A 64,033-nucleotide genomic window follows, 5' to 3' on the forward strand; every position below is an offset into this window, starting at 1 on the left:
AAGAGGGAGAAAAAGAAGAAGAGGGTGAGAAAGGAGAAGAGGGTGAGGGTGAGAAGGGAGATGATACAGAAGGTGGTGATGAGGGCGATGGAGAGGGGGAATTAGAGGAGACAGTCCTGTGCTCTAAAGCCCCAGAATCAATGCCCTCTCCTGACAAAGAGAAGGCTGAAGAGAAGGAGGGAAGCGGAGGAGAAGAGGAGACAGGAGAGGGAGATGGAGAAGAGGAGGGTGATGATCAAGATGAAGATGCAGGTAGTGACAAAGGATCTAAAGATGGAGATGATGAGGAAGATGAGAAGAAAGGAAAGGATGAGAAAGAAGACAAAATAGATGAGAAGGCAGCTGTAGCCAAGACAGAGGCTCCCAAAACAGAAGCCCCCAAGAGTGAGGCCCCAAAAGTTGAGGTCCTGAAATCTGGGTCACCAAAGCCCTCCAAGCCAGACTCCCTAAAAGCTGAGTCACCAAAAGCTGGATCCCCCAAACATGAATCTCCCAAAGCTGTAACCCCCAAATCTGAATCTCCAAAACCTGGCTCCCCCAAATCTGAATCTCCAAAACCTGCTGGATCCCCCAAATCTGAATCCCCAAAACCTTCTGGATCCCCCAAATCTGAATCCCCAAAACCTGCTGGATCCCCTAAATCTGAATCCCCAAAACTTGCTGGATCCCCTAAATCTGAATCCCCAAAGCCTACTGGATCCCCCACTTCTGAATCCCCAAAGCTTGCTGGATCCCCTAAATCTGAATCCCCAAAACCTGCTGGATCCCCTACTTCTGAATCCCCAAAACCTGCTGGATCCCCCAAATCTGAATCCCCAAAACCTTCTGGATCCCCCAAATCTGAATCCCCAAAACCTTCTGGATCCCCTAAATCTGAATCCCCAAAACCTGCTGGATCCCCTAAATCTGAATCCCCAAAACTTGCTGGATCCCCTAAATCTGAATCCCCCAAATCTGCTGGATCCCCTACTTCTGAATCCCCAAAACCTGCTGGATCCCCTAAATCTGAATCCCCCAAACCTGCTGGCTCCCCCAAATCGGAATCGCCAAAATTTACAGGATCCCCCAAATCGGAATCCCCAAAAACTACAGGATCCCCCAAATCTGAATCCCCCAAATTAGGATCCCCCGAGGCAGAGTCCCCTAAGGGTGAGGCCCCCAAACCAGAATCTCCAACATCAGAGGCCCCCAAAGCTGCAGAAGAGAAAGTAGACAAAAATAGTGATTCAGAGGAAGAGAGGAAGGTAGAAAAGAAAGATTCAGCCATGAACGGAGATGTGGAGAAGATTACCCCAGAGGACAAGAAGGATGAGGGTGGGAAAGAGGCAGAGGAGAAGGATGTTATCTCAAATGGAGTGGACGAGAGCCCCACTAAAGATGACCCGGACCAGAAAGATGATCCAAAGGACCAGAAGGTGGTCATCACCAAAACGGTGGAGACCATCACCACTGGAGAGGACGGGGCCAAGCATGTCACCAAATCGGTCACTGTCACCGAGACTGTGAAGGAGTCTGAGGATGTGATGCAGGAGAAGACAGTCTCCAGCAAGAAGATGGAGAAACACTCTTCCCAGTCCGTCAAGGTGGTGACTGAAACTGAGTAACTGCGCTCCATCCAACCCACTCAGGAGGAGCAAAGATGACACGACAACAAGCAATCAACCCAGAACTAACATAACAAAGAAATCATAGAGCTAGAGCGATGTAATAAAGAGAACCACTCTCAAACATACAGAAAAGCAACGAGAGAAGCCATATGATGTGACAAAGCTAACGTTTAAAAAATGCATGTTGAGAGAAAGCTTTAAATGGGTTTTGCTGCAGATTATATCAGGAAAATGTGATAGTGGGACAGATTGTTAATTGTCTTTATGTTTCCCTGCAGTTCACGGGAGGGCTCACGGGTGGGGGCTTCTGCATGCTTGCTCAGGGAGGGAGACCCCTCCGCTCTAACCAGGATGTATGGATGGAAGGTTAACAGTTTAGATGCATACTGTATGTGGGTGGGAGAGTGATAGAAATGTATGTTCATTCAAATGTTAATTCAAAAAGGGGTGCCTGGGTTGGAGGGTCCACTTTAGAGACACATGTTCAAAGGGACTAGCCTTTTTATGTGAAGATACCAACTGAGCCAAAAATACAATCGTCTACAACACAATATAGTGAAGAATGAGAAAGACGATGGTGCAATGTACTGATGATCATAAACATGCATTACCCGAAGCAACTAAAGCATTAAGAACCTTGAAGAAACTCTGAGCCTTAAACATGCTTTTTATCAGTATCTATTGTGTTTACCTAATGAGTGCCATTGAAAATAAATATGTAAATGCGCACACATACATTCTTGTATGCATAGGATGGACTTGAATTTAAATAGCGAACTTAAATGAGGTGCTACAGTTTGCAATCCCATGTCTTTACTCATCATGAACTATTTCCCAGCAGCATTTGCTCAATAAATGTCATACTGAAATAGAAATATGTTCTCTTGTTCCTTTATGCAATTGTCCTGTCCTGTCCTTACACTTGTTCATTTACAGTAGCTGTCTCACCTCAACATGCACACTATTCTATTTCTTCATCTGCTTTCATAGGGGTGTGAATGTATGCTTCATGATCTTTTGTAGCCTAGAAATTATACAAAACCATATCACCATCCAGAGGCTGTCCTCTACAGATTTTTAAAGCTACACTGTAATATGTGCATACCATCAAAGAATGATCCACCAACCATAATATAAACGATGCACCCCATGGCATGTTCATGCAAATAGCATTTTATTATAGCACTTGATTTATCAAATCAAACTTTATTTACATAGCACATTTCTTACCATAAACAATGCAATTCAATGTACTTCACTTACATAAATAAAATAATAAAATAATAATAAAATAATAATAAAAACAGTGAGAAAGATAAAAACAATACATTTCTGGACAAATATAAAATGAAGATAAACAAATATAAAATGAAGATAGATAAATATCAAATGAAGATAGATAAATAAATATAAAATGAAGATAGATAAATATCAAAAGAAGATAGATAAATAAATATAAAATGAAGATAGATAAATATCAAATTAAGATAGATAAAGAACAATAATAAACAATATTAATAATACACAATATTTAAAAAATAGGATAGTAAAACAATATGAAAAAAATGTGGAGAGTAAAACAATATTACATAAATTAGGATAGTAAAACAATATGACATAAATTAGGATAGTAAAACAATATAAAATACATTTGGATAGTAAAACAATATTACATAAATTAGGATAGTAAAACAATATTACATAAATTAGCATAGTAAAACAATATTAAATAGGATAGTAAAACAATATTACATAACTTAGGATAGTAAAACAATATTACATAAATTAGGATAGTAAAATAATATTAAAACAACAGTGAACAAGAGAGAGTAATATGATATACTGTATTAATATTGAGAGATGTTTATGCAGTTTCAGCAAATAGCTACATTATTTGAGAACAACATTACCTACATTGCTAAACATGATTTTAAACTATACATATTTAATTCAAAGTGTTTTACATGACAAGTTAAACAATTGAGTGATAGGTCCTTCGGAGATTTAGCAACATTATGCAGACAGCACCCCGATCGTAATTTGAAATTCAGCACCACCGGAAAATGGACAGCGACTATCTCAGGCAGAATCCATGAAGAGGTTTCTTTGAAATGTAGCCTATCACTCACTCACATTGAATGAATCCTTATTATAATGCTAGAAGGATAGTTGGTCTGATTCTATGCCACAAAGCACGATAACACCTGGGGTGTTACATATAATTTTTTGTTCCTAAAACTTTCAGAACAAAATATTCTATCTAACATTTAAATACAGTGCCTTCGGAAAAGATTCAGACCCCATTACGTTTTTCACATTTTATTACGTTACACACTCATTCAAAAATGTATTAAATAAAAAAATCCTTAGCAATCTACACAAAATACCCCATAATGACAAAGCGAAAACATGTTCTTAGAAATGTTTGCAAATTTATTTCAAATAAAAAACAGGAAACATTATTTACTTAGGTATTCAGACCATTTGATATGAGACTCAAAATTGAGCTCAGGTGCATTCTGTTTCCATTGATCATCATTGAGATGTTTCTACAACTTGGAGTCCCACTGTTGTAAATTCAATTGATTGGACATGATGTGGAAAGGCACACAACTGTCTATATAAGGTCCGTAGAGCTCCAATCCAGGATTGTGTCGAGGCACAGATCTGGGGAAGGGTACTAAAACTTTTCTGCAGCATTGAAGGTCCCCAAGAACACAGCAGCCTCCATCATTCTTAAATGGAAGACGTTTGGAACCACCAAGAGCTGGCCGCCCGGCAAAACTGAGAAATTGGTGGAGAATGGTCTTGGTCAGGGAGGGATGGTCTCTAAGACAGAGCTCCACAGTTCCTCTGTGGAGATAGGAGAAACTTCGAGAAGGACACCCATCTCTGCAGCACTCTGCCAATCAGGCCGTTATGGTAAAGTTACCAGATGGAAGCCACTTAACAGTAAAAGGCGCATGACAGCCTGCTTAGAGTTTGCCAAAAGGCACATAAAGACTCTCAGTCCTTGAGAAACAAGATTATCTGCAAATCCAAGATGGCGTAGTAGTCAGACGTCTTTGTCCTTCATCTTGTCGTGTCCCATGTATATATCCTTTATATTTTTTTCTTCACATATCTTTTTCATATTTCTCTAAACCTCAACTTCATAATAGTCTCCTGCAACCCACCTCACCCAACATGGTGTGGATCTGTTTTTTCTAAAGTATATTTATTTACCTCCGGAACCTGAATCCCCCAACGGAAGCTTGCCAGCTCACTAGCTACTAGCTAGTAGTCAGCTAACCACTGCTAGTGGTCATCAGCTAACCTTTAGCTCGGAAAGCTCTCACCACTTTGTACAACGCCACTTAAACCGTGACTATTTTCTCTCCATATCCCCGGATTCCTACCGCAAGCTCTGTGAACCTTTCACATGGATCATCGCAGCTAGCTAGCTGCAACCCGAGTGACTACTCCTGGCCAACGTCTGTCCCAAAGCAAGCACCAATTAGCCTGGAGCTAGCCCATGCTACGCCTATTCTCCCGGCTAGCTGAATAGGCCCATCAGCCACTCCTGGGCTACAATCTACTAGACCCCTTCTACTGACGGTACGGGACACTGAACCTCGCCAATCCTTGACGACTGGAGTACCGATGTAATCTGCTCGAGGGTGTACTCAACTTGGCCCATAGGTTGCAACGTCCCCTGAATGCCCATCTGCTAGCCTGCTAGCCACGGCCCGCTAGCTGTCTAGAGCATCTTGGACTGTGAGCTGAATAGATCCATCGGCCATTTTCTTGGGCCACTATACCTATTTTGCCTATTGGACTTGGACCCCTCTGCTACGCAGAACCCTACTAATCCATCACGACTGGTCTATCGATGTCACCGCACATGAAGGCTAAATCAGTCTTTCCTCCGTCCCGGCCTGCTCGCTGGGACGGAGCATTACTGTCCTGGATAGTGATTATTGTCTTATTTCACTGTGGAGCCCATAGCCCTGCTCAATTTGCCTTAACCAACCATTTAGTTCCACCCTCATAGATATCATCCTAACCAACTTGCCCTCCCAATACACCTCTGCTGTTTTCATCCAAGATCTCAGCGATCACTGCCTCATTGCCTGCATCCATAATGAGTCTGCGGTCAAACAACTACCCCTCATCACTGTCAAACGCTCCCTAAAACACTTCAGCGAGCAGGCCTTTCTAATCCACCTGGCCCGGGTAACCTGGAAGGATTTTGACCTCATCCCGTCAGTAGAGGATGCCTGGTTATTCTTTAAAAGTGCCTTCCTCACCATCTTAAATAAGCATGCCCCATTCAAAAAATGTAACCAGGAACAGATATAGCCATTGGTTCTCTCCAGACCTGACTGTCCTTGACCAGCACAAAAACATCCTGTGGCATTCTGCATTATCATCGAATAGCCCCCGTGATATGCAACTTTTCAGGGAAGTCAGGAACTAATATACACAGGCAGTTAGGAAAGTTAAGGCTAGCTTTTTCAAGCAGAAATGTGCATCCTGTAGCACAAACTCAAAAAGTTCTGGGACGCTGTAAAGTCCATGGAGAATACGAGCACCTCCCAACTTCCCACTGCACTGAGGCTAGGTAACATTGTCACCACCGATAAATCCACTATAATTGAGAATTTCAACAAGCATTTTTCTATGGCTGGCCATGCTTACCGCCTGGCTACCCCTACCCCGATCAACAGCCCTGTACCCCCCACAGAATCTCGCCCAAGCCTCCCCCATTTCTCCTTCACCCAAATCCAGATAGCTGATGTTCTGAAAGAGCTGCAAAATCTGGACCCCTACAAATCAGCCGGGCTAGACAATCTGGAGCCTCTCTTTCTAAAATGATCTGTCGAAATTGTTGCAACCTCTATTACTAGCCTGTTCAACCTCTCTTTCGTATCGTCTGAGAAACCCAAAGATTGGAAAGCTGCAGCGGTCATCCTCCTCTTCAAAAGGGGAGACAGTCTAGACCCAAACTGCAGCAGAACTATATCTATCCTACCCTTCCTTTCTAAGATCTTCGAAAGCCAAGTTAACAAACGGATTTCCGACCATTTCGAATCCCACCGTACCTTCTCCGCTATGCAATCCGGTTTCAGAGCTAGTCATGGGTGCACCTCAGCCACACTCAAGGTCCTAAATGATATCATAACCGCCATCGATAAGAGACATTACTGTGCAGCCGCATTCATCAACCTGGCCAAGGCTTTCGAATGTCGCTCTTGCTGTTGGTCCACCTCTACGCAGACGACACCATTCTGTATACCTCTGGCCCTTCTTTGGACACTGTGTTAACTAATCTCCAGACGAGCTACAATGATGGACTCTGTGGGAATCTTGCGTGTGTTGGGGGCTATTGGACAGTGGTGGACGAGAGAAGGGCGTGGAAGACTTGCAGGCCATGGGCGACTCTATAGGTCTGCGGTTCACCAGTGGGTTGCCAATGGATATGAACATCCGGATGTATTGGTTTACGTCCGTTAAATTTCCTCTGCAGGCCAGTTTGGTCTGTAACTCCCGATTAAGACCCCTCTTGTAGACTGTAAGGAGCGCTGGTTCACTTAATCCACTGCTGGCAGCCATGGTGCTGAACTCTATTGGTGGAACGATGGCCCTGTTGCAGCTCACATAATAGGTCCACGGTGTGACGACCTGAAACTGAATGGTCAAACACCTCCTTGAAGACGGCATGGAAACGTGATTCAGAGGACAGATCAGATCTTTGAGTGGCCCACAGGGCTGTGACCCAATCCAGAGCTTTGCCTGTGAGTAGGGAGATGATGAAGTCCACCCTGTCTTTGTCAGAGGTTAAGTCAGTGAGGTGATGGTGTATGTACAGGTTACAATGCATGAGAAATCCTTGACATTTCTCTGGGGAGCCGTCATATTTATTAGGCATAGATATAGGGAAGGATGAACGAGAGGAGGCTGTGGCACCTGATATGGATGAAGCAGGAATGGACTGGTGAATGAGGTTGCAGAGTTCGTCGAGCCATTCCTCCTGTCGGGCTAGACAGAGCTGCAGCTCTGCTGAATCATTCTGTCGTGTTTGGTGAGGTATTCTGTAATGAACACGATATGAGACAGAGAGCTGGTTTCAAGTGCAGAGCGCAGCATGTGTTTATTGGAAGGGACCATAGGAGGAGGCAGGTAGCAGGGTCCAGGGGCAGGCAGAAGGTCATACACGGTAGGTCCAAAATGGCAACAGTATAGGCAGGGAATAGACAAAATGTGTTGTGAAGGAGGCAGGCAAAAACTATAATACACAGGAGGCATGAAGGACAAGAAAAAACAGAGCTTCAAAAGAAGTGTGTCTCAAAACAAACAATACCTCACAGTGATGGGGTGCAAGGAACTGAACTAAATAGTGCGGGATGATGACATGCAGGTGTGTGAACAGGTGATTAGAATTCCGGTGATTGGGATCTGGAGAGTGAGCAGGAAAGTGGGCTGCGTTTCGGGATCTAAGTGTTTAGAAGTATGAGTTGGATGCAGACGTTACAGTTTGGAAGGAATCAGTGGCTAACTGCTATTCAGTGGAGTGGCTGTGTGGTCCCAAATCTGGGATTACGGGTCTCTTTTCCAAGTTTAAAATTATAAACATTCAGCATTGGTCATGCTGTCACAATGAAGCATGAGCTCTGACTGTGAAAATATGTTTTGAACGGTCATCCAGCTCGGAATTGTAAATCCGGAACTCGGCCGTCTTTCTAGAGCTACGACCTGAAGATCATGATTCAACCTTGTTTTTCCGAGTTCCCAGTTGTTTTGAAATCACCATAAATCCAGAGAATGCCCGACTTTGATAACAAAATTTGCCCACGAAGGACCGTAGTGCCACCTTCCTGTTCAAGTGATCACAGCACAACAAGGCGAGTGCAAAAATGTATTGTATGCTGCTACATAAATGATGTGTTCTTGGATGGGGCAACAGTGTCTCCTGACCCCTCCTGTCTCAGCATCCAGTATTTATGCTGCAGTAGTTTATGTGTCGGGGGCTAGGGTCAGTTTCTTATATCTGGAGTACTTCTCCTGTCCTATTCGGTGTCCTGTGTGAATTTAAATGTGCTCTCTCTAATTCTCTCTTTCTTTCTCTCTCTCGGAGGACCTGAACCCAAGGACCATGCCTCAGGACTACCTGACATGATGACTCCTTGCTGTCCCCAGTCCACCTGGCCGTGCTGCTGCTCCAGTTTCAACTGTTCTGCCTTATTATTGTTGGACCATGCTGGTCATTTATGAACAAATGAACATCTTGGCCATGTTCTGTTATAATCTCCACCCGGCACAGCCAGAAGAGGACTGGCCACCCCACATAGCCTGGTTCCTCTCTAGGTATCTTCCTAGATTTTGGCCTTTCTAGGGTGTTTTTCCTAGCCACCGTGCTTCTACACCTGCATTGCTTGCTGTTTGGGGTTTTAGGCTGGGTTTCTGTACAGCACTTTGAGATATCAGCTGATGTACGAAGGGCTATATAAATACGTTTGATTTGATTTGATTTTGATTAATACAAATCGAAATTACAGATTGCTTCTTATCCGCTTGTCGTCCCCTTATGCCATACATCTAATTGTCATTAGAAACCATATTTGTTTAAGCAAGTCATATCAACTATGTTTTTTTTAAGCAGTAAATGAGGCTGAATGAACTGTTTCGCTGCAAAACAAGGCTCCGTTGATAACCAGGTCTGGTAGTGGTTGTTAACAGTTGGGACTGCCCTAGGGATTGCCCTAACAGTGCAATTAATGTATTGTTTAGTGTTGTGTTTTACCCCACCAAGATTTACAAGCTAAAATCATGATGGTTTTATTTGTGTTTTTTTTTACCCCATTTTCTCCCCAATTTCGTGGTATCCAATTGTTGTAGCAGCTACTATCTTGTCTCATCGCTACAACTCCCGTACGGGCTCGGGAGAGAAAAAGGTTGAAAGTCATGCGTCCTCTGATACACAACCCAACCAGCCGCACTGCTTCTTAACACAGCGCACATCCAACCCAACCGCACCAATGTGCCGGAGGAAACACCGTATAACTGGCAACCTTGGTTAGCGCGCACTGCTGGTGCGCGATGAGACAAGGACATCCCTACCGACCAGGTCCTCCCTAACCCGGATGACGCTAGGCTATTTGTGCCTCGCCCCACGGACCTCCCGGGCGCGGCCGGTTATGCAGGAGCCTGGGCAAGAACTCAGAGTCTCTGATGGCACAGCTGGCGCTGCAGTACAGCGCCCTTAACCACTGCGCCAACCGGTGATGTACATGTTTAAAAGGCTGAGGCCAGCAGGAGAGCAGAGAGAGAAAGAGGCAACAGAGGCCAGGTGTCTAGCTCTCGGTCACAAGGATCAGTCAGGAGAAAGAGAGTATAGGGTCGAAAACATCGCTCAAGTTAACTCAGCCACAACAACACACATTCACACACATTCAGTTCGGATGAGAGAATTATATGGGGGCATGGTAACTATCTCTCCCTCTCTTTCTCTCTCCATCTTGCTCTCTCTCTCTGGGACAAACACAATCTAAAGTTGTCTGAGCTCTCAAACGCGTTAGGGCTCACTCCACAGAGCTAACTGTTGCGATGGAAAAACAATGAGTGAGATAACATAATACAGATGGGTGATAAGTGACAAATGCCAAATAAATCTCAGATGGAAGAATAAATTATTCCCCTCTTAACTGTGGTATAAAACAAGGGTTTTTAAAGGTGACTGGAGAATCTGAATCAATCCTGACAAACAATTTAAATCTTATTGTGGGTAATGTTCTGGGAGGCAAAAATAGCCTTGCCGTTTGTCAAAAATAGTTTTGCTGGTTTTCATAGGATGAGAAAACAGAAGAAACCCGCACACTGCTCTTTATTAAATGATACTTGCAAGAGCAGTGTGCAGGTTTCTTATTTTTTCTCATGTTATTCAATTCTTACCATATGCCTGCAACAAAGATAGCTCAGATGTGCAAGTGCCTTTTGAATTTTTAATCCATGGTTTTCATAGGATGAAATATTGTCATTAAAGGCAGTCAATTGGCCAAAACCAGAGGCAGCCATTTTGTTGCATTACCTGCATCAGTTGCAGGGTTTGCAATGACCTTAGTTACCTCTGAAATGGGTAGAGCAGGACTGTATGGGAATCAATAAGACTGACAACAGACTGCAGCCAATCAGATCTGTCAACCAACACTGCAGTTTCACGCCTTAGAGAAAACATCTCAATGCAGGGAGGAGATGGCAGCCTCTCTATCCCATGTGCTCTCATCCGCAACCCAAAGACTAACTTATGCATTGTATTCTGTATCTGTTTGTGAAACCATATTAGTCAACGTGTTCCCCATCATTGTTAGAGTTGGATGATAGAGTTACAAAGTCATTCTGAGGAATGTAATTATAGAAAAAAAACTATATTGCAGTTTGGATGCCTATTCATCACTAGAGAAATGCTTTGGTTTGAAATGGCTCAAAATAAAAGGGCAAGTTTGTCCATAACATTATGATATGCATTATGAAGGTGATATATTCTATTGAATGGGGTAAATTACTTGCATATAAGCACAGGCTGATCATAACTGTAATCTATACCAATAGCTGTCAATAACTACAACTATGATTAATGCTTCAACACTTCCTGAAAGTAGCAAGTGGTCACATAAATAAATCATATTGATTGAACCAACCCCCTCATGGTAGTCTCACTTTATACGTCATCGGTAGGTCACTGATGGTAATCCCTTTGATTTTGGGAGGTTTCCTGTCAAGAAGTAATCAATCACCTATTATTGAAGACTTAGCAAAACATCAATATTGTCACGCCCTGGTCAAAATATATTATGTTTATTCTTCATTTATTCGGTCAGGCCAGGGTGTGACATGGGTTATTGTGGTGTGTTTTTGTCTTGGGGTTTTGTGGGATGTCTAGCGTTAGTCTATGGCTGCCTGATGCAGTTCTCAATCAGAGTCAGGTGATTATCGTTGTCTCTGATTGGGAACCATATTTAGGCAGCCATATTCTTTGTGTATTTCGTGGGTGATTGTCCTTTGTGTCCTTGTTCCTGTCGCTGTGTTAGTTTTCACTAGTATAGGCTGTTTCGGTTTTCGTTACGTTCATTACGTTCTTTGTTTTTGTAGTATTCGTATTGATTCGTGGTTACGTTTGTTGATTAAACATGGATCGCAATCTACACGCTGCATTTTGGTCCGACTCTCCTTCACTGCATGAAAACCGTTACAGAATCACCCACCTCAAACGGACCAAGCAGCGTGTTAACAGGCAGGTGCAGAGAAAGGAGGAATGGACATGGGAAGACGTTTTGGATGGCAAAGGTTGTTACACTTGGGAGGAGATACTGGCTGGAAGAGATCGTCTCCCATGGGAACAGGTGGAGGCACTTAGGTGAGCAGAGGCAGCCGGAGAGAGGAGCCGGCGATATGAGGGAACACGGTTGGCAAGGAAGCCCGAGAGTCAGCCCCAAAAATGTATTGGGGGGGGGGCTCACAGGGAGTAGGGCTACGCCAGGTAGGAGACCTGTGCAAACTCCCTGTGCATACCGGGGGGCTAGAGAGACCGGGCAGGCACCGTGTTATGCAGTGGTGCGCACGGTGTCCCTAGTGTGGGTGCATAGCCCGGTGCGGTATATTCCAGCTCCTCGTATCGGCCAGGCTAGAGTGGGCATCGAGCCAGGTAAGGTTGGGCAGGCTCGGTGCTCAAGAGCTCCAGTGCGCCTGCACGGTCCGGTCTACCCAGTACCACCTCCACACCCCAGCCCTCCGGTGGCAGCTCCCCGCACCAGGCTTCCTGTGCGTGTCCTCGGCCCAGTACCACCAGTGCCAGCACCACGCATCAGACCTACTGTGCGCCTCGCCTGTTCAGCGCAGCCAGAGCCTTCCTCCTCTCCTGCGCTGCTGGAGTCTCCTGCCTGTTCAGCGCAACCAGAGCTGCCAGCCTGCATGGAGCAGCCAGAGCTGCCAGCCTGCATGGAGCAGCCAGAGCTGCCAGCCTGCATGGAGCAGCCAGAGCTGCCAGCCTGCATGGAGCAGCCAGAGCTGCCAGTCTGCATGAAGCAGCCGGAGCTGCCAGTCTGCATGGAGCAGCCAGAGCTGCCAGTCTGCATGGAGCTGCCAGTCTGCATGGAGCTGCCAGTCTGCATGGAGCTGCCAGTCTGCATGGAGCTGCCAGTCTGCAAGGAGCTGCCAGTCTGCAAGGAGCTGCCAGTCTGCAAGGAGCTGCCAGTCTGGCAAGGAGCTGTCAGTCTGCAAGGAGCTGTCAGTCTGCATGGAGCTGCCAGTCAGCATGGAGCAGCCAGATCTGCCAGTCAGCCAGACTCTTCCAGATCTGCCAGTCAGCCAGACTCTTCCAGATCTGCCAGTCAGCCAGACTCTTCCAGATCTGCCAGTCAGCCAGACTCTTTCAGATCCGCCAGCCAGCCAGACTCTTTCAGATCCGCCAGTCAGCCAGACTCTTTCAGATCCGCCAGTCAGCCAGACTCTTTCAGATCCGCCAGTCAGCCAGACTCTTCCAGATCCGCCAGTCAGCCAGACTCTTCCAGATCCGCCAGTCAGCCAGACTCTTCCAGATCCGCCAGTCAGCCAGACTCTTCCAGATCCGCCAGTCAGCCAGACTCTTCCAGATCCGCCAGTCAGCCAGACTCTTCCAGATCCGCCAGTCAGCCAGACTCTTCCAGATCCGCCAGTCAGCCAGACTCTTCCAGATCCGCCAGTCAGCCAGACTCTTCCAGATCCGCCAGTCAGCCAGACTCTTCCAGATCCGCCAGTCAGCCAGACTCTTCCAGATCTGCCAGTCAGCCAGGATCTGCCAGAACCGTCAACCAGCAAATACCTGGCTGAGCTTCCTCTCAGTGCTGGGCTTCCTCTCAGTGCTGGGCTTCCTCTCAGTCCCGAGCTTCCCCTCAGTGCTGAGCTTCCCCTCAGTGCTGAGCTTCCCCTCAGTGCTGAGCTGCCCCTCTGTCCCGAGCTGCCCCTCTGTCCCGAGCTGCCCCTCTGTCCCGAGCTGCCCCTCAGTCCAGTGGGGTTCTGGGTGAGGACTACTAGGCCATGGTCGGCGGCGAAGGTGGACTATCCTAGGACGCGAGGAGGGGGGACTAAGACATTTGTAGAGTGGGTTCCACGTCCAGCGCCGGAGCCGGAGCCTCCACCATGGACAGACGCCCACCCGACCCTCCGTATTGTTTTGATGTGCGTCCGGGAGTCCGCACCTTAGGGAGGGGGGGGTTCTGTCACGCCCTGGTCAAACTTTAGAAGTATTTTTAAAGCTTAAATGCACTGCAAATTTGAGTTTACTGCTGTGAAAAGTCTCATTTCCTGCAGGAAAAATCTCAGAAAAAGAGTAATCAAAAGAGTAATCAAACAAAGTGCCTAGATCCATTACAATTTGTGTATGAGTATGAGAAGGCATGAACCACGTCTATACCAGAGAAGACACAGAACAAATTCCATCGACAGAATGATAGCATAGACAACAGCACGAAGACTGGTATACTGGTAGAAGGAGATCTCTGAGATGAATTCTGGAAGGGAAAGGGACATCACTATCAAAAACATTATCTGAATAGGCACTTGCTGATGTATTTCAACAAACTGAGTTCACAATAATCATGTTTATTTAATACACCTGTCACGCCCTGGTCGAAATATATTATGTTTATTCTTCATTTATTCGGTCAGGCCAGGGTGTGACATGGGTTATTGTGGTGTGTTTTTGTCTTGGGGTTTTGTGGGATGTCTGGCGTTAGTCGATGGCTGACTGAGGCGGTTCTCAATCAGAGTCAGGTGATTATCGTTGTCTCTGATTGGGAACCATATTTAGGCAGCCATATTCTTTGTGTATTTCGTGGGTGATTGTCCTTAGTGTCCTTGTTCCTGTCGCTGTGTTAGTTTACACTCGTATAGGCTGTTTCGGTTTTCGTTACGTTCATTACGTTCTTTGTTTTTGTAGTATTTGTATTGATTCGTGTTTACGTTTGACGATTAAACATGGATCGCAATCTACACGCTGCATTTTGGTCCGACTCTCCTTCACCGCATGAAAACCGTTACAAATATAGGAAATTGGTTCGCTTTGCTCATGTTCATAGGCAAATATACATTTTTAATTCAATTCATTTAATGATCAATCATTCTGTTCAATGTGAGAGAAACATTTTCAACACTTTTCAACTTTTCAAACGCTTGAAAAGGACGGTCATGGTGTTTTGCTGCATTAAGTCGCTGTCCATGGCGCTGATATTGGAGTATGGCGGACTGGTGCTGTCCATGGTGCCGATATTGCTATCGCTCTAAATTGCATCGGTAAATTGATCATTTCTGGTATTACCGTTTTTGCTAACTAATAATAGGGGAAATAATAATTAACATGGGTCATTGAACTGCTCCATATTGGCTGGTTGAATTAGCAAATGCAGAGATGCATGTATAATTTTCTCTCTTATTCGAATGTTCAAAATTTGGAGGAAACTGTATGACAAGAGACAAATGATAAACACATCAACGTCAAGGACACATAGGCTATCCCAAACATCCTAATGATAATCATCCCATTTCCTTTTTTCTCCCTATGTGTGATCATTCCTCTGCTTTCAAACGGCCACCCACGAACCCTCACACACTCAAGTAGTGTTTCACTTACATAGAGTATGAAGGGTGGAGACATGGCCCTCCCCCTCCGTTCGATCAATGGGCCAGTAAAAACAGTCTCTGCCTTGTTAGCGATAAGCTTCTCCTATATAAAGGACAGCCGGTGAGACTAAGAATGCTGTGAGCGCCATCCACCCCGCACCTGCAAACACATACTCGCCCCACTCCTCCACCTCGGACACCTTCCATTCCATCTGCACACGCAACCCCTGGTCTGGCCGGATGAGTTACCACCCGGTGGACACGATAGGGAGTCCTTTCAGGAGAAGTATGGATAGTAGGACCATCTACGGCCGCTCCACTGGCACCCACTCCAGCGGGTTCCGTTCTCAGTCCTGGTCCCGGGCAAGCCCAGGCTCCACGATGACCTCCTCCTACAAGAGGAGCGTCAATATGCCGGTAGCCAGGGCTTACAGCTCCACACTCCTCAGCTCCGCCGACAGCGTTGATTTCAATCAAACGAACGGAGACTACAAGCGCTCCAACGAGAAAGAGCAGCTCCAGGGGCTCAACGACCGCTTCGCCGGTTACATCGACAAGGTGCACTACCTGGAGCAGCAGAACAGCCAGATCGAAGAGGAGATCCAGACGCTGCGGCAGAAGCAGGTGTCACAATCCCAGCTAGGCGATTTATACGACCAGGAACTCCAGGAGCTGCGCTCCATGCTGGAGCAGATTCACCACGATAAAGCGCAGATCCAGCTCGACACAGACCACATCGAGGAGGACATCCAGAGAATTAGGGACCGTTTCGATGAGGAAGCCCGCATCAGGGATGAGACGGAAGGCATCATCCGGGCGTTGAAAAAAGATATGACCGACTCTGATTTGGTGAAGTCAGAGTTTGAGAAGAAAGTTCAGTCACTGCATGATGAGATTGCCTTTATCCGCAACAACCACGAAGAAGAGGTGAGCGACCTGTTCGCCCAGGTGCAAGCGTCGCAGGTGACCATGGAGAGGAAAGACATCCAGAAGACGGACATCACCGAGGCGCTGCGGGAGATCCGCACCCAGCTCGAGGGCCACTCCAACCAGAACCTGCAGCAGGTGGAGGACTGGTTCATGTGCCGCTATTCCAAGCTCACTGATGCTGCGGCACAAAACAAAGATGCAATCAAGTCCGCCCGTGATGAGATAGCAGACTACCGTCGCCAGCTTCAGTCCAAGACCGTGGAGTTAGAGTCCGTCCGCGGAACCAGGGAGTCACTGGAGAGGCAGTTGAATGACATCGAGGACCGACACAACAACGACCTGTCCAGCCTGCAGGTATGATGAGACCCGCTGTAGGCATTATTTTCATACAGAAACCCCCAGCCACAGGCTTCATGGTGAAGTATTCTATAAAGTTGTATACTTTGTGTAAAGAGAAGCAATGTAGTGGAGAGAATAAATTATATAATAAGATGTGTTTTTCGTTGATTTCAAATTGAGAATATTATCACGACACCTTTGAGGTTTTTATTCTTATTTTAAATGTAGGTCTACTTATAAGGAGAGTCCCCTACTTTGATAGAGAGAAAGACACACACTTGCATTGTGTCCCCACATATTGTATTAGTTTTATTTTGAACGAACTAAATTGTTTTATTATGTGGGCCCTAAATGCATGTCTTTTAACTAGGCTATAAACTCTGCCCAATAGTGGTGTCTGCACTTTTGCTTTAGATAGCCTAAATGGCACAATGCTGACATCTTATGGACACAGATGTAACAACTCCAAATGTTGGCTCATTAGGCGACGCATAAGCAGCGACACTTGGTGCACGTCAGGACATTATAGGGTTGGGAAGACATAATGCAGCAGATTGTTTTTTTGTTATTTTTTCGTTGCTGAGCCAGAGACTCGGGGCCCTTGAAACACAGTGCTGTTCACTGCGTCTGAATACATTATTTAACACAACAACAGTCCAATCTTTCCAATTATTTGCACTTTCACCTTTCATAAATGAGACAGGAGGACTTCACAGTTTCAATTGATATTGCAATGATATTTTATTGGAATCTCAAAGTGCTGTTTCAAATGTAGGCCTATACAAGTTTAAATGTGCTTGTTAAGTAATTACCAGGATCAGAAAATATGATATTTTTGATCGTTTCCTTATGATGTTTAGAAAGCAGTGTCCTTATGGAGAAATGCGTCTTCCCTACACCAGAAATAAATAACCAAGTATTATTTCAGGGATCCATATAGGCATAAGAAATAATAGCTCTTAACCAGCTTGTGTCTCTCGGTCTTGTTCTCTGCAGGAGACCATCCACCAGCTGGATAATGAGCTCAAGGGCACAAAGTGGGAGATGGCGCGTCATCTGCGTGAGTACCAGGACCTGCTCAATGTCAAGATGGCCCTCGACATTGAGATTGCTGCGTACAGGTACAGTGCGACAACAGAGCGCTAATTAGGACTAACATTGAAAAAACTTTTTTTTTAAATATATCACGTGTAATAAAAACATAAAGATGTAATTTATATATATAAACTACATTTTTATATTTGGCCTACACTAAACTATATCTCATGTTCTACTGTTCTTGCAGGAAACTCCTAGAAGGTGAAGAGACCCACTTTAGCACTTTCCCCTACCGCCACACCGTCACCTCCTCTAAGAAGTCCAAGTATGAGCCTCCCAAACTGAAAGTCCAGCATAAGTTTGTAGAGGAGATCACCGAGGAGACCAGGGTAGAGGATGAGAAGGATGAGATGGACCAGGCCCTGGCTGAGATGGCCCAGGAGTTTTCTGCCACACTGGAGGCAGAGGCAACAGATGAAGGGGAGGATGAGGGAGAAGAGGGAGGAGAAGAAGCAGAGGGAGAAGGGGGAGAGAGTGAATCAGAAGAGGTTGTAGCCTCCACTTATGCCCAAGTTAGCTCCAGCACACCTGCTGAGGACGAAGAGGAGGACAAAGAAGGTGATGATGAAGAGGAAGAGGGAGAAAAAGAAGAAGAGGGTGAGAAAGGAGAAGAGGGTGAGGGTGACAAGGGAGATGATACAGAAGGTGGTGATGAGGGAGAAGGAGAGGGGGAATTAGAGGAGACAGTCCTGTGCTCTAAAGCCCCAGAATCAAAGGCCTCTCCTGACAAAGAGAAGGCTGGAGAGAAGGAGGGAAGCGGAGGAGAAGAGGAGACAGGAGAGGGAGAGGGAGAAGAGGAGGGTGATGATCAAGATGAAGATGCAGGTAGTGACAAAGGATCCAAAGATGGAGATGATAAGGATGAGGAAGATGAGGAGAAAGGAAAGGATGAGAAAGCAGACAAAACAGATGAGAAGGCAGCTGTAGCCAAGACAGAGGCTCCCAAAACAGAAGCCCCCAAGAGTGAGGCCCCAAAAGTTGAGGTCCAGAAATCTGAGTCACCAAAGCCCTCCAAGCCAGCCTCCCTAAAAGCTGAATCCCCAAAGGCTGGGTCCCCCAAGTCTGAGACCCCAAAAGCTGGATCCCCCAAACATGAATCTCCCAAAGCTGTAACCCCCAAATCTGAATCTCCAAAACCTGGCTCCCCCAAATCTGAATCTCCAAAACCTGCTGGATCCCCCAAATCTGAATCCCCTAAACCTGCTGGATCCCCCAAATCTGAATCCCCAAAACCTTCTGGATCCCCCAAATCTGAATCCCCAAAACCTTCTGGATCCCCTAAATCTGAATCTCCAAAACCTGCTGGATCCCCTAAATCTGAATCCCCAAAACTTGCTGGATCCCCAAAATCTGAATCCCAAAATCTCCCACTTCTGAATCCCCAAAACCTGCTGGATCCCCTAAATCTGCTGGATCCCCAAATCTGCTGATCCCCAAATCTGAATCCCCAAAACCTGCTGGTTCCCCTAAATCTGAATCCCCAAAACCTTCTGGATCCCCAAAATCTGAATCCCCAAAACCATCTGGATCCCCTAAATCTGAATCCCCAAAACAAATGGGATCCCCTAAATCTGAATCCCCAAAGCTTGCTGGATCCCCTAATCCCCAAAACTTGCTTCTGAATCTCCCAAACCTGTTGGATCCCCTAAATCTGAATCCCCAAAACTTGCTGGATCCCCCAAATCTGAATCACCAAAACCTGCTGGATCCCCTAAATCTGAATCCCCGAAGCTTGCTGGATCCCCTACTTCTGAATCTCCCAAACCTGTTGGATCCCCTAAATCTGAATCCCCAAAACTTGCTGGATCCCCCAAATCTGAATCCCCAAAACCTGCTGGATCCCCCAAATCTGATTCCCCAAAACCTTCTGGATCCCCAAAATCTGAATCCCCAAAACCTTCTGGATCCCCTAAATCTGAATCCCCAAAACCTGCTGGTTCCCCTAAATCTGAATCCCCAAAACTTGCTGTATCCCCTAAATCTGAATCCCCAAAGCCTGCTGGATCCCCTACTTCTGAATCTCCCAAACCTGTTGGATCCCCTAAATCTGAATCCCCAAAACTTGCTGGATCCCCCAAATCTGAATCACCAAAACCTGCTGGATCCCCTAAATCTGAATCCCCAAAACTTGCTGGATCCCCTAAATCTGAATCCCCAAAACTTGCTGGATCCCCTAAATCTGAATCCCCAAAATCTGCTGGATCCCCAAAATCTGAATCCCCAAAACTTGCTGGATCCCCTAAATCTGAATCCCCAAAACTTGCTGGATCCCCTACTTCTGAATCCCCCAAACCTGCTGGATCCCCTAAATCTGAATCCCCAAAACTTGCTAGCTCCCCCAAATCTGAATCCCCAAAACCTTCTGGATCCCCCAAATCTGAATCCCCCAAATCTGCTGGATCTCCTAAATCTGAATCCCCAAAACCTGCTGTCTCCCCCAAATCTGAATCCCCCAAAACTACAGGATCCCCCAAATCTGAATCCCCCAAATTAGGATCCCCCGAGGCAGAGTCCCCTAAGGGTGAGGCCCCCAAACCAGAAGCTCCAATGTCAGAGGCCCCCAAGGCTGCAGAAGAGAAAGTAGACCAAAGGAGTCATTCAGAGGAAGAGAGGAAGGTAGAAAAGAAAGACGCAGCCATGAACGGAGATGTGGAGAAGATTACCCCAGAGGACAAGGACAAGAAGGATGAGGGTGGGAAAGAGGCAGAGGAGAAGGATGTTATCTCAAATGGAGTGGACGAGAGCCCCACTAAAGATGACCTGGACCAGAAAGATGATCCAAAGGACCAGAAGGTGGTCATCACCAAAACGGTGGAGACCATCACCACTGGAGAGGACGGGGCCAAGCATGTCACCAAATCGGTCACTGTCACCGAGACTGTGAAGGAGTCTGAGGATGTGATGCAGGAGAAGACAGTCTCCAGCAAGAAGATGGAGAAACACTCTTCCCAGTCCGTCAAGGTGGTGACTGAAACTGAGTAACTGCGCTCCATCCAACCCACTCAGGAGGAGCAAAGATGACACGACAACAAGCAATCAACCCAGAACTAACATAACAAAGAAATCATAGAGCTAGAGCGATGTAATAAAGAAAACCACTCTCAAACATACAGAAAAGCAACGAGAGAAGGCATATGATGTGACAAAGCTAACGTTTAAAAAGTGCATGTTGAGAGAAAGCTTTAAATGGGTTTTGCTGCAGATTATATCATGAAAATGTGATAGTGGGACAGATTGTTAATTGTCTTTATGTTTCCCTGCAGTTCACGGGAGGGCTCACGGGTGGGGGCGTCTGCATGCTAGCTCAGGGAGGGAGACCCCTCCGCTCTAACCTGTATGTATGGATGGAAGGTTAACAGTTTAGATGCATACTGTATGTGGGTGGGAGAGGGATAGAAATGTATGTTAATTCAAATGTTAATTCAAAAAGGGGTGCCTGGGTTGGAGGGTCCACTTTAGAGACACATGTTCAAAGGGACTAGCCTTTTTATGTGAAGATACCAACTGAGCCAAAAATACAATCGTCTACAACACAATATAGTGAAGAATGAGAAAGACGATGGTGCAATGTACTGATGATCATAAACATACATTACCCGAAGCAACTAAAGCATTAAGAACCTTGAAGAAACTCTGAGCCTTAAACATGCTTTTTATCAGTATCTATTATGTTTACCTAATGAGTGCAATTGAAAATAAATATGTAAATGCGCACACATACATTCTTGTATGCATAGGATGGACTTGAATTTAAATAGCAAATTTAAATGAGGTGCTACAGTTTGCAATCCCATGTCTTTACTCATCATTAACTATTTCCCAGCAGCATTTGCTCAATAAATGTCATACTGAAATAGAAATATGGTCTCTTGTTCCTTTATGCAATTGTCCTGTCCTGTCCTGCCCTTTAACTTGTTCATTTACAGTAGCTGTCTCACCTCAACATGCACACTATTCTATTTCTTCATCTGCTTTCATAGGGGTGGGATTGCATGCTTCATGATCTAGTAAAACAATATTAAATAAATTAGGATAGTAAAATAATATTAAAACAACAGTGAACAAGAGAGAGTAATATGAGATATTGTATTAATATTGAGAGATGTTTATGCAGTTTCAGCAAATAGCTACATTATTTGAGAACAACATTACCTACATTGTTAAACATGATTTTAAACTATACATATTTAATTCATAGTATTTTACATTTTACAAGTTAAACAATTGAGTGATAGGTCCTTCGGAGATTTAGCAACATTAAAGCAGACAGCAACCCGATCGTAATTTGAAATTCAGCACCACCGGATAATGGACAGCGACTATCTCAGGCAGAATCCATGAAGAGGTTTCTTTGAAATGTAGCCTATCACTCACTCACATTGAATGAATCCTTATTATAATGCTAGAAGGATAGTTGGTCTGATTCTATGCCACAAAGCACGATAACACCTGGGGTGTTACATGTAGTTTTTTGTTCCTAAAACTTTCAGAACAAAATATTCTATCTAACATTTAAATACAGTGCCTTCGGAAAAGATTCAGATCCCATTACGGTTTTCACATTTTATTATGTTACACACTCATTCAAAAATGTATTAAATAAAAAAATCCTTACCTCCTGAACCTGAATCCCCCAACAGAAGCTTGCCAGCTCACGAGCTATTAGATAGTAGTCAGCTACCCACTGCTTGTGGTCATCAGCTAACCTTAACCTTAAGCTCGGCAAGCCCATCAGCCACTCCTGGGCTACAATACCCAGACCCCTTCTACTGCCAGTACGGGGCACTGAACCTCGCCGATCCTTGACGACTGGACTACCGACGTAATCTGCTCGAGGGGGTACTCAACTGGCCCCTAGGTCGCAACGGGCCCTGAATGCCCATTTGCTAGCCTGCTAACCACGGCCCGCTAGCTGTCTAGAGCATCTTGGATTGTTAGCTGAATAGATCCATCGGCCAATTTATTGGGCCACTATAGCTATTTTGCCTATTGGACTTGGACCCCTCTGCTACTCAGAACCCTACTAATCCATCACGACTGGTCTATCGACGTCACCGCACATGGAGGCTAAATCAGTCTTTCCTCCGTCCCGGCCTGCTAGCTGTCTGAATCGCCGTGTCTCCAGCCAGTCCAACCACTCACTGGACCCCTATGATCACTGGGCTCCGCATGCCTCTCCCTAATATCAATATGCCTTGTCCATTACTGTCCTGGATAGTGATTATTGTCTTATTTCACTGTGGAGCCCATAGCCCTGCTCAATTTGCCTTAACCAACCATTTAGTTCCACCCTCATAGATATCATCCTAACCAACTTGCCCTCCCAATACACCTCTGCTGTTTTCATCCAAGATCTCAGCGATCACTGCCTCATTGCCTGCATCCATAATGAGTCTGCGGTCAAACAACCACCCCTCATCACTGTCAAACTTTCCCAAAAACACTTCAGCGAGCAGGCCTTTCTAATCCACCTGGCCGGGTATCCTGGAAGGATTTTGACCTCATCCCGTCAGTAGAGGATGCCTGGTTATTCTTTAAAAGTGCCTTCCTCACCATCTTAAATAAGCATGCCCCATTCAAAAAATGTAACCAGGAACAGATATAGCCCTTGGTTCTCTCCAAGCCTCCAACTGCTCTTAAACGCTAGTAAAACCAAATGCATGCTTTTCAACCGATCGCTGCCTGCACCCGCATGCCCGACGAGCATCACCACCCTGGATGGTTCCGACCTTGAATATGTGGACACCTATAAGTACCTAGGTGTCTGGCTAGACTGTAAACTCTCCTTCCAGACTCATATCAAACATCTCCAATCAAAAATCAAATCAAGAGTCGGCTTTCTATTCCGCAACAAAGCCTCCTTCACTCACGCCGCCAAACTTACCCTAGTAAAACTGACTATTCTACCGATCCTTGACTTCGGCGATGTCATCTACAAAATTGCCTCCAACACTCTACTCAGCAAACTGGATGCAGTTTATTACAGTGCCATCCGTTTTGTCACTAAAGCACCTTATACCACCCACCACTGCGACTTGTATGCTCTAGTCGGCTGGCCCTCGCTACATATTCGTCGCCAGACCCACTGGCTCCAGGTCATCTACAAGTCCATGCTAGGTAAAGCTCCCCCTTATCTCAATTCACTGGTCACGATGGCAACACCCATCCGTAGCACGCACTCCAGCAGGTGTATCTCACTGATCATCCCTAAAGCCAACACCTCATTCGGCCGCCTTTCGTTCCAGTACTCTGCTGCCTGTGACTGGAACGAATTGCAAAAATCGTTGAAGTTGGAGACTTTTATCTCCCTCACCAACTTCAAACATGTGCTATCTGAAAAGCTAACCGATCGCTGCAGCTGTTCATAGTCTATTGGTAAATAACCCACCCATTTTCACTTACCTCATCCCCACACTGTTTTTATTTATTTACTTTTCTGCTCTTTTGCACACCAGTATCTCTACCTGTACATGACCATCTGACCATTTATCACTCCAGTGCTAATCTGCAAAATTGTAATTATTCGCCTACCTCTGCATGCCTTTTGCACACAATGTATATAGACTCGCCTTTTTTGTACTGTGTTATTGACTTGTTAATTGTTTACTCCATGTGTAACTCTGTGTTGTCTGTTCACACTGCTAAGCTTTATCTTGGCCAGGTCGCAGTTGCAAATGAGAACTTGTTCTCAACTAGCCTACCTGGTTAAATAAAGGTGAAAAAAAAAAAAATAAAAAAAGACCTGACTGTCCTTGACCAGCACAAAAACATCCTGTGGCATTCTGCATTAGCATCGAATAGCCCCCGTGATATGCAACTTTTCAGGGAAGTCAGGAACTAATATACACAGGCAGTTAGGAAAGCTAAGGCTAGCTTTTTCATGCAGAAATGTGCATCCTGTAGCACAAACTCAAAAAAGTTCTGGGATGCTGTAAAGTCCATGGAGAATACGAGCACCTACCAGCTGCCCACTGCACTGAGGCTAGGAAACATTGTCACCACCGATAAATCCACTATAATTGAGAATTTCAACAAGCATTTTTCTACGGCTGGCCATGCTTACCGCCTGGCCACCCCTACCCCGATCAACAGCCCTGCACCCCCCACAGAAACTTGCCCAAGCCTCCCCATTTCTCCTTCACCCAAATCCAGATAGCTGATGTTCTGAAAGAGCTGCAAAATCTGGACCCCTACAAATCAGCCGGGCTACACAATCTGGAGCCTCTCTTTCTAAAATGATCTGCTGAAATTGTTGCAACCTCTATTACTAGCCTGTTCAACCTCTCTTTCGTATCGTCTGAGAAACCCAAAGATTGGAAAGCTGCAGCGGTCATCCTCCTCTTCAAAAGGGGAGTCACTCTAGACCCAAACTGCAGCAGAACTATATCTATCCTACCCTGCCTTCCTAAGATCTTCGAAAGCCAAGTTAACAAATGGATTTCCGACTATTTCAAATCACACCGTACCTTCTCCGCTATGCAATCTGGTTTCAGAGCTAGTCATGGGTGCACCTCAGCCACACTCAAGGTCCTAAACGATATCATAACCACCATCGATAAGAGACATTACTGTGCAGCCGTATTCATCAACCTGGCCAAGGCTTTCGACTCTGTCAATCACCACATTCTTATTGGCAGACTCAACAGCCTTGGTTTCTCAAGTCTCGCCTGGTTCACCAATTAATTATCTGATAGAGCTCAGTGTGTCATATCGGAGGGCCTGTTTTCCGGACCTCTGGCAGTCTCTATGGGGGTGCCAGACAGATCAGATCTTTGAGCGGCCCACAGGGCTGTGAACCAATCCAGAGCTTTGCCTGTGAGGAGGGAGATGATGAAGTCCACCCTGTCCTTGTCAGAGGTGAAGTCAGTGAGGTGATGGTCTATGTACAGGTTACAATGCATGAGAAATCCTTGACATTTCCCTGGGGAGCCGTCATATTTATTAGGCATAGATATAGGGGAGGATGAACAAGAGGAGGATGTGGCACCTGATATGGATGAAGCAGGAATGGACTGGTGAAGGAGGTTGCAGAGTTCGTCGAGCCATTCCTCCTGTCGGGCTAGACGGAGCTGCAGCTCTGCTGAATCATTCTGTCGTGTTTGGTAAGGTATTTTGTAATGAACACGATATGAGACAGAGAGCTGGTTTCAAGTGCAGAGCGCAGCAGGTGTTTATTGGAAGGGACTATAGGAGGAGGCAGGTAGCAGGGTCCAGGTGTCAGGCAGAAGGTCATACACGGTAGGTCCAAAATGGCAACAGTACAGGCAGGCAATAGGCAAAAGGTATCGTGAGTGAGGCAGGCAAAAACTATAATACATGGGAGGCATGAAGGACAAGAAAAAACAGAGCTCCAAAAGAAGTGTGTCTCAAAACAAACAATACCTCACAGTGATGGGGTGCAATGAACTGAACTAAATAGTGCGGGATGATGACATGCAGGTGTGTGAACAGGTGATTAGAATTCGGTGATTGGGATCTGGAGAGTGAGCAGGAAAGTGGGCTGCGTTCCGGGATCTAAGTGTTTAGAAGTATGAGTTGGATGCAGACGTTACAGTTTGGAAAGAATCAGTGGCTAACTGCTATTCAGTGGAGTGGCTGTGTGGTCCCAAATCTGGTATTAAGGGTCTCTTTTCCAAGTTTAAAATTATAAACATTCAGCATTGGTCATGCTGTCAATGAGGCATGAGCTCTGACTGTGAAAATATGTTTTGAACGTTCATCCAGCTCGGAATTGTAAATCCGGAACTCAGGCGTCTTTCTAGAGCTACGACCTGAAGATCATGATTCAACCTTGTTTTTCCGAGTTCCCAGTTGTCTTAAAAGCACCATAAATCCAGAGAATGTCAGACTTTGATAACAAAATTTGCCCACGAAGGACCGTAGTGCCACCTTCCTGTTCAAGTGATCACAGCACAACAAGGCGAGTCCAAAAATGTCTTGTATGCTGCTGCATAAATGATGTGTCCTCGGATGGGGCCACAGTGTCTCCTGACCCCTCCTGTCTCAGCCACCAGTATTTATGCTGCAGTAGTTTATGTGTCGGGAGTTTTAAGAAAATAGAGTTAAGAGAATATTTACTAAATAAAAAACGAAAAAAGTAACCCAATAAAAGAACAATTTGAGGCAATATACAGGTGGTATTGGTACCGAATCAATGTGCGGGGGTACAGGTTAGTCGAGGTAATTTGTATTAGCCTAGTAGTTATAAGTATTTAGGAATATCAGCTGAATTATGCCCCATGTGAAATCATTGTCAAAGCGCAAGAGATGCTGTTGCATGTAGTTCAAGATTACTTATTGGTTGATCTATCCAAACTCCAATGTAATTGCCTGTCTGTAATTGCCTGCTTCCATCACGTGGACTGGGACATGTTTCGTATTGCGTCAGACAACAACATTGACGAATACGCTGATTCGGTGTGCGAGTTCATTAGAACGTGCGTTGAAGATGTCGTTCCCATAGCAACGATTAAAACATTCCCTAACCAGAAACCGTGGATTGATGGCAGCATTCGCGTGAAACTGAAAGTGCGAACCACTGCTTTTAATCAGGGCAAGGTGACTGGTAACATGACCGAATACAAACAGGGTAGCTATTCCCTCCGCAAGGCTATCAAACAAGCTAAGCGTCAGTATAGAGACAAAGTAGAATCTCAATTCAACGGCTCAGACACAAGAGGTATGTGGCAGGGTCTACAGTCAATCACAGACTACAAAGAAGAAAACCAGCCCAGTCACGGACCAGGATGTCTTGCTCCCAGGCAGACTAAATAACTTTTTTGCCCGCTTTGAGGACAATACAGTGCCACTGACACGGCCTGCAACGAAAACATGCGGTCTCTCCTTCACTGCAGCCGAGGTGAGTAAAACATTTAAACGTGTTAACCCTCGCAAGGCTGCAGGCCCAGACGGCATCCCCAGCCGCGCCCTCAGAGCATGCGCAGACCAGCTGGCTGGTGTGTTTACGGACATATTCAATCAATCCCTATACCAGTCTGCTGTTCCCACATGCTTCAAGAGGGCCACCATTGTTCCTGTTCCCAAGAAAGCTAAGGTAACTGAGCTAAACGACTACCGCCCCGTAGCACTCACTTCCGTCATCATGAAGTGCTTTGAGAGACTAGTCAAGGACCATATCACCTCCACCCTACCTGACACCCTAGACCCACTCCAATTTGCTTACCGCCCAAATAGGTCCACAGATGATGCAATCTCAACCACACTGCACACTGCCCTAACCCATCTGGACAAGAGGAATACCTATGTGAGAATGCTGTTCATCGACTACAGCTCAGCATTTAACACCATAGTACCCTCCAAGCTCGTCATCAAGCTCGAGACCCTGGGTCTCGACCCCGCCCTGTGCAACTGGGTACTGGACTTCCTGACGGGCCGCCCCCAGATGGTGAGGGTAGGCAACAACATCTCCACCCCGCTGATCCTCAACACTGGGGCCCCACAAGGGTGCATTCTGAGCCCTCTCCTGTACTCCCTGTTCACCCACGACTGCGCGATCACGCACGCCTCCAACTCAATCATCAAGTTTGCGGACGACACAACAGTGGTAGGCTTGATTACCAACAACGACGAGACGGCCTACAGGGAGTAGGTGAGGGCCCTCGGAGTGTGGTGTCAGGACAATAACCTCACACTCAACGTCAACAAAACTAAGGAGATGATTGTTGACTTCAGGAAACAGCAGAGGGAACACCCCCCTATCCACATCGATGGAACAGTAGTGGAGAGGGTAGTAAGTTTTAAGTTCCTCGGCATACACATCACAGACAAACTGAATTGGTCCACTCACACAGACAGCATCGTGAAGAATGCGCAGCAGCGCCTCTTCAACCTCAGGAGGCTGAAGAAATTCGGCTTGTCACCAAAAGCACTCACAAACTTCCTGGCGGGCTGTATCACCGCCTGGTACGGCAACTGCTCCGCCCACAACCGTAAGGCTCTCCAGAGGGTAGTGAGGTCTGCACAACGCATCACCGCGGGCAAACTACCTGCCCTCCAGGACACCTACACCACCCGATGTTACAGGAAGGCCATAAAGATCGTCAAGGACAACACCTACCCGAGCCACTGCCTGTTCACCCTGCTATCATCCAGAAGGCGAGGTCAGTACAGGTGCATCAAAGCTGGGACCGAGAGACTGAAAAACAGCTTCTATCTCAAGGCCATCAGACTGTTAAACAGCAACCACTAACATTGAGTGGCTGCTGCCAACACACTGACTCAACTCCAGCCACTTTAATAATGGGAATTGATGGGAAATGATGTAAAATATATCACTAGCCACTTTAAACAATGCTACCTAATATAATGTTTACATACCCTACATTATTCATCTCATATGTATACGTATATACTGTACTCTATATCATCTACTGCATCCTTATGTAATACATGTATCACTAGCCACTTTAACTATGCCACTTTGTTTACATACTCATCTCATATGTATATACTGTACTCGATACCATCTACTGTATCTTGCCTATGCTGCTCTGCACCATCACTCATTCATATCCTTATGTACATATTTTTTTATTTTTTTTATTTCACCTTTATTTAACCAGGTAGGCTAGTTGAGAACAATTTCTCATTTGCAAGTGCGACCTGGCCAAGAAAAAGCATAGCAGTGTGAACAGACAACACAGAGTTACACATGGAGTAAACAATTAACAAGTCAATAACATAGTAGAAAAAAAGGGGAGTCTATGTACATTGTGTGCAAAAGGCATGCGGAGGTAGGCGAATAATTACAATATTGCAGATTAACACTGGAGTGATAAATGATCAGATGGTCATGTACAGGTAGAGATATTGGTGTGCAAAAGAGCAGAAAAGTAAATAAATAAAAACAGTATGGGGATGAGGTAGGTGAAAATGGGTGGGCTATTTACCAGTAGACTATGTACAGCTGCAGCGATCGGTTAGCTTTTCAGATAGCAGATGTTTGAAGATGGTGAGGGAGATAAAAGTCTCCAACTTCAACGATTTTTGCAATTCGTTCCAGTCACAGGCAGCAGAGTACTGGAACGAAAGGCGGCCAAATGAGGTGTTGGCTTTAGGGATGATCAGTGAGATACACCTGCTGGAGTGCGTGCTACGGATGGGTGTTGCCATCGTGACCAGTGAACTGAGATAAGGCGGAGCTATACCTAGCATGGACTTGTAGATGACCTGGAGCCAGTGGGTCTGGTGACGAATATGTAGCGAGGGCCAGCCGACTAGAGCATACAAGTTGCAGTGGAGGGTGGTATAAGGTGCTTTAGTGACAAAACGGATGGCACTGTGGTAAACTGCATCCAGTTTGCTGAGTAGTGTTGGAAGCAATTTTGTAGATGACATCGCTGAAGTCGAGGATCGGTAGGATAGTCAGTTTTACTAGGGTAAGTTTGGCGGCGTGAGTGAAGGAGGCTTTGTTGCGGAATAGAAAGCCGACTCTTGATTTGATTTTCGATTGGAGATGTTTGATATGAGTCTGGAAGGAGAGTTTACAGTCTAGCCAGACACCTAGGTACTTATAGATGTCCACATATTCAAGGTCGGAACCATCCAGGGTGGTGATGCTCGTCGGGCATGCGGGTGCAGGCAGCGATTGGTTGAAAAGCAGGCATTTGGTTTTACTAGCGTTTAAGAGCAGTTGGAGGCCACGGAAGGAGTGTTGTATGGCATTGAAGCTCGTTTGGAGGTTAGATAGCACAGTGTCCAAGGACGGGCCGGAAGTATATAGAATGGTGTCGTCTGCTTAGAGGTGGATCAGGGAATCGCCCGCAGCAAGAGCAACATCATTGATATATACTGAGAAAAGAGTCGGCCCGAGAATTGAACCCTGTGGCACCCCCATAGAGACTGCCAGAGGACCAGACAGCATGCCCTCCGATTTGACACACTGAACTCTGTCTGCAAAGTAATTGGTGAACCAGGCAAGGCAGTCATTAGAAAAACCGAGGCTACTGAGTCTGCCGATAAGAATATGGTGATTGACAGAGTCGAAAGCCTTGGCAAGGTCGATGAAGACGGCTGCACAGTACTGACTTTTATCGATGGCGGTTATGATATCGTTTAGTACCTTGAGTGTGGCTGAGGTGCACCCGTGACCGGCTCGGAAACCAGATTGCACAGCGGAGAAGGTACGGTGTGATTCGAGATGGTCAGTGACCTGTTTGTTGACTTGGCTTTCGAAGACCTTGGATAGGCAGGGCAGGATGGATATAGGTCTGTAACAGTTTGGGTCCAGGGTGTCTCCCCCTTTGAAGAGGCGGATGACTGCGGCAGCTTTCCAATCCTTGGGGATCTCAGACGATATGAAAGAGAGGTTGAACAGGCTGGTAATAGGGGTTGCGACAATGGCGGCGGATAGTTTCAGAAATAGAGGGTCCAGATTGTCAAGCCCAGCTGATTTGTACGGGTCCAGGTTTTGCAGCTCTTTCAGAACATCTGCTATCTGGATTTGGGTAAAGGATCCCTGGAAGGGCTTGGGCGAGGAGCTGCGGGGGGGGGCGGAGCTGTTGGCCGAGGTTGGAGTAGCCAGGCGGAAGGCATGGCCAGCCGTTGAGAAATGCTTGTTGAAGTTTTCGATAATCATGGATTTATCAGTGGTGACCGTGTTACCTAGCCTCAGTGCAGTGGGCAGCTGGGAGGAGGTGTTCTTGTTCTACATGGACTTCACAGTGTCCCAGAACTTTTTGGAGTTGGAGCTACAGGATGCAAACTTCTGCCTGAAGAAGCTGGCCTTAGCTTTCCTGACTGACTGCGTGTATTGGTTCCTGACTTCCCTGAACAGTTGCATATCGCAGGGACTATTCGATGCTATTGCAGTCCGCCACAGGATGTTTTTGTGCTGGTCGAGGGCAGTCAGGTCTGGAGTGAACCAAGGGCTGTATCTGTTCTTAGTTCTGCATTTTTTGAACGGAGCATGCTTATCTAAAATGGTGAGGAAGTTACTTTTAAAGAATGACCAGGCATCCTCAACTGACGGGATGAGGTCAATGTCCTTCCAGGATACCCGGGCAAGGTCGATTAGAAAGGCCTGCTCACAGAAGTGTTTTAGGGAGCGTTTGACAGTGATGAGTGGTGGTCGTTTGACTGCGGCTCCGTAGCGGATACAGGCAATGAGGCAGTGATCGCTGAGATCCTGGTTGAAGACAGAGGAGGTGTATTTAGAGGGCCAGTTGGTCAGGATGACGTCTATGAGGGTGCCCTTGTTTACAGAGTTAGGGTTGTACCTGGTGGGTTCCTTGATGATTTGTGTGAGATTGAGGGCATCTAGCTTAGATTGTAGGACTGCCGGGGTGTTAAGCATATCCCAGTTTAGGTCACCTAAAAGAACAAACTCTGAAGCTAGATGGGGGGCGATCAATTCACAAATGATGTCCAGGGCACAGCTGGGAGCTGAGGGGGGTCGGTAGCAGGCGGCAACAGTGAGAGACTTATTTCTGGAGAGAGTAATTTTCAAAATTAGTAGTTCGAAACTGTTTGGGTATGGACCTGGAAAGTATGACATTACTTTGCAGGCTATCTCTGCAGTAGACTGCAACTCCTCCCCCTTTGGCAGTTCTATCTTGACGGAAGATGTTATAGTTGGGTATGGAAATCTCTGAATTTTTGGTGGCCTTCCTGAGCCAGGACTCAGACACGGCAAGGACATCAGGGTTAGCAGAGTGTGCTAAAGCAGTGAATAAAACAAACTTAGGGAGGAGGCTTCTGATGTTGACATGCATGAAACCGAGGCTTTTTTGATCACAGAAGTCAACAAATGAGGGTGCCTGGGGACATGCAGGGCCTGGGTTTACCTCCACATCACCCGCGGAACAGAGGAGGAGTAGTATGAGGGTGCGACTAAAGGCTATCAAAACTGGTCGCCTAGAGCATTGGGGACAGAGAATAAGAGGAGCAGGTTTCTGGGCATGGTAGAATATATTCAGGGCATAATGCGCAGACAGGGGTATGGTGGGGTGCGGGTACAGCGGAGGTAAGCCCAGGCACTGGGTGATGATGAGAGAGGTTGTATCTCTGGACATGCTGGTTGTAATGGGTGAGGTCACCGCATGTGTGGGAGGTGGGACAAAGGAGGTATCAGGGGTATGAAGAGTGGAACTAGGGGCTCCATTGTGAACTAAAACAATGATAACTAACCTGAACAACAGTATACAAGGCATATTGACATTTGAGAGAGACATACAGCGAGGCATACAGTAATCACAGGTGTTGAATTGGGAAAGCTAGCTAAAACAGTAGGTGAGACAACAACAGCTAATCAGCTAGCACAACAACAGCAGGTAAAATGGCGTTGACTAGGCAATGGGGCCGACAGATAAAACATAAACAAGCAGAATGGAGTACCGTGATTAATGGACAGTCCAGCGTGCATCAGCTATGTAGCCAAGTGATCAGTGTCCAGGGGGCAGGGAAGCTGGATTGGTGAGTGTTATCCAGGTTAAAAAACTAACAATGACTAAATAGCTTGTAGCTAGTTAGCTGGTTAGCTTCTGGAGGTTCTTGAGTGTGTTCTAAAAATTAAAAATAATAGCGATTCCGTATCACATTGGGTGAGGCAGGTTACTGGAAGGTATAAACAAATAAAAAATAGAAAAGAGATAGAGAGTAAATATGGGTCCAGTGAGTGTTTGGGACGCGGAGATTCAGACGGTTAGCAGGCCTGTGCTAACAAGCTAACAGTTAGTAGGCCAGGGCTAAACAAGCTGGCAGTTTGCAGGCCGAAATAGCAAGCAAGGAGATTGCAAGGGCTAGAGAGTTAGTCTTTGGGGGACGTCGCGATGGGGTGAGTCTGTTTATTCCTCTTCATGCGGTGACATCGATAGACTACGGTGGTAGGTATTGTAGCCCAGGAGTCTGCTACGGTGGTAGCACAGGGGCCGGGTATTGTAGCCCAGGAGTATGCTACGGTGGTAGGTATTGTAGCCCAGGAGTCTGCTACGGTGGTAGCACAGGGGCTCTGGCCGGGCTAGCTTCAAGCTAAATGGGTGGAAACGCTAGCCAGGAGTAAATCATCCGGGGTTGCGGTTTAGCTAGATAGCTAGTTGTGAAGATCCAGCTGAAAGATGTTACTTCTCCTTTTTTCGAACTGGCGAGAGCTTTCCGAGCTAAAGGTTAGCTGATGACCGGTTAGCTGAAGACCGCTAGCATAGCTGGTAGTTAGCTGGCTAGCTTCAGTTGAGGGGTTCCGGTTCCGAAGTAAATATAAATACTTAGGAAAAATAGCTACATTGGGTGAGGCGGGTTGCAGGAGAGTATTTGGAAGCTGAGGTTTAGCAAAATGTTTTAAAGGATATGCAAAGAAAAATATGTAAAAATGAAAAAAAGACGATATATACAAGGGACACGACTCGACACGTCTTACTGCTACGCCATCTTCTTTATCCCCTTACTCTGTGTATCAGAAATTAGCTTTGGAATTGTTAGTTAGATTACTTGTTGGTTATTACTGCATTGTCGGAACTAGAAGCACAAGCATTTCGCTACACTCGCATTAACATCTGCTAACCATGTGTATGTGACAAATAACAATTAGATTGATTGATTGATTGATCTCCACCCGGCACAGCCAGAAGAGGACTGGCCACCCCACATAGCCTGGTTCCTCTCTAGGTTTCTTCCTAGGTTTTGGCCTTTCTAGGGAGTTTTTCCTAGCCACCGTGCTTCTACACCTGCATTGCTTGCTGTTTGGGGTCTTAGGCTGGGTTTCTGTACAGCACTTTGAGATATCAGCTGATGTACGAAGGGCTATATAAATACATTTGATTTGATTTGATTGTGATTAATATGCCAGGAAGATATGTATACTATAGCGAAGAAAGTAATACTAAGTGTATGATGTGTAGTAAGCTGTTAGTAGCCAACGTGCCTCACCCTAATCATTTGGTCTATTTTCCCCTCTTAATTTCGTCTACTGATCTGACTTGGTGATGCACATGTAGCCTATAACCCGTTTTAGAGAAATGTAATCATTGAATATTGTAAGAGCTTTCATTGTCTGCTTATATGGCCCCTTTATTTAGCCTATTATTCTGACTTGGTGTACAGGGAGAACACTGTAAGAACAACCCATGTTCTGAATTGTGTCGCTGTCCATTTCAAAGTGCGAAACAAATAGTTATATCGACCACGTCCGTCCTTGCTCTCTCATGTCTTAATCGAAATTACGGATTGCTTCTTATGCGCTTGTCGTCCCCTTATGCCATAGTTCATACATCTAAATTGTCATTAGAAACCATATTTGTTTAAGCAAGTCAGCCATATCAACTATGTTTTTTAAGCAGTAAATGAGGCTGAATGAACTGTTTCGCTGCCAGACAAGGCTCCGTTGATAACCAGGTCTAGTAGTGGTAAGATGTTGGGACTGCTTTTGGGACTCTGCTGTTGGGACAGCTTTATATAGGCCCTAACAGTTTGTGGGCACCGTTTGTCACCGTTATAGTGCAATTAATGTATTGTTTAGTGTTGTGTTTTACCCCACCAAGATGTACATGCTAAAATCGCCACTGGTGGTGATGTACATGTTTAAAAGGCTGAGGCCAGCAGGAGAGCAGAGAGAGAAAGAGGCAACAGAGGCCAGGTGTCTAGCTCTAGGTCACAAGGATCAGCCAGGAGAAAGTGAGTATAGGGTCGTATACATCGCTCAAGTTAACTCAGCCACAACAACACACATTCACACACATTCAGTTAGGATGAGAGAATCATATGTAGTGGGGCATGGTAACTATCTCTCCCTCTCTTTCTCTTTCTCTCTCCCTCTCGCTCTCTCTCTCTGGGACAAACACAATCTAAAATTGTCTGAGCTCTCAAACGCAGTAGGGTCCACTCCACAGAGCTAACTGTTGCGATGGAAAAGCAATGAGTGAGATAACATAATACAGATGGGTGATAAGTGACAAATGCCAAATAAATCTCAGATGGAAGAATAAATTATTCCCCTCTTAACTGTGGTATAAAACAAGGGTTTTTAAAGGCGACTGGAGAATCTGAATCAATCCTGACAAACAATTTAAATCTTATTGTCGGTAATGTTCTGGGAGGCAAAAAAAGCCTTGCCGTTTGTCAAAAATAGTTTTGCTGGTTTTCATAGGATGAGAAAAATGACGAAACCTGCACACTGCTCTTTATTGATACTAGCAAGAGCAGTGTGCAGGTTTCTTATTTTTTCTCATGTTATTCAATTCTTACCATATGCCTGCAAAAAAGATAGCTTAGATGGGCAAGTGCCTTTTGAATTTTTAATCCCTGGTTTTCATAGGATGAAATATTGTCATTAAAGGCAGTCAATTGGCCAAAACCAGAGGCAGCCATTTTGTTGCATTACCTGCATCAGTTGCAGGGTTTGCAATGACCTTAGTTACCTCTGAAATGGGTAGAGCAGGACTGAATGGGAATCAATAAGACTGACAACAGACTGCAGCCAATCAGATCTGTCAACCAACACTGCAGTTTCACACCTTAGAGAAAACATCTCAATGCAGGGAGGAGATGGCAGCCTCTCTATCCCATGTGCTCTCATCCGCAACCCAAAGACTAACTTATGCATTGTATTCTGTATCTGTTTGTGAAACCATATTAGTCAACGTGTTCCCCATCATTGTTAGAGTTGGATGATAGAGTTACAAAGTCATTCTGAGGAATGTAATTACAGAAAAAAACTATGTTGCAGTTTGGATGCCTATTCATCACTAGAGAAATGCTTTGGTTTGAAATGGCTCAAAATAAAAGGGCAAGTTTGTCCATAACATTATGATATGCATTATGAAGGTGATATATACTATTGAATGGGGTAAATTACTTGCATATAAGCACAGGCTGATCATAACTGTAATCTATACCAATAGCTGTCAATAACTACAACGATGATTAATGCTTCAACACTTCCTGAAAGTAGCAAGTGGTCACATAAATGCATCATATTGATTGAACCAACCCCCTCATGGTAGTCTCACTTTACACGTCATCGGTAGGTCACTGATGGTAATCCCTTTGATTTTGGGAGGTTTCCTGTCAAGAAGTAATCAATCACCTATTATTGAAGACTTAGCACAAGCAAAACATCAATATAGGAAATTGGTTCGCTTTGTACATGTTCATAAGCAAATATACATTATTAATTAAATTCATTTAATGATCAATCATTCTGTTCAATTTGAGAGAAACATTTTCAACACTTTTCAAACACTTGAAAAGGACGGTGTTTTGCTGCAATAAGTCGCTGTCCATGGTGCTGATATTGGAGTCTGGCGGACTGGTGCTGTCCATGGAGCCGATATTGCTATCACTCTAAATTGCATCGGTAAATTGATCATTTCTGGTATAACCGTTTTTGCTAACTAATAATAGGGGAAATAATAATTAACATCGGTCATCCATATTGGCTGGTTGAATTAGCAAATGCAGAGATGCATGTATAATTTTCTCTCTTATTCGAATGTTCAAAATTTGGAGGAAACTGTATGACAAGAGACAAATGATAAAGACATCAACGTCAAGGACACATAGGCTATCCCAAACATACTAATGATAATCACCCCATTTCCTTTTTTCTCCCTATGTGTGATCATTCCTCTGCTTTCAAACGGCCAGCCACGAACCCTCACACACTCAAGTAGTGTTTCACTTACATAGAGTATGAAAGGTTGAGACATGGCCCTCCCCCTCCGTTCGATCAATGGGCCAGTAAAAACGGTCTCTGCCTTGTTAGCGATAAGCTTCTCCTATATAAAGGACAGCCGGTGAGACTAAGAATGCTGTGAGCGCCATCCACCCCGCGCCTGCAAACACATACTCGCCCCACTCCTCCACCTCGGACACCTTCCATTCCATCTGCACACGCAACCCCTGGTCTAGCCGGATGAGTTACCACCCGGTGGACACGATAGGGAGTCCATTCAGGAGAAGTATGGATAGTAGGACCACCTACGGCCGCTCCACTGGCACCCCTTCCAGCGGGTTCCGTTCTCAGTCCTGGTCCCGGGCAAGCCCAGGCTCCACGATGACCTCCTCCTACAAGAGGAGCGTCAATATGCCGGTAGCCAGAGCGTACAGCTCCACACTCCTCAGCTCCGCCGACAGCGTTGATTTCAATCAAACGAACGGAGACTACAAGCGCTCCAACGAGAAAGAGCAGCTCCAGGGGCTCAACGACCGCTTCGCCGGTTACATCGACAAGGTGCACTACCTGGAGCAGCAGAACAGCCAGATTGAAGAGGAGATCCAGACGCTGCGGCAGAAGCAGGTGTCACAATCCCAGCTAGGCGATTTATACGACCAGGAACTCCAGGAGCTGCGCTCCATGCTTGAGCAGATTCACCACGATAAAGCGCAGATCCAGCTCGACACAGACCACATCGAGGAGGACATCCAGATAATTAGGGGCCGTTTCGATGAGGAAGCCCGCATCAGGGATGAGACGGAAGGCATCATCCGGGCGTTGAAAAAAGATATGACCGACTCTGATTTGGTGAAGTCAGAGTTTGCGAAGAAAGTTCAGTCACTGCATGACGAGATTGCCTTTATCCGCAACAACCACGAAGAAGAGGTGAGCGACCTGTTCGCCCAGGTGCAGGCGTCGCAGGTGACCATGGAGAGGAAAGATATCCAGAAGACGGACATCACCGAGGCGCTGCGGGAGATCCGCACCCAGCTCGAGGGCCACTCCAACCAGAACCTGCAGCAGGTGGAGGACTGGTTCATGTGCCGCTATTCCAAGCTCACTGATGCTGCGGCACAAAACAAAGATGCAATCAAGTTCGCCCGTGATGAGATAGCAGACTACCGTCGCCAGCTTCAGTCCAAGACCGTGGAGTTAGAGTCCGTCCGTGGAACCAGGGAGTCACTGGAGAGGCAGTTGAATGACATCGAGGACCGACACAACAACGACCTGTCCAGCCTGCAGGTATGATGAGACCCGCTGTAGGCATTATTTTCATACAGAAACCCCCAGCCACAGGCTTCATGGTGAAGTATTCTATAAAGTTGTATTCTTTGTGTAAAGAGAAGCAATGTAGTGGAGAGAATAAATTATATAATAAGATGTATTTTTCGTTGATTTCAAATTGAGAATATTATCACGACACCTTTGAGGTTTTTATTCTTATTTTAAATGTAGGTCTACTTATAAGGAGAGTCCCCTACTTTGATAGAGAGAAAGACACACACTTGCATTGTGTCCCCACATATTGTATTAGTTTTATTTTGAACGAACTAAATTGTTTTATTATGTGGGCCCTAAATGCATGTCTTTTAACTAGGCTATAAACTCTGCCCAATAGTGGTGTCTGCGCTTTTGCTTTAGATAGCCTAAATGGCACAATGCTGACATCTTATGGACACAGATTTAACATCTCCAAATGTTGGATCATTTGGCGACGCATAAGCAGCGACACTTGGTGCACGTCAGGACATTATAGGGTTGGGAAGACATAATGCAGCAGACTGTTTTTTGTTGTTGTTTCGTTGCTGAGCCAGAGACTCGGGGCCCTTGAAACACAGTGCTGTTCACTGCGTCAGAATACATTATTTAACACAACAACAGTCCAATCTATCAAATTATTTGCATTTTCACCTTTCATAAATGAGACAGGAGGACTTCACAGTTTCAATTGTTATTGCAATGATATTTTATTGGAATCTCAAAGTGCTGTTTCAAATGTAGGCCTATACAAGTTTAAATGTGCTTGTTAAGTAATTTTCCAGGATCACAAAATATGACATTGTATTTTTGATCGTTTCCTTATGATGTTTAGAAAGCAGTGTCCTTATGGAGAAATGCGTCTTCCCTACACCAGAAATAAATAACCAAGTATTATTTCAGGGATCCATATAGGCATAAGAAATAATAGCTCTTAACCAGCTTGTGTCTCTCGGTCTTGTTCTCTGCAGGAGACCATCCACCAGCTGGATAATGAGCTCAAGGGCACAAAGTGGGAGATGGCGCGTCATCTGCGTGAGTACCAGGACCTGCTCAATGTCAAGATGGCCCTCGACATTGAGATTGCTGCGTACAGGTACAGTGCGACAACAGAGCGCTAATTAGGACTAACATTGAAAAACTTTTTTTTAAATATATCATGTGTAATAAAAACATAAAGATCTAATTTATATATATAATCTACATTTTTATATTCGGCTTACACTAAACTATATCTCATGTTCTACTGTTCTTGCAGGAAACTCCTAGAAGGTGAAGAGACCCACTTTAGCACTTTCCCCTACCGCCACACCGTCACCTCCTCTAAGAAGTCCAAGTATGAGCCTCCCAAACTGAAAGTCCAGCATAAGTTTGTAGAGGAGATCACCGAGGAGACCAGGGTAGAGGATGAGAAGGATGAGATGGACCAGGCCCTGGCTGAGATGGCCCAGGAGTTTTCTGCCACTCTGGAGGCAGAGGCAACAGATGAAGGAGAGGATGAGGGAGAAGAGGGAGGAGAAGAAGCCGAGGGAGAAGGGGGAGAGGGTGAATCAGAAGAGGTTGTAGCCTCCACTTATGCCCAAGTTAGCTCCAGCACACCTGCTGAGGACGAAGAGGAGGACAAAGAAGGTGATGATGAAGAGGAAGAGGGAGAAAAAGAAGAAGAGGGTGAGAAAGGAGAAGAGGTTGAGGGTGAGAAGGGAGATGATACAGAAGGTGGTGATGAGGGAGAAGGAGAGGGGGAATTAGAGGAGACAGTCCTGTGCTCTAAAGCCCCAGAATCAAAGTCCTCTCCTGACAAAGAGAAGGCTGGAGAGAAGGAGGGAAGCGGAGGAGAAGAGGAGACAGGAGAGGGAGAGGGAGAAGAGGAGGGTGATGATCAAGATGAAGATGCAGGTAGTGACAAAGGATCCAAAGATGGAGATGATAAGGATGAGGAAGATGAGGAGAAAGGAAAGGATGAGAAAGAAGACAAAACAGATGAGAAGGCAGCTGTAGCCAAGACAGAGGCTCCCAAAACAGAAGCCCCCAAGAGTGAGTCCCGGAAAGTTGAGGTCCAGAAATCTGAGTCACCAAAGCCCTCCAAGCCAGACTCCCTAAAAGCTGAATCCCCAAAGGCTGGGTCCCCCAAGTCTGAGATCCCAAAAGCTGGATCCCCCAAACATGAATCTCCCAAAGCTGTAACCCCCAAATCTGAATCTCCAATACCTGGCTCCCCAAAATCTGAATCTCCAAAACCTGCTGGATCCCCCAAATCTGAATCCCCAAAACCTGCTGGATCCCCCAAATCTGAATCCCCAAAACCTTCTGGATCCCCCAAATCTGAATCCCCAAAACCTTCTGGATCCCCAAAATCTGAATCCCCAAAACTTGCTGGATCCCCTAAATCTGAATCCCCAAAGCCTGCTGGATCCCCCACTTCTGAATCCCCAAAACCTGCTGGATCCCCGAAATCTGCTGGATCCCCCAAATCTGAATCCCCAAAACTTGCTGGTTCCCCCAAATCTGAATCCCCAAAACCTGCTGGATCCCCCAAATCTGAATCCCCAAAACCTTCTGGATCCCCCAAATCTGAATCCCAAAAACCTTCTGGATCCCCTAAATCTGAATCCCCAAAACCTGCTGGTTCCCCTAAACCTGAATCCCCAAAACTTGCTGGATCCCCTAAATCTGAATCCCAAAAACCTGCTGGATGCCCTACTTCTGAATCTCCCAAACCTGCTGGATCCCCTAAATCTGAATCCCCAAAACTTGCTGTATCCCCCAAATCTGAATCCCCAAAACCTGCTGGTTCCCCTAAATCTGAATCCCCAAAACTTGCTGGATCCCCTAAATCTGAATACCCAAAACCCGCTGGATCCCCTACTTTTGAATCCCCCAAATCTGCTGGATCCCCAAAATCTGAATCCCCAAAACTTGCTGGATCCCCTAAATCTGAATCCCCAAAACTTGCTGGATCCCCTACTTCTGAATCCCCCAAACCTGCTGAATCCCCTAAATCTGAATCCCCAAAACTTGCTGGCTCCCCCAAATCTGAATCCCCAAAACCTGCTGGATCCCCTAAATCTGAATCCCCAAAACTTGCTGGATCCCCTAAATCTGAATCCCCAAAACCTGCTGGATCCCCTACCTCTGAATCATCCAAACCTGCTGGATCCCCTAAATCTGAATCCCCAAAACCTGGCTCCCCCAAATCTGAATCCCCAAAACCTGCTGGATCCCCCAAATCTGAATCCCCAAAACCTGCTGCATCCCCCAAATCTGAATCCCCAAAACCTTCTGGATCCCCCAAATCTGAATCCCCAAAACCTTCTGGATCCCCTCAATCTGAATCCCCAAAACCTGCTGGATCCCCTAAATCTGAATCCCCAAAACTTGCTGGATCCCCCAAATCTGAATCCCCAAAACCTGCTGGATCCCCCAAATCTGAATCCCCAAAACCTTCTGGATCCCCCACATCTGAATACCCAAAACCTGCTGGATCCCCTAAATCTGAATCCCCAAAACTTGCTGGATCCCCTAAATCTGAATCCCCAAAACCTGCGGGATCCCCTACTTCTGAATCCCCCAAATCTGCTGGATCTCCTAAATCTGAATCCCCAAAACCTGCTGTCTCCCTCAAATCTGAATCCCCCAAAACTACAGGATCCCCCAAATCTGAATCCCCCAAATTAGGATCCCCCGAGGCAGAGTCCCCTAAGGGTGAGGCCCCCAAACCAGAAGCTCCAATATCAGAGGCCCCCATGGCTGCAGAAGAGAAAGTAGACCAAAAGAGTCATTCAGAGGAAGAGAAGGAGGTAGAAAAGAAAGACGCAGCCATGAACGGAGAGGTGGAGAAGATTACCCCAGAGGACAAGGACAAGAAGGATGAGGGTGGGAAAGAGGCAGAGGAGAAGGATGTTATCTCAAATGGAGTGGACGAGAGCCCCACTAAAGATGACCCGGACCAGAAAGATGATCCAAAGGACCAGAAGGTGGTCATCACCAAAACGGTGGAGACCATCACCACTGGAGAGGACGGGGCCAAGCATGTCACCAAATCGGTCACTGTCACCGAGACTGTGAATGAGTCTGAGGATGTGATGCAGGAGAAGACAGTCTCCAGCAAGAAGATGGAGAAACACTCTTCCCAGTCCGTCAAGGTGGTGACTGAAACTGAGTAACTGCGCTCCATCCAACCCACTCAGGAGGAACAAAGTTAACACGACAACAAGCAATCAACCCAGAACTAACATAACAAAGAAATCATAGAGCTAGAGCGATGTAATAAAGAAAACCACTCTCAAACATACAGAAAAGCAACGAGAGAAGGCATATGATGTGACAAAGCTAACGTTTAAAAAGTGCATGTTGAGAGAAAGCTTTAAATGGGTTTTGCTGTAGATTATATCAGGAAAATGTGATAGTGGGACAGATTGTTAATTGTCTTTATGTTTCCCTGCAGTTCACGGGAGGGCTCACGGGTGGGGGCGTCTGCATGCTAGCTAAGGGAGGGAGACCCCTCCGCTCTAACCTGTATGGATGGATGGAAGGTTTACAGTTTAGATGCATACTGTATGTGGGTGGGAGAGTGATAGAAATGTATGTTATTTCAAATGTTAATTCAAAAAGGGGTGCCTGGGTTGGAGGGTCCACTTTAGAGACACATGTTCAAAGGGACTAGCCTTTTTATGTGAAGATACCAACTGAGCCAAAATTACAATCGTCTACAACACAATATAGTGAAGAATGAGAAAGACGATGGTGCAATGTACTGATGATCATAAACATACAGTACCCGAAGCAACTAAAGCTTTAAGAACCTTGAAGAACCTCTGAGCCTTAAACATGCTTTTTATCAGTATCTATTATGTTTACCTAATGAGTGCAATTGAAAATAAATATGTAAATGTGCACACATACATTCTTGTATGCATAGGATGGACTTGAATTTAAATAGCGAATTTAAATGAGGTGCTACAGTTTGCAATCCCATGTCTTTACTCATCATGAACTATTTCCCAGCAGCATTTGCTCAATAAATGTCATACTGAAATAGAAATATGGTCTCTTGTTCCTTTATGCAATTGTCCTGTCCTGTCCTTACACTTGTTCATTTACAGTAGATGTCTCACCTCAACATGCACACTATCTTCATCTGCTTTCATAGGGGTGTGAATGCATGCTTCATGATCTAGTAAAACAATATTACATAAATTAGGATAGTAAAACAATATAAAATACATTTGGATAGTAAAACAATATTAAATAAATTAGGATAGTAAAACAATATTAAATAAATTAGGATAGTAAAATAATATTAAAACAATAGTGAACATGAGAGAGTAATATGAAATATTGTATTAATATTGAGAGATGTTTATGCAGTTTCAGCAAATAGCTACATTATTTGAGAACAACATTACCTACATTGTTAAACATGATTTTAAACTATACATATTTAATTCATAGTCTTTTACATGACAAGTTACTCACAGTGAATGAATCCTTATTATGATGCTAGAAGGATAGTTGGTCTGATTCTATGCCACAAAGCACGGTAACACCTGGGGTGTTACATATAAGTTTTTGTTCCTAAAACTTTCAGAACAAAATATTCTATCTAACATTTAAAAAAAATATTATGACATACAGTGCCTTCGGAAAAGATTCAGACCCCGTTACTTTTTCACATTTTATTCCGTTACAGACTCATTCAAAAATTGATTAAATAAAAAAATCCTTAGCAATCTACACAAAATACCCCATAATGACAAAGCGAAAACATGTTTTTAGAAATGTTTGCAAATTTATTACAAATAAAAAACAGAAAACATTATTTACTTAGGTATTCAGACCCTATGATAAGAGACTCAAAATTGAGCTCAGGTGCATCCTGTTTCCATTGATCATCATTGAGATGTTTCTACAACTTGGAGTCCCACTTTTGTAAATTCAATTGATTGGACATGATGTGGAAAGGCACAAAACTGTCTATATAAGGTCCGTAGTGCTCAAAGCCAGGATTGTGTCGAGGCACAGATCTGGGTAAGTGCACCAAAACTTTTCTGCAGCATTGAAGGTCCCCAAGAACACAGTGGCCTCCATCATTCTTAAATGGAAGAAGTTTGGAACCACCAAGAGCTGGCCGCCCGGCCAAACTGAGCAATCGGTGGAGAATGGTCTTGGTCAGGGAGGGATGGTCTCTAAGACAGAGCTCCACAGTTCCTCTGTGGAGATAGGAGAACCTTCGAGAAGGACAACCATCTCTGCAGCACTCTGCCAATCAGGCCTTTATGGTAAAGTTACCAGATGGAAGCCACTTAACAGCAAAAGGCGCATGACAGCCTGCTTGGAGTTTGCCAAAAGGCACCTAAAGACTCTCAGTCCACGAGAAACAAGATTTTCTGCAAATCCAAGATGGCGTAGCAGTCAGACGACTTTGTCCTTCATCTTGTCATGTCCCATGTGGGCCTCTATGCCACAAATATATATATATAAATATATATATATTTTTCTTCACATATCTTTTTCATATTTCTCTAAACCTCAACTTCATAATAGTCTCCTGCAACCCACCTCACCCAACATGGTGTGGATCTGTTTTTTCTAAAGTATATTTATTTACTTCCGGAACCTGAATCCCCCAACAGAAGCTTGCCAGCTCATGAGCTACTAGCTAGTAGTCAGCTAACCACTGCTAGTGGTCATCAGCTAACCTTAAGCTCGACAAGCTCTCACCACTTTGTACAACGCGACTCAAACCGGACATATTTTCTCTCCATATTCCCGGATTCCTACCACAAGCTCTGAACCTTTCACATGCTAGCCTGCTAGCCACGTCCCGCTAGCTGTCTAGAGCATCTTGGATTGTTAGCTGAATAGATCCATCGGCCAATTTCTTGGGCCACTATACCTATTTTGCCTATTGGACTTGGACTCCTCTGCTACTCAGAACCCAACTAATCCATCACGACTGGTCTATCGACGTCACCGCACACGGAGGCTAAATCAGTCTTTCCTCCGTCCCGGCCTGCTAGCTGTCTGAATCGCCATGTCTCCAGCCAGTCCAACCACTCACTGGACCCCTATGATCACTGGGCTCCGCATGCCTCCCCCTAATATCAATATGCCTTGTCCATTACTGTCCTGGATAGTGATTATTGTCTTATTTCACTGTGGAGCCCATAGCCCTGCTCAATTTGCCTTAACCAACCATTTAGTTCCACCCTCATAGATATCATCCTAACCAACTTGCCCTCCCAATACACCTCTGCTGTTTTCATCCAAGATCTCAGCGATCACTGCCTCATTGCCTGCATCCATAATGAGTCTGCGGTCAAACGATCACCCCTCATCACTGTCTCTCATTTCACCGAAAACACTTCATCGAGCAGGCCTTTCTAATCCACCTGGCCCGGGTATCCTGGAAGGATTTTGACCTCATCCCATCAGTAGAGGATGCCTGGTTATTCTTTAAAAGTGCCTTCCTCACCATCTTAAATAAGCATGCCCCATTCAAAAAAATGTAACCAGGAACAGATATAGCCCTTGGTTCTCTCCAGACCTGACTGTCCTTGACCAGCACAAAAACATCCTGTGGCATTCTGCATTAGCATCGAATAGCCCCCGTGATATGCAACTTTTCAGGGAAGTCAGGAACTAATATACACAGGCAGTTAGGAAAGCTAAGGCTTGCTTTTTCATGCAGAAATGTGAGAATTTCAACAAGCATGTTTCTACGGCTGGCCATGCTTACCGCCTGGCTACCCCTACCCCGATCAACAGCCCTGCAGCCCCCACAAAAACTTGCCCAAGCCTCCCCATTTCTCCTTCACCCAAATCCAGATAGCTGATGTTCTGAAAGAGCTGCAAAATCTGGACCCCTACAAATCAGCCGGGCTACACAATCTGGAGCCTCTCTTTCTAAAATGATCTGCTGAAATTGTTGCAACCTCTATTACTAGCCTGTTCAACCTCTCTTTCGTATCGTCTGAGAAACCCAAAGATTGGAAAGCTGCAGCGGTCATCCTCCTCTTCAAAAGGGGAGACACTCTAGACCCAAACTGCAGCAGAACTATATCTATTCTACCCTGCCTTCCAAAGATCCTACCCTGCCTTCCTAAGCCAAGTTAACAAATGGATTTCCGACCATTTCAAATCCCACCGTACCTTCTCCGCTATGCAATCTGGTTTCAGAGCTACTCATGGGTGCACCTCAGCCACACTCAAGGTCCTAAACGATATCATAACCGCCATCGATAAGAGACATTACTGTGCGGCCGTATTCATCAACCTGGCCAAGGCTTTCGACTCTGTCAATCACCACATCCTTATTGGCAGACTCAATAGCCTTGGTTTCTCAAGTGATTGCCTCGCCTGTTTCACCAATTAATTATCTGATAGAGCTCAGTGTGTCATATCGGAGGGCCTGTTGTCCGGACCTCTGGCAGTCTCTATGGGGGTGCCAGACAGATCAGATCTTTGAGCGGCCCACAGGGCTGTGAACCAATCCAGAGCTTTGCCTGTGAGTAGGGAGATGATGAAGTCCACCCTGTCTTTGTCAGAGTTTAAGTCAATGAGGTGATGGTCTATGTACAGGTTACAATGCATGAGAAATCCTTGACATTTCCCTGGGGAGCCGTCATATTTATTAGGCATAGATATAGGGGAGGATGAACGAGAGGAGGCTGTGGCACCTGATATGGATGAAGCAGGAATGGACTGGTGAAGGAGGTTGCAGAGTTCGTCGAGCCATTCCTCCTGTCGGGCTAGACGTAGCTGCAGCTCTGCTGAATCATTCTGTCGTGTTTGGTGAGGTATTTTGTAATGAACACGATATGAGACAGAGAGCTGGTTTCAAGTGCAGAGCGCAGCAGGTGTTTATTGGAAGGGACTATAGGAGGAGGCAGGTAGCAGGGTCCAGGTGTCAGGCAGAAGGTCATACACGGTAGGTCCAAAATGGCAACAGTACAGGCAGGGAATAGGCAAAAGGTGTCGTGAGTGAGGCAGGCAAAAACTATAATACACGGGAGGCATGAAGGACAAGAAAAAACAGAGCTCCAAAAGAAGTGTGTCTCAAAACAAACAATACCTCACAGTGATGGGGTGCAAGGAACTGAACTAAATAGTGCGGGATGATGACATGCAGGTGTGTGAACAGGTGATTAGAATTCCGGTGATTGGGATCTGGAGAGTGAGCAGGAAAGTGGGCTGCGTTCCGGGATCTAAGTGTTTAGAAGTATGAGTTGGATGCAGACGTTACAGGTTGGAAAGAATCAGTGGCTAACTGCTATTCAGTGGAGTGGCTGTGTGGTCCCAAATCTGGTATTAAGGGTCTCTTTTCCAAGTTTAAAATTATAAACATTCAGCATTGGTCATGCTGTCAATGAGGCATGAGCTCTGACTGTGAAAATATGTTTTGAACGGTCATCCAGCTCGGAATTGTAAATCCGGAACTCGGCCGTCTTTCTAGAGCTACGACCTGAAGATCATGAATCAACCTTGTTTTTCCGAGTTCCCAGTTGTCTTAAAAGCACCATAAATCCAGAGAATGTCAGACTTTGATAACAAAATTTGCCCACGAAGGACCGTAGTGCCACCTTCCTGTTCAAGTGATCACAGCAAAACAAGGCGAGTCCAAAAATGTCTTGTATGCTGCTGCATAAATGATGTGTCCTCGGATGGGGCCACAGTGTCTCCTGATCCCGAGAGCATCCTGGCGGGCTGTATCACCGCCTGGTACGGCAACTGCTCCGCCCACAACCGTAAGGCTCTCCAGAGGGTAGTGAGGTCTGCACAACGCATCACCGGGGGCAAACTACCTGCCCTCCAGGACACCTACACCACCCGATGTTACAGGAAGGCCATAAAGATCATCAAGGACAACACCCACCCGAGCCACTGCCTGTTCACCCTGCTATCATCCAGAAGGCGAGGTCAGTACAGGTGCATCAAAGCTGGGACCGAGAGAATGAAAAACAGCTTCAATCTCAAGGCCATCAGACTGTTAAACAGCAACCATTAACATTGAGTGGCTGCTGCCAACACACTGACTCAACTCTAGCCACTTTAATAATGGGAATTGATGGGAAATGATGTAAAAATATATCACTAGCCACTTTAAACAATGCTACCTAATATAATGTTTACATACCCTACATTATTCATCTCATATGTATACGTATATACTGTACTCTATATCATCTACTGCATCCTTATGTAATACATGTATCACTAGCCACTTTAACTATGCCACTTTGTTTACATACACATCTCATATGTATATACTGTACTTGATACCATCTCCTGTATCTTGCCTATGCTGCTCTGCACCATCACTCATTCATATCCTTATTTACATATTCTTTATCCTCTTACTCTGTGTATAAGAAATTAGCTTTGGAATTGTTAGTTAGATTACTTGTTTGTTATTACTGCATTGTCGGAACTAGAAGCACAAGCATTTCGCTACACTCGCATTAACATCTGCTAACCATGTGTATGTGACAAATAAAAATTTGATTGATTGATTGATTGATCTCCACCCGGCACAGCCAGAAGAGGACTGGCCACCCCACATAGCCTGGTTCCTCTCTAGGTTTCTTCCTAGGTTTTGGCCTTTCTAGGGAGATTTTCCTAGCCACCGTGCTTCTACACCTGCATTGCTTGCTGTTTGGGGTCTTAGGCTGGGTTTCTGTACAGCACGTTGAGATATGAGCTGATGTACGAAGGGCTATATAAATACATTTGATTTGATTTGATTGTGATTAATATGCCAGGAAGATATGTATACTATAGCGAAGAAAGTAATACTAAGTGTATGATGTGTAGTAAGCTGTTAGTAGCCAACGTGCCTCACCCTAATAATTTGGTCTATTTTCCCCTCTTAATTTCACCTACTGATCTGACTTGGTGGTGCAGATGTAGCCTATAACCCGTTTTAGAGAAATGTAATCATTGAATATTGTAAGAGCTTTCATTGTCTGCTTATATGGCCCCTTTATTTAGCCTATTATTCTGACTTGGTGTACAGGGAGAACACTGTAAGAACAACCCATGTTCTGAATTGTGTCGCTGTACATTTCAAAGTGCGAAACAAATAGTTATATCGACCACGTCCGTCCTTGCTCTCTCATGTCTTAATCGAAATTACGGATTGCTTCTTATGCGCTTGTCGTCCCCTTATGCCATAGTTCATACATCTAAATTGTCATTAGAAACCATATTTGTTTAAGCAAGTCAGCCATATCAACTATGTTTTTTAAGCAGTAAATGAGGCTGAATGAACTGTTTCGCTGCCAGACAAGGCTCCGTTGATAACCAGGTCTAGTAGTGGTAAGATGTTGGGACTGCTTTTGGGACTCTGCTGTTGGGACAGCTTTATATAGGCCCTAACAGTTTGTGGGCACCGTTTGTCACCGTTATAGTGCAATTAATGTATTGTTTAGTGTTGTGTTTTACCCCACCAAGATTTACATGCTAAAATCGCCACTGGTGGTGATGTACATGTTTAAAAGGCTGAGGCCAGCAGGAGAGCAGAGAGAGAAAGAGGCAACAGAGGCCAGGTGTCTAGCTCTCGGTCACAAGGATCAGCCAGGAGAAAGTGAGTATAGGGTCGAATACATCGCTCAAGTTAACTCAGCCACAACAACACACATTCACACACATTCAGTTCGGATGAGAGAATCATATGTAGTGGGGCATGGTAACTATCTCTCTTTCTCTTTCTCTCTCCCTCTCGCTCTCTCTCTCTGGGACAAACACAATCTAAAATTGTCTGAGCTCTCAAACGCGTTAGGGCTCACACCACAGAGCTAACTGTTGCGATGGAAAAACAATGAGTGAGATAACATAATACAGATGGGTGATAAGTCACAAATGCCAAATAAATCTCAGATGGAAGAATAAATTATTCCCCTCTTAACTGTGGTATAAAACAAGGGTTTTTAAAGGCGACTGGAGAATCTGAATCAATCCTGACAAACAATTTAAATCTTATTGTGGGTAATGTTCTGGGAGGCAAAAATAGCCTTGCCGTTTGTCAAAAATAGTTTTGCTGGTTTTCATAGGATGAGAAAAATGAAGAAACCTGCACACTGCTCTTTATTGATACTAGCAAGAACAGTGTGCAGGTTTCTTATTTTTTCTCATGTTATTCAATTCTTACCATATGCCTGCTACAAAGATAGCTCAGATGGGCAAGTGCCTTTTGAATTGTTAATCCCTGGTTTTCATAGGATGAAATATTGTCATTAAAGGCAAAACCAGAGGCAGCCATTTTGTTGCATTACCTGCATCAGTTGCAGGGTTTGCAATGACCTTAGTTACCTCTGAAATGGGTAGAGCAGGACTGAATGGGAATCAATAAGACTGACAACAGACTGCAGCCAATCAGATCTGTCAACCAACACTGCAGTTTCACGCCTTAGAGAAAACATCTCAATGCAGGGAGGAGATGGCAGCCTCTCTATCCCATGTGCTCTCATCCGCAACCCAAAGACTAACTTATGCATTGTATTCTGTATCTGTTTGTGAAACCATATTAGTCAACGTGTTTCCCATCATTGTTAGAGTTGGATGATAGAGTTACAAAGTCATTCTGAGGAATGTAATTATAGAAAAAAACTATATTGCAGTTTGGATGCCTATTCATCACTAGAGAAATGCTTTGGTTTGAAATGGCTCAAAATAAAAGGGCAAGTTTGTCCATAACATTATGATATGCATTATGAAGGTGATATATTCTATTGAATGGGGTAAATTACTTGCATATAAGCACAGGCTGATCATAACTGTAATCTATACCAATAGCTGTCAATAACTACAACTATGATTAATGCTTCAACACTTCCTGAAAGTAGCAAGTGGTCACATAAATAAATCATATTGATTGAACCAACCCCCTCATGGTAGTCTCACTTTATACGTCATCGGTAGGTCACTGATGGTAATCCCTTTGATTTTGGGAGGTTTCCTGTCAAGAAGTAATCAATCACCTATTATTGAAGACTGAGCACAAGCAAAACATCACTATAGGAAATTGGTTCGCTTTGCACATGTTCATAAGCAAATATGCATTATTAGTTCAATTCATTTAATGATCAATCATTCTGTTCAATTTGAGAGAAACATTTTCAACACTTTTCAAACACTTAAAAAGAACGGTAATGGTGTTTTGCTGCATTAAGTCGCTGTCCATGGCGCTGATATTGGAGTCTGGCGGACTGGTGCTGTCCATGGAGCCGATATTGCTATCACTCTAAATTGCATCGGTAAATTGATCATTTCTGGTATAACCGTTTTTGCTAACTAATAATAGGGGAAATAATCATTAACATGGGTCATTGAACTGCTCCATATTGGCTGGTTGAATTAGCAAATGCAGAGATGCATGTATAATTTTCTCTCTTATTCGAATGTTCAAAATTTGGAGGAAACTGTATGACAAGAGACAAATGATAAACACATCAACGTCAAGGACACATAGGCTATCCCAAACATCCTAATGATAATCATCCCATTTCCTTTTTTCTCCCTATGTGTGATCATTCCTCTGCTTTCAAACGGCCACCCGCGAACCCTCACACACTCAAGTAGTGTTTCACTTACATAGAGTATGAAGGGTTGAGACATCGCCCTCCCCCTCCGTTCGATCAATGGGCCAGTAAAAACAGTCTCTGCCTTGTTAGCGATAAGCTTCTCCTATATAAAGGACAGCCGGTGAGACTAAGAATACTGTGAGCGCCATCCACCCCGCACCTGCAAACACATACTCGCCCCACTCCTCCACCTCGGACACCTTCCATTCCATCTGCACACGCAACCCCTGGTCTGGTCGGATGAGTTACCACCCGGTGGACTCGATAGGGAGTCCGTTCAGGAGAAGTATGGATAGTAGGACCACCTATGGCCGCTCCACTGGCACCCCCTCCAGCGGGTTCCGTTCTCAGTCCTGGTCCCGGGCAAGCCCAGGCTCCACGATGACCTCCTCCTACAAGAGGAGCGTCAATATGCCGGTAGCCAGAGCGTACAGCTCCACACTCCTCAGCTCCGCCGACAGCGTTGATTTCAATCAAACGAACGGAGACTACAAGCGCTCCAACGAGAAAGAGCAGCTCCAGGGGCTCAACGACCGCTTCGCCGGTTACATCGACAAGGTGCACTACCTGGAGCAGCAGAACAGCCAGATCGAAGAGGAGATCCAGACGCTGCGGCAGAAGCAGGTGTCACAATCCCAGCTAGGCGATTTATACGACCAGGAACTCCAGGAGCTGCGCTCCATGCTGGAGCAGATTCACCACGATAAAGCGCAGATCCAGCTCGACACAGACCACATCGAGGAGGACATCCAGAGAATTAGGGACCGTTTCGATGAGGAAGCCCGCATCAGGGATGAGACGGAAGGCATCATCCGGGCGTTGAAAAAAGATATGACCGACTCTGATTTGGTGAAGTCAGAGTTTGAGAAGAAAGTTCAGTCACTGCATGACGAGATTTCCTTTATCCGCAACAACCACGAAGAAGAGGTGAGCGACCTGTTCGCCCAGGTGCAGGCGTCGCAGGTGACCATGGAGAGGAAAGACAGCCAGAAGACGGACATCACCGAGGCGCTCCGGGAGATCCGCACCCAGCTCGAGGGCCACTCCAACCAGAACCTGCAGCAGGTGGAGGACTGGTTCATGTGCCGCTATTCCAAGCTCACTGATGCTGCGGCACAAAACAAAGATGCAATCAAGTTCGCCCGTGATGAGATAGCAGACTACCGTCGCCAGCTTCAGTCCAAGACCGTGGAGTTAGAGTCCGTCCGTGGAACCAGGGAGTCACTGGAGAGGCAGTTGAATGACATCGAGGACCGACACAACAACGACCTGTCCAGCCTTCAGGTATGATGAGACCCGCTGTAGGCATTATTTTCATATAGAAACCCCCAGCCACAGGCTTCATGGTGAAGTATTCTATAAAGTTGTATTCTTTGTGTAAAGAGAAGCAATGTAGTGGAGAGAATAAATTATATAATAAGATGTGTTTTTCGTTGATTTCAAATTGAGAATATTATCACGACATCTTTGAGGTTTGTATTCTTATTTTAAATGTAGGTCTACTTATAAGGATAGTCCCACACTTTGATAGAGAGAAAGACACACACGTGCATTGTGTCCCCACATATTGTATTAGTTTGATTTTGAACGAACTAAATTGTTTTATTATGTGGGCCCTAAATGCATGTCTTTTAACTCTGCTATAAACTCTGCCATATAGTGGTGTCTGCGCTTTTGCTTTAGATAGCCTAAATGGCACAATGCTGACATCTTATGGACACAGATTTAACATCTCCAAATGTTGGATCATTTGGCGACGCATAAGCAGCGACACTTGGTGCAGGTCAAGACATTATAGGGGTGGGAAGACATAATGCAGCAGACTGTTTTTTTGTTATTTTTTCGTTTCTGAGCCAGAGACTCGGGGCCCTTGAAACACAGTGCTGTTCACTGCGTCAGAATACATTATTTAACACAACAACAGTCCAATCTTTCCAATTATTTGCAGTTTCACCTTTCATAAATGAGACAGGAGGACTTCACAGTTTCAATTGATATTGCAATGATATTTTAGTGGAATCTCAAAGTGCTGTTTCAAATGTAGGCCTATACAAGTTTAAATGTGCTTGTTAAATAATTACCAGGATCACAAAATATGATATTTCTGATCGTTTCCTTATGATGTTTAGAAAGCAGTGTCCTTATGGAGAAATGCGTCTTCCCTACACCAGAAATAAATAACCAAGTATTATTTCAGGGATCCATATAGGCATAAGAAATAATAGCTCTTAACCAGCTTGTGTCTCTCGGTCTTGTTCTCTGCAGGAGACCATCCACCAGCTGGATAATGAGCTCAAGGGCACAAAGTGGGAGATGGCGCGTCATCTGCGTGAGTACCAGGACCTGCTCAATGTCAAGATGGCCCTCGACATTGAGATTGCTGCATACAGGTACAGTGCGAGAACAGAGCGCTAATTAGGACTAACATTGAAAAAACTTTTTTTTTAAATATATCATGTGTAATAAAAACATAAAATGTAATTTATATATATAAACTACATTTTTATATTCGGTCTACACTAAACTATATCTCATGTTCTACTGTTCTTGCAGGAAACTCCTAGAAGGTGAAGAGACCCACTTTAGCACTTTCCCCTACCGCCACACCGTCACCTCCTCTAAGAAGTCCAAGTATGAGCCTTCCAAACTGAAAGTCCAGCATAAGTTTGTAGAGGAGATCACCGAGGAGACCAGAGTAGAGGATGAGAAGGATGAGATGGACCAGGCCCTGGCTGAGATGGCCCAGGAGTTTTCTGCCAATCTGGAGGCAGAGGCAACAGATGAAGGAGAGGATGAGGGAGAAGAGGGAGGAGAAGAAGCAGAGGGAGAAGAGGGAGAGGGTGAATCAGAAGAGGTTGTAGCTTCCACTTATGCCCAAGTTAGCTCCAGCACACCTGCTGAGGACGAAGAGGAGGACAAAGAAGGTGATGATGAAGAGGAAGAGGGAGAAAAAGAAGAAGAGGGTGAGAAAGAAGAAGGGGATGGGGGTGAGAACAGAGATGATACAGAAGGTGGTGATGAGGGAGAAGGAGAGGGGGAATTAGAGGAGACAGTCCTGTGCTCTAAAGCCCCAGAATCAAAGTCCTCTCCTGACAAAGAGAAGGCTGGAGAGAAGGAAGGAAGCGGAGGAGAAGAGGAGACAGGAGAGGGAGAGGGAGAAGAGGAGGGTGATGATCAAGATGAAGATGCAGGAAGTGACAAAGGATCCAAAGATGGAGATGATAAGGATGTGGAAGATGAGAAGAAAGGAAAGGATGAGAAAGAAGACAAAACAGATGAGAATGCAGCTGTAGCCAAGACAGAGGCTCCCAAAACAGAAGCCCCCAAGAGTGAGGCCCCAAAAGTTGAGGTCCAGAAATCTGAGTCCCCAAAGCCCTCCAAGCCAGACTCCCTAAAAGCTGAATCCCCAAAGGCTGGGTCCCCCAAGTCTGAGACCCCAAAAGCTGGAACCCCCAACCATGAATCTCCCAAAGCTGTAACCCCAAAATCTGAATCTCCAAAACCTGGCTCCCCCAAATCTGAATCCCCTAAATCTGCTGGATCCCCCAAATCTGAATCCCCAAAACTTGCTGGATCCCCCAAATCTGAATCCCCAAAACCTTCTGGATCCCCCAAATCTGAATCCCCTAAATCTGCTGGCTCCCCCAAATCTGAATCCCCAAAACTTGCTGGATCCCCCAAATCTGAATCCCCAAAACCTGCTGGATCCCCCAAATCTGAATCCCCAAAACCTTCTGGATCCCCCAAATCTGAATCCCCAAAACCTGCTGGATCCCCTACTTCTGAATCCCCAAAACTTGCTGGATCCCCCAAATCTGAATCACCAAAACCTGCTGGATCCCCTAATTCTGAATCCCCCAAATCTGCTGGATCCCCTAAATCTGAATCCCCTAAACCTGCTGGATCCCCAAAATCTGAATCCCCAAAACTTGCTGGATCCCCTAAATCTGAATCCCCAAAACTTGCTGGATCCCCTGCTTCTGAATCCCCCAAACCTGCTGGATCCCCTAAATCTGAATCCCCAAAACTTGCTGGCTCCCCCAAATCGGAATCCCCAAAACTTACAGGATCCCCCAAATCTGAATCCCCAAAACCTGCTGGATCCCCTACTTCTGAATCCCCCAAATCTGCTGGATCCCCGAAATCTGAATCCCCAAAACCTGGCTCCCCCAAATCTGAATCCCCAAAACCTGCTGGATCCCCCAAATCTGAATCCCCAAAACCTTCTGGATCCCCCAAATCTGAATCCCCAAAACCTGCTGGATCCCCTAAATCTGAATCCCCAAAACTTGCTGGATCCCCTAAATCTGAATCCCCAAAACCTGCTGGATCCCCTAAATCTGAATCCCCAAAACCTGCTGGATCCCCTAAATCTGAATCCCCAAAACCTGCTGGATCCCCTAAATCTGAATCCCCAAAACTTGCTGGATCCCCTAAATCTGAATCCCCAAAGCCTGCTGGATCCCCCACTTCTGAATCCCCAAAACTTGCTGGATCCCCTAAATCTGCTGCATCCCCCAAATCTGAATCCCCAAAACTTGCTGGATCCCCCAAATCTGAATCCCCAAAACCTTCTGGATCCCCGAAATCTGAATCCCCAAAACCTTCTGGATCCCCTAAATCTGAATACCCAAAACCTGCTGGATCCCCGAAATCTGAATCCCCAAAACTCGCTGGATCCCCTAAATCTGAATCCCCAAAACCTTCTGGATCCCCTACTTCTGAATCCCCCAAATCTGCTGGATCCCCTAAATCTGAATCCCCAAAACCTGCTGGATCCCCAAAATCTGAATCCCCAAAACCTGCTGGATCCCCTAAATCTGAATCCCCAGAACTTGCTGGATCCCCTAAATCTGAATCCCCAAAACCTGCTGGATCCCCTACTTCTGAATCCCCCAAACCTGCTGGATCCCCTAAATCTGAATCCCCAAAACCTGCTGGCTCCCCCAAATCGGAATCCCCAAAAACTACAGGATCCCCCAAATCTGAATCCCCCAAATTAGGATACCCTGAGGCAGAGTCCCCTAAGGGTGAGGCCCCCAAACCAGAAGCTCCAATGTCAGAGGCCCCCAAGGCTGCAGAAGAGAAAGTAGACCAAAAGAGTCATTCAGAGGAAGAGAGGAAGGTAGAAAAGAAAGACGCAGCCATGAACGGAGATGTGGAGAAGATTACCCCAGAGGACAAGGACAAGAAGGATGAGGGTGGGAAAGAGGCAGAGGAGAAGGATGTTATCTCAAATGGAGTGGACGAGAGCCCCACTAAAGATGACCCGGACCAGAAAGATGATCCAAAGGACCAGAAGGTGGTCATCACCAAAACGGTGGAGCATGTCACCAAATCAGTCACTGTCACCGAGACTGTGAAGGAGTCTGAGGATGTGATGCAGGAGAAGACAGTCTCCAACAAGAAGATGGAGAAACACTCTTCCCAGTCCGTCAAGGTGGTGACTGAAACTGAGTAACTGCGCTCCATCCAACCCACTCAGGAGGAGCAAAGATGACACGACAACAAGCAATCAACCCAGAACTAACATAACAAAGAAATCATAGAGCTAGAGCGATGTAATAAAGAAAACCACTCTCAAACATACAGAAAAGCAACGAGAGAAGGCATAGGATGTGACAAAGCTAACGTTTAAAAAGTGCATGTTGAGAGAAAGCTTTAAATGGGTTTTGCTGCAGATTATATCAGGAAAATGTGATAGTGGGACAGATTATTAATTGTCTTTATGTTTCCCTGCAGTTCACGGGAGGGCTCACGGGTGGGGGCGTCTGCATGCTAGCTCAGGGAGGGAGACCCCTCCGCTCTAACCAGGATGGATGGATGGAAGGTTTACAGTTTAGATGCATACTGTATGTGGGTGGGAGAGGGATAGAAATGTATGTTAATTCAAATGTTAATTCAAAAAGGGGTGCCTGGGTTGGAGGGTCCACTTTAGAGACACATGTTCAAAGGGACTAGCCTTTTTATGTGAAGATACCAACTGAGCCAAAAATACAATCGTCTACAACACAATATAGTGAAGAATGAGAAAGACGATGGTGCAATGTACTGATGATCATAAACATACAGTACCCGAAGCAACTAAAGCATTAAGAACCTTGAAGAAACTCTGAGCCTTAAACATGCTTTTTATCAGTATTTATTATGTTTACGTAATGAGTGCAATTGAAAATAAATATGTAAATGCACACACATACATTCTTGTATGCATAGGATGGACTTGAATTTAATAGCGAATTTAAATGAGGTGCTACAGTTTGCAATCCCATGTCTTTACTCATCATGAACTATTTCCCAGCAGCATTTGCTCAATAAATGTCATACTGAAATAGAAATATGGTCTCTTGTTCATTTATGCAATTGTCCTGTCCTGTCCTTACACTTGTTCATTTACAGTAGCTGTCTCACCTCAACATGCACACTATCTTCATCTGCTTTCATAGGGGTGGGATTGCATGCTTCATGATCTAGTAAATCAATATTACATAAATTAGGATAGTAAAACAATATAAAATACATTTGGATAGTAAAACAATATTACATAAATTAGGATAGTAAAATAATATTAAAACAACAGTGAACATGAGAGAGTAATATGAGATATTGTATTAATATTGAGATATGTATATGCAGTTTCAGCAAATAGCTACATTATTTGAGAACAACATGACCTACATTGGTAAACATGATTTTAAACTATACATATTTAATTCAAAGTATTTTACATGACAAGATAAACAATTGAGTGATAGGTCCTTCGGAGATTTAGCAACATTAAAGCAGACAGCAACCCGATCGTAATTTGAAATTCAGCACCACCGGAAAAATGGACAGCGACTATCTCAGGCAGAATCCATGAAGAGGTTTCTTTGAAATGTAGCCTATCACTCACTCACAGTGAATGAATCCAAATTATAATGCTAGAAGGATAGTTGGTCTGATTCTATGCCACAAAGCACGATAACACCTGGGGTGTTACATATAAGTTTTTGTTCCTAAAACTTTCAGAACAAAATATTCTATCTAGCATTTAAAAAAAATATTATGACATACAGTGCCTTCGGAAAAGATTCAGACCCCATTACTTTTTCACATTTTATTTCGTTACAGACTCATTCAAAAATTGATTAAATAAAAAAATCCTTAGCAATCTACACAAAATACCCCATAATGACAAAGCGAAAACATGTTTTTAGAAATGTTTGCAAATTTATTACAAATAAAAAACAGAAAACATTATTTACTTAGGTATTCAGACCCTTTGATAAGAGACTCAAAATTGAGCTCAGGTGCATCCTGTTTCCATTGATCATCATTGAGATGTTTCTACAACTTGGAGTCCCACTTTTGTAAATTCAATTGATTGGACATGATGTGGAAAGGCACAAAACTGTCTATATAAGGTCTGTAGTGCTCACCAAAACTTTTCTGCAGCATTGAAGGTCCCCAAGAACACAGTGGCCTCCATCATTCTTTAATGGAAGAAGTTTGGAACCACCAAGAGCTGGCCGCCCGGCCAAACTGAGCAATCGGTGGAGAATGGTCTTGGTCAGGGAGGGATGGTCTCTAAGACAGAGCTCCACAGTTCCTCTGTGGAGATAGGAGAACCTTCGAGAAGGACAACCATCTCTGCAGCACTCTGCCAATCAGGCCTTTATGGTAAAGTTACCAGATGGAAGCCACTTAAAAAGGCGCATGACAGCCTGCTTGGAGTTTGCCAAAAGGCACCTAAATACTCTCAGTCCACGAGAAACAAGATTTTCTGCAAATCCAAGATGGTGTAGCAGTCAGACGTCTTTGTCCTTCATCCTGTCGTGTCGGATGTATATATCTTTTTCTTCGCATATCTTTTATATTTCTCTAAACCTCAACTTCATAATAGTCTCTTGCAACCCACCTCACCCAACATGGTGTGGATCTGTTTTTTCTAAACTATATTTATTTACCTCCGGAACCTGAATCCCCCAACAGAAGCTTGCCAGCTCACTAGCTACTAGCTTGTAGTCAGCTAACCACTGCTGGTGGTCATCAGCTAACCTTAAGCTCAGCAAGCTCTCACCACTTTGTACAACACGACTCAAACCGTACCTATTTTCTCTCCATATTCCCGGATTCCTACCGCAAGCTCTGAACCTTTCAGATGGATCATCGCAGCTAGCTAGCTGCAATCCGAGTGACTACTTCTGGGTAACATCTGTCCCAAAGCAAGCACCAATTAGCCTGGAGCTAGCCCATGCTAGGCCTATTCTCCCGGCTAGCTGAAGAGGCCCATCAGCCACTCCTGGGCTACAATACCCAGACCCCTTCTACTGCCGGTACGGGGCACTGAACCTCGCCGATCCTTGACGACTGGACTACCGACGTAATCTGTTCGAGGGGGTACTCAACTGGCCCCTAGGTCGCAACGTCCCCTGAATGCCCATCTGCTAGCCTGCTAGCCACGGCCCGCTAGCTGTCTAGAGCATCTTGGATTGTTAGCTGAATAGATCCATCGGCCAATTTCTTGGGCCACTATACCTATTTTGCCTATTGGACTTGGACCCCTCTGCTACTCAGAACCCTACTAATCCATCACGACTGGTCTATCGACGTCACCGCACGTGGAGGCTAAATCAGTCTTTCCTCCGTCCCGGCCTGCTAGCTGTCTGAATCGCCGTGTCAGTCCAACCAATCACTGGACCCCTATGATCACTGGGCTCCACATGCCTCTCCCTAATATCAATATGCCTTGCCTAATCCTGGATAGTGATTATTGTCTTATTTCACTGTGGAGCCCAGAGCCCTGCGCAATTTGCCTTCACCAACCATTTAGTTCCACCCTCATAGATATCATCCTAACCAACTTGCCCTCCCAATACACCTCTGCTGTTTTCATCCAAGATCTCAGCGATCACTGCCTCGTTGCCTGCATCCATAATGAGTCTGCGGTCAAACGACCACCCCTCATCACTGTCAAACGTTCCCTGAAACACTTCAGCAAGCAGGCCTTTCTAATCCACCTGGCCCGGGTATCCTGGAAGGATTTTGACCTCATCCCGTCAGTAGAGGATGCCTGGTTATTCTTTAAAAGTGCCTTCCTCACCATCTGAAATAAGCATGCCCCATTCAAAAAATGTAACCAGGAACAGATATAACCCTTGGTTCTCTCCAGACCTGACTGTCCTTGACCAGCACAAAAACATCCTGTGGCATTCTGCATTAGCATTGAATAGGCCCCGCGATATGCAACTTTTCAGGGAAGTCAGGAACTAATATACACAGGCAGTTAGGAAAGCTAAGGCTAGCTTTTTCAAGCAGAAATGTGCATCCTGTAGCACAAACTCAAAAAGTTCTGGGACGCTGTAAAGTCCATGGAGAATACGAGCACCTACCAGCTGCCCACTGCACTGAGGCTAGGAAACATTGTCGCCACCGATAAATCCAAGCATTTTTCTACGGCTGGCCATGCTTACCGCCTGGCTACCCCTACCCCGATCAACAGCCCAGCACCCCCCACAGAAACTCGCCCAAGCCTCCCCCATTACTCCTTCACCCAAATCCAGATAGCTGATGTTCTGAAAGAGCTGCAAAATCTGGACCCCTACAAACCAGCTGGGCTACACAATCTGGAGCCTCTCTTTCTAAAATGATCTGCTGAAATTGTTGCAACCTCTATTACTAGCCTGTTCAACCTCTCTTTCGTATCGTCTGAGAAACCCAAAGATTGGAAAGCTGCAGCGGTCATCCTCCTCTTCAAAAGGGGAGACACTCTAGACCCAAACTGCAGCAGAACTATATCTATCCTACCCTGCCTTCCTAAGATCTTCGAAAGCCAAGTTAACAAATGGATTTCCGACCATTTCAAATCCCACCGTACCTTCTCCGCTATGCAATCTGGTTTCAGAGCTAGTCATGGGTGCACCTCAGCCACACTCAAGGTCCTAAACGATATCATAACCACCATCGATAAGAGACATTACTGTGCAGCCGTATTCATCAACCTGGCCAAGGCTTTCGACTCTGTCAATCACCACATTCTTATTGGCAGACTCAACAGCCTTGGTTTCTCAAGTCTCGCCTGGTTCACCAATTAATTATCTGATAGAGCTCAGTGTGTCATATCGGAGGGCCTGTTGTCCGGACCTCTGGCATTCTCTATGGGGGTGCCATAGGGTTCAATTCTCGGGCCGACTCTCTTCTCTGTATACATCAATGATGTTGTTCTTGCTGTTGGTCCACCTCTACGCAGACGACACCATTCTGTATACCTCTGGCCCTTCTTTGGACACTGTGTTAACTAACCTCCAGACGAGCTACAATGCTATAAAACTCTGCTTCCATGGCCTCCAACTGTTCTTAAATGCAAGTAAAACTAAATGCATGCTCTTCAACCGATCGCTGCCCGCACCTGCCCGCCCATCCAGCATCACTACTCTGGACGGTTCTGACTTAGAATATGTGGACATCTACAAATACCTAGGTGTCAGGTTAGACTGTAAACTCTCCTTCCAGACTCACACTAAGCATCCCCAATCCAAATTTAATTTAATAAGCATCCATCACTCGTGCTGCCAAACATACCCTCGTAAAACTGGCCATCCTAGCGATCTTCGACTTTGGCTATGTCTTTTACAAAAGAGCCTCCAACACTCTACTCAACAAATTGAATGCAGTCTTTCACAGTGCCATCTGTTTTGTCACCAAAGCCCCATATACTACCCACCACTGCAACCTGTATGCTCTCGTTGGCTGGCCCTCGCTTCATACTCGTCGCCAAACCCACTGGCTCCAGGTCATCTACAAGTCTCTGCTAGGTAAAGCCCCACCTTATCTTATCTTATCTCTTATCTTATCCCTCACTGGTCACCATAGCAGCACCCACCCGTAGCACGCGCTCCAGCAGGTATATCTCACTGGTCACCCCCAAAGCCAATTCCTCATTTTGCCGCCTTTCATTCCAGTTCTCTGCTGCCAATGACTGGAACGAACTGCAACAATCACTGAAGCTGGAGACTCATATCTCCCTCACTTGCTTTAAGCACCAGCTATCAGAGCAGCTCACTGTATGTTTGTTTATTCCGATGCGTAACTCTGTGTTGCTGTATGTGTCAAACTGCTTTACTTTATCTTGGCCAGGTCGCAGTTGTAAATGTGAACTTGTTCTCAACTAGTCTACCTGGTTCAATAAATGTATAATAAAATATTGAAGATTGAACTCTTTGGCCTGAATGCCAAGGGTCACGTCTGGAGGAAACCTGGCCTCATCACTACGGTGAAGCATGGTGGTGGCAGCATCATGTTGTGAGGATGGTTTTCAGCAGCAGGGACTGGGAGATGAGTCAGGATTGAGGCAAAGGTGAATGGGGCAAAGTACATAGAGATCATTGAGAAAAACCTGCTCCAGAGCGCTCAGGACCTCAGACTGGGGCGAAGGTTCACCTTCCAACAGGACAACGACCCTAAGCACACAGCCAAAACAACACAGGAGTGGCTTCGGGACAAGTCTCTAAATGTCCTTGAGTGGCCCAGCCAGAGCCAGAACCTGATCGAACATCTCTCGAGAGACCTGAAAATAGCTGTGCATCAAACTCTCCACATCCCACCTAACAGATCTTGAGGTGTGCCAAGCTTGTAACATCATACCCAAGAAGTCTCGAGGTTGTAATTACTGCCAAAAGTGCATCAACAAAGTACTTAGTGAAGGGTCTGAATACTTATGGAAATATGATTTTTCAGTTTATTTGTATTTTTGTGGCAAAAATGTCTAAAAACCTGTTTTTCTTTGTCATTATGGGGTGTTGTGTGTAGATTGATGAGGGGGATTTAAAAAAAAATGCATTTTAGAATAAGGCTGTAACCTAACAAAATGTGGGGAAAATCAAGGGGTCTGAATACTTTCCAAAGGCACTCTATATCAAAATAAGAACATCTTAGAAATGTCT

At 45.3% G+C, this 64,033-nt stretch overlaps 4 protein-coding genes across 8 annotated transcripts in view; all 4 read left to right on the plus strand.

The window, feature by feature from the left end:
• Window positions 1–2,475, plus strand: part of LOC135518016 (neurofilament medium polypeptide-like) — a 5,270-nt gene extending 2,795 nt beyond the window's left edge. The window contains exon 3 of the mRNA XM_064942831.1: window positions 1–2,475. This exon is cut by the window's left edge and continues 386 nt beyond it. Within this exon, the coding sequence (XP_064798903.1) occupies window positions 1–1,604 (1,604 nt within the window). The 3' untranslated portion in view covers window positions 1,605–2,475.
• A 12,908-nt stretch (window positions 2,476–15,383) lies between these two features.
• LOC135518656 (neurofilament medium polypeptide-like) lies at window positions 15,384–20,858 on the plus strand. Of its 2 annotated transcripts, XM_064943805.1 has the most exons (5): window positions 15,384–16,523; window positions 17,505–17,629; window positions 17,794–18,921; window positions 19,355–19,734; window positions 20,065–20,858. In XM_064943805.1, the coding sequence occupies exons 1-5, from the start codon at window positions 15,480–15,482 to the stop codon at window positions 20,586–20,588; spliced, it is 3,201 nt and encodes a 1,066-aa protein (XP_064799877.1). In that variant the 5' UTR covers window positions 15,384–15,479; the 3' UTR covers window positions 20,589–20,858. The 2 variants fall into 2 exon arrangements, with proteins under 2 accessions (XP_064799877.1, XP_064799878.1); XM_064943806.1 differs by lacking the exon at window positions 19,355–19,734 and having other exon boundaries at window positions 17,794–18,838; window positions 19,902–20,858.
• A 16,555-nt stretch (window positions 20,859–37,413) lies between these two features.
• Window positions 37,414–43,558, plus strand: LOC135518657 (neurofilament medium polypeptide-like). 2 transcript variants are annotated; one of them, XM_064943808.1, is made up of 4 exons: window positions 37,414–38,514; window positions 39,501–39,625; window positions 39,788–40,866; window positions 41,680–43,558. In XM_064943808.1, the coding sequence occupies exons 1-4, from the start codon at window positions 37,471–37,473 to the stop codon at window positions 42,690–42,692; spliced, it is 3,261 nt and encodes a 1,086-aa protein (XP_064799880.1). In that variant the 5' UTR covers window positions 37,414–37,470; the 3' UTR covers window positions 42,693–43,558. The 2 variants fall into 2 exon arrangements, with proteins under 2 accessions (XP_064799880.1, XP_064799879.1); XM_064943807.1 differs by having other exon boundaries at window positions 39,788–40,836; window positions 41,710–43,558.
• An 8,720-nt stretch (window positions 43,559–52,278) lies between these two features.
• On the plus strand, window positions 52,279–58,447 carry LOC135518659 (neurofilament medium polypeptide-like). 3 transcript variants are annotated; one of them, XM_064943809.1, is made up of 4 exons: window positions 52,279–53,393; window positions 54,375–54,499; window positions 54,663–56,565; window positions 57,124–58,447. In XM_064943809.1, exons 1-4 carry the CDS (start codon window positions 52,350–52,352, stop codon window positions 57,568–57,570), a joined length of 3,519 nt encoding a protein of 1,172 aa, XP_064799881.1. In that variant the 5' UTR covers window positions 52,279–52,349; the 3' UTR covers window positions 57,571–58,447. The 3 variants fall into 3 exon arrangements, with proteins under 3 accessions (XP_064799881.1, XP_064799883.1, XP_064799882.1); XM_064943811.1 differs by having other exon boundaries at window positions 54,663–55,807; window positions 56,996–58,447; XM_064943810.1 differs by having other exon boundaries at window positions 54,663–55,625; window positions 56,994–58,447.
• The last annotated feature ends 5,586 nt before the right edge of the window (window positions 58,448–64,033 follow it).

The sequence above is a fragment of the Oncorhynchus masou genome, chromosome 28 (assembly GCF_036934945.1).
Source record: "Oncorhynchus masou masou isolate Uvic2021 chromosome 28, UVic_Omas_1.1, whole genome shotgun sequence".
NCBI classification, from domain to species: domain Eukaryota; kingdom Metazoa; phylum Chordata; class Actinopteri; order Salmoniformes; family Salmonidae; genus Oncorhynchus; species Oncorhynchus masou.

Bases quoted from the DNA above. Each gene is read 5' to 3' on its own strand.
- LOC135518656 (XM_064943805.1), top strand. From the start codon at position 15,480: ATGAGTTACCACCCGGTGGACACGATAGGGAGTCCTTTCAGGAGAAGT. The intron at 18,922-19,354 runs ATCTGAATCCCC...TGGATCCCCTAC, and splicing joins AAACCTGCTGGATCCCCTAA to TTCTGAATCTCCCAAACCTG. The intron at 19,735-20,064 runs TTGCTGGATCCC...AATCCCCCAAAA, and splicing joins TAAATCTGAATCCCCAAAAC to CTACAGGATCCCCCAAATCT.
- LOC135518657 (XM_064943808.1), top strand. From the start codon at position 37,471: ATGAGTTACCACCCGGTGGACACGATAGGGAGTCCATTCAGGAGAAGT. The intron at 38,515-39,500 runs GTATGATGAGAC...TGTTCTCTGCAG, and splicing joins ACGACCTGTCCAGCCTGCAG to GAGACCATCCACCAGCTGGA. The intron at 39,626-39,787 runs GTACAGTGCGAC...CTGTTCTTGCAG, and splicing joins ATTGAGATTGCTGCGTACAG to GAAACTCCTAGAAGGTGAAG.
- LOC135518659 (XM_064943809.1), top strand. From the start codon at position 52,350: ATGAGTTACCACCCGGTGGACTCGATAGGGAGTCCGTTCAGGAGAAGT. The intron at 54,500-54,662 runs GTACAGTGCGAG...CTGTTCTTGCAG, and splicing joins ATTGAGATTGCTGCATACAG to GAAACTCCTAGAAGGTGAAG. The intron at 56,566-57,123 runs GCTGGATCCCCC...GGATACCCTGAG, and splicing joins AATCTGAATCCCCAAAGCCT to GCAGAGTCCCCTAAGGGTGA.